The 70,940-nt window shown below is 37.3% G+C and overlaps 7 protein-coding genes and 1 long non-coding RNA gene across 13 annotated transcripts in view; 3 read left to right on the plus strand and 5 right to left on the minus strand.

Moving 5' to 3' along the window:
• Nucleotides 1-3,021: 3,021 nt before the first annotated feature.
• Nucleotides 3,022-9,037, minus strand: LOC130721212 (MATH domain and coiled-coil domain-containing protein At3g58270-like). Of its 5 annotated transcripts, XM_057571973.1 has the most exons (8): nucleotides 8,465-9,037; nucleotides 8,321-8,393; nucleotides 7,690-7,790; nucleotides 6,963-7,017; nucleotides 6,588-6,755; nucleotides 4,301-4,451; nucleotides 4,001-4,161; nucleotides 3,022-3,874 (listed from the first exon to the last, which is right to left on the minus strand). In XM_057571973.1, exons 6-8 carry the CDS (start codon nucleotides 4,420-4,422, stop codon nucleotides 3,126-3,128), a joined length of 1,032 nt encoding a protein of 343 aa, XP_057427956.1. In that variant the 5' UTR covers nucleotides 4,423-4,451; nucleotides 6,588-6,755; nucleotides 6,963-7,017; nucleotides 7,690-7,790; nucleotides 8,321-8,393; nucleotides 8,465-9,037; the 3' UTR covers nucleotides 3,022-3,125. The 5 variants fall into 5 exon arrangements, with proteins under 5 accessions (XP_057427956.1, XP_057427954.1, XP_057427955.1 ...); XM_057571971.1 differs by lacking the exon at nucleotides 6,963-7,017; XM_057571972.1 differs by lacking the exon at nucleotides 6,963-7,017 and having other exon boundaries at nucleotides 8,321-9,037.
• A 1,998-nt stretch (nucleotides 9,038-11,035) lies between these two features.
• On the minus strand, nucleotides 11,036-11,479 carry LOC130719304 (uncharacterized). Its single transcript, XM_057569928.1, has one exon. It carries the CDS (start codon nucleotides 11,477-11,479, stop codon nucleotides 11,036-11,038), a length of 444 nt encoding a protein of 147 aa, XP_057425911.1.
• Nucleotides 11,480-20,625: 9,146 nt separating this feature from the next.
• LOC130719305 (uncharacterized) lies at nucleotides 20,626-23,346 on the plus strand. The gene is made up of 2 exons (XM_057569929.1): nucleotides 20,626-22,545; nucleotides 22,729-23,346. Exons 1-2 carry the CDS (start codon nucleotides 20,626-20,628, stop codon nucleotides 23,344-23,346), a joined length of 2,538 nt encoding a protein of 845 aa, XP_057425912.1.
• Nucleotides 23,347-24,531: 1,185 nt separating this feature from the next.
• Nucleotides 24,532-26,856, plus strand: LOC130718519 (uncharacterized). The gene is made up of 3 exons (XR_009012705.1): nucleotides 24,532-25,630; nucleotides 25,882-26,014; nucleotides 26,681-26,856. It is a non-coding gene; the product is annotated as an uncharacterized LOC130718519 (long non-coding RNA).
• Nucleotides 26,857-35,034: 8,178 nt separating this feature from the next.
• Nucleotides 35,035-37,574, minus strand: LOC130716624 (uncharacterized). Its single transcript, XM_057566605.1, has 2 exons — nucleotides 37,440-37,574; nucleotides 35,035-37,277 (listed from the first exon to the last, which is right to left on the minus strand). Exon 2 carries the CDS (start codon nucleotides 37,266-37,268, stop codon nucleotides 35,763-35,765), a length of 1,506 nt encoding a protein of 501 aa, XP_057422588.1. The 5' UTR covers nucleotides 37,269-37,277; nucleotides 37,440-37,574; the 3' UTR covers nucleotides 35,035-35,762.
• A 67-nt stretch (nucleotides 37,575-37,641) lies between these two features.
• On the minus strand, nucleotides 37,642-42,515 carry LOC130716625 (ubiquitin C-terminal hydrolase 12-like). 2 transcript variants are annotated; one of them, XM_057566607.1, is made up of 5 exons: nucleotides 42,450-42,515; nucleotides 42,189-42,339; nucleotides 41,885-42,045; nucleotides 37,930-38,001; nucleotides 37,642-37,793 (listed from the first exon to the last, which is right to left on the minus strand). In XM_057566607.1, exons 2-5 carry the CDS (start codon nucleotides 42,308-42,310, stop codon nucleotides 37,681-37,683), a joined length of 468 nt encoding a protein of 155 aa, XP_057422590.1. In that variant the 5' UTR covers nucleotides 42,311-42,339; nucleotides 42,450-42,515; the 3' UTR covers nucleotides 37,642-37,680. The 2 variants fall into 2 exon arrangements, with proteins under 2 accessions (XP_057422590.1, XP_057422589.1); XM_057566606.1 differs by lacking the exons at nucleotides 37,642-37,793; nucleotides 37,930-38,001 and adding an exon at nucleotides 39,995-41,756.
• Nucleotides 42,516-46,240: 3,725 nt separating this feature from the next.
• On the minus strand, nucleotides 46,241-47,362 carry LOC130719306 (MATH domain and coiled-coil domain-containing protein At3g58360-like). The gene is made up of 3 exons (XM_057569930.1): nucleotides 47,238-47,362; nucleotides 46,979-47,136; nucleotides 46,241-46,860 (listed from the first exon to the last, which is right to left on the minus strand). Exons 1-3 carry the CDS (start codon nucleotides 47,360-47,362, stop codon nucleotides 46,241-46,243), a joined length of 903 nt encoding a protein of 300 aa, XP_057425913.1.
• A 21,253-nt stretch (nucleotides 47,363-68,615) lies between these two features.
• LOC130719307 (uncharacterized) overlaps nucleotides 68,616-70,940 on the plus strand; it is a 2,534-nt gene continuing 209 nt past the window's right edge. The window contains exons 1-3 of the mRNA XM_057569931.1: nucleotides 68,616-68,689; nucleotides 69,907-70,039; nucleotides 70,190-70,940. The exon at nucleotides 70,190-70,940 is cut by the window's right edge and continues 209 nt beyond it. Coding sequence (XP_057425914.1) covers nucleotides 68,616-68,689; nucleotides 69,907-70,039; nucleotides 70,190-70,940 — 958 coding nt within the window. The remainder of the gene's footprint in view (nucleotides 68,690-69,906; nucleotides 70,040-70,189) is intronic.

Below are 70,940 nucleotides of genomic sequence, written 5' to 3' on the forward strand. Positions count from 1 at the left end.
GATTGTCTTGTAGCTTTGACCTTTCTTATCTTGTGTGGATTGTCTAGTAGCAATGTCTTGCACTTGATCATCAGACAATGAGGGATGTGAGTCATAAGTGTTATTTCCTGAAATATAATTCACATGAAATTTTTAGCCTTTACACTTATACTCTTGAAAATTGTTATCATTCAAAATATGAAAAACGATGTATCTAACGGTCAAACTTAACCTAATATTCTTTGCACCAGCCTCTTCTGGTTGTTGGGTATAATCAAGGATTCCTCCTACCAAGTATTCTTTTTGTAAAATGATTGAAATGATGTTTTTCTCATTGAAATGGAATGAATATAAATACAACAAGTATTGCCAAAGTCAAACTATCTAACATAATTACAGAGAATAAATTGACATAATTAGAGGAGACTATTGACATAATTATTTATTCTATCACACCCCCGTAGTCGAAGCGGGAGGTTCACAGACGCATTATTTCTAATAAGGGCATCATATTCAGACTGCATTGCGGATTTCCAATTAAGGTCAGACAAAGCAAGTTTGGGGTTTTTGGGATTGGGATAAATGGTCGGATTATCAATGGTAACAAAGAGGTTGAAAATATTTCTGAGTTTGTAAATACCTTTCATGCTACGGGTAACCATGGTCCAAGTAGGAGGTGCGGGCTGAGCTGGTGGTGTGAGTGGTAGCGAGGTATCTGGGTGATCAGAAGGAGGAGATGAGGAGGTGGTAGAGGGTGTTGAGCTAGTCGAGGGGGATTGTGATCTGGCTTGAGAATGTGGTTGAGGGTCAGGTGTGTGTATCAGTCCGGGAAGGTCAGCCAAAGGTAGATTTTTTCATTAATTGACAAGTAAAGGATGTAATTCATCGGAGAAACAATAGTAGGCCGTTAGAGGAGTGGAGGGCATGGTGGAAAAGGGAAACTTTGTTCATCTAAGGTAAACATGCCACAAATTATTATTTTTGTGTGAGCCAAATCAAAACATTTATAAACTCTGTGATTAAGTGGATAACCCAGGAAAACACACGGAGTTGAGAGTGGTTGTAATTTGTTAATGGAAGAGGAGGGGAAAAAGAGGATAACAAAGACAACTAAAGACGCAAAGATGTGTGTTGGTGGTATTACAATGATACTCAAGTTGAGTTGAGGATTGATTTGACTGAACTCTCTAGGAAGGATATTCAGGAGATAAGTTTCCATCTAGAGCGCGTGATGCCAAAAAGAGGATGGGACAAACAAATGAGCTAGGAGAGTGTGAATCATTTGAGAGTTTGTGTAAATTGTGTGAATATGAGTAGTAAGAGACGTGAACATTTCAAACACTTGAGATTTGTCACTAATTGGAAATGTCAGCAGAAAATCCAAATAATCATCTATGAATAAAACATAATAACGATGACCACAAAACTTAAAATAGGTGATGTCCATAAATCACTGTGTAAAATGTCAAAGGACATCAAAGTAGTATTCTTAGATGAATAAAATGGCAATTTAACATGTTTGCCAAAGGTTTACAACAAATGAACTTCAAAACATTGAGGTGCTTCCATGGCCTTTTTGCTTTGGAATTTACCCAACCAACTTTTATTGTTGAATCAATTTCAATAGTTATGTTGCTATAAAAAAATTGTTGGCTGAATAAGAGCGCAAATAAGATAGTTTTCACCTCCATTTCGAAAGCCCAACCTTCAATATGAAAGAACTTTTATGGGTTAGTTATTTTAGAGTGATAGACTTTGAAAGGAGGAGAAGTAGGTGAAAGTGGTGTATTAACGGTTGTGGTGGGTGGCCGAAATCTATGGTGTGGTGGTTATGGAGGAAGAGGAAGAGAAAGGTGGTGGGTAGTGGGAGGGGATTGAGGAAGTTGATGATGGTGGGTGCTGCCGATATACTCGTTAAGAAGCCATCGGTAATAACCAACGACATAGGTCGTCGGTAAACCTATATATAGGTTCGCTAGCCTATTGACTTCCACCAATCTCCTTTTCAAAGCCCGTACACGTAAGTCTTTCCTACCTTTTTTTTTGTATTTATTTTAGTTTATAATTTATATTGTTTGTCTTGTGTTGTAGGTTAGATTATGCATTGAGGATTAATTAATTGTATTATTTTTTTTTTTAGAGATTTGTCAGCGAAACTTTATCATTTAATTTTTATTGAGTAGTATATTATATTTATATTTAATTCGCGTATTATATTGTTCGATATACTTAATGATTAAAATTAATCATTTCTTATAAAATCCTCCTAGATGTGCCAATATGAACCAGAGAAATCACCAATCCTGGGTAGATGGGTGGTCTGTTAACACTCACGTAAGTATGAATATTATTTGACTTAATATTATTATATATTATTTTAATTTTAACGTATATTATACTTGTGCAGAATATTTTGAGCCGTTGTTTGTTGTTCCGTGAAATGTGCGGGCAACAACCAATCAAAAATTGTCAGTCTAAGAGTCAAGTTTTCATCTTTGAAGGCACAAAAGGACAATGAAAAGAAATATAGGAACGACAAAGAGGAGAAAGACTAGTGTTTGAAAATGAAAATGAAAAAGAACATGAATTAAAAATAAAATTAGAGGTTATTGATGGCTTAAACCGTCAGTAGTTAGCCATGGAAATGACCGTTGGTAACTGTCATTAATTACTGATGGCTTAAAATCGTTGGTAATTACCGAAAGTTTTTGCACAACACTTGGTAATCAATTACCGACGAGCCATATACCGATGGTTCAGTGGTTAATGGTTGGCCGTCTTTAAATCTCTATTACCGACGATTTTTCGTGCATACCAACAGTAATATGTTAGTTTCTTGTAGTGAAAAGTCACTTATGTCGTCATAGCTTTAGCTAAATGAACGGTATCTATAAGCTTCAGCTAAACAGTAGTCGCAAGGTGTTAGTTTGAACCCTTTTAGAATTCGACACCAACGCTAAAACGTTTATAACATCAGTTTTTAGCTCATTAGCGTCGGTTTTTTGCCATACTAATTAGCGTTTTTTGAGGTGAATATAATAATTTCATTCAACATCTACTCCCACAATCATTTATTTATTCACAGAAGCACAATTTATATACACATATTACCAACAGTGAAATTTTGAATGACACGAGTGATGAGTCTAACGTACTCCATATCCTAGTTCAACATCCAAATCCTTCTCTTCAAAGCCTTCTTTTGCCAAATCTCTTTTTGTTATTTCAACATCTACCTTTGCGGAAATTAGCTTCTCCACCAGCAATTTGATTTCCATGTCTAGAGTATCCACATTCTCCTTCATCGTTTTCAGTTTCAAAGCTTTCTCTATAGAACTTTTCTTACTCAATGTAGATTGAATATGAGGTTGTAGCCAAGTCAAATCAAATTTGCATGTCTCAAGTTCCTCCCATAGAAACTGGAGATGACTACAAGCATCCTCATTCATATCTTTCATCTTTCTAGTCTTAAGAAAATGTAAAACTCGACCCAAAGCTGTAAAGGCCCATTCTGTGAACTTGCGACTTCTCTTCCGTTGGCAGTCAATTAGTGAGGGATGCAATGAACACACCTCCTCCAAGAGTGGAACAAAAGTTGTTTCTATTTTCCCAAAACTCTTGAAATCCACAAGCTCACCATGTGATGCAACAGAGAATTCCTCAGGTAAAGGATTAGAAACATTCCCAATAGGCTGATCCGAACTAACCTTAGGGGTATTAACTACTTGATCTGCGAGCTGATTCACATGTTTCGGCTTTGTGACAGCTATCTCAGCTTCAAAAATGCAAGTATCATTCACGATAAAGCCATTACTAGGGTCATAAAGTTCAAGTAAAGTTATGAACATCGTGCTACCCCAATCAGACTCTCTTGCATTGAACTGGTGTTCATATTCTAGCAGATCATTCATAGAACGAGACAATAGTTTTCGATTAATAATTGATTTCAGACAAATAGAGCTATTAGCTATATGATTAGAAAGTGGGAGTAGTATACTTAGTATATACAATAATGCAATACCTTTAGTTATTGTCATTTTGCCATTAACTTGATTAATAAGGCTCAGCTTGAACTTTTCAACTCTGCTCCAGTCATTTGGCAAATTAGATAGATCCCCTCCAGCATCCAAATAAATTGACAAGTAGCTAGTATTGTTGCCCTTTGGAAAGATAAGAATCCGCCTATAAGCAAAATCCAAAAATATATGAAAAATTAGCAGAAATGAAAAATCATGTCTAAGAATATAATACACATGATATATATATATATATATATATATATATATATGCATTAACCAAGAATGCATTCAAATTAACACACCATGGATGGCCACCGATGACGAAATTCTCAGAGTACAGCTTCTTTGTTTTCAATTTAGAGAAATTCTTGATCGTCCATGTGAATTTCTCATACGTTTTATCACTTGTGAGTTGATTATCCATTTCAACAATTTGCTAATTCAGCACTAACACTGAAAAAGGGAAAAACCACTTTCATTTAAAATAATAATAATCAAACGATGATTAGCCAAAAAAGAGATATAAATTAGGATGAAAAAAAAAATCATCAAGCAAAGAATACCAAATTAAACGAATATTGATATCACACCTAGTGCCTCAAACACACATAATGATAACTTCAAGTTCGATAGCTATATATGATGTTTGTAACAACCCAACACAACGTTAATGAGGAAAAGAGAAAGATTTGTTGTGTGATAAGGGGGAAGAGCTACCTCTAAGAAAGGTTAAGAGGCTACTTGGACTAAAGGTTACTTTTGATTCCCCATAAGTTTTAACTTCTGTTCACGGGACTACTTTATATTTGCCCCAAAGAATCTTTTCTTTTATTTATTTAATTTATTTTGTAAACAGTAGTCTCATTTTCGGTAGATTACTTGTGCAATATATGAAGAATATAAAAAGAGGAAATTTTTTTATTCAAAAAGAAAGATTTAATTTTTTGGCTTTTTCTTTTAATAATGCAAAAATAAAAATTAATTTGAAAAAAGGGTCACAAAAAAAATTATAATTGTCTGGGGTAGTTTTCGACAGGTGGACGATGACGTGGTTGAACTTTAAGGGATTCACAGCATGTTCGCGAATGGGAAAAGGACAAAAGGGGAATCTGAGCACTTTTTCAATGCACAAGAGGAAGGAATCGCAGTCAAAGCTACGAATGCCCTATCTGGTCGTTCCCAATGCATATGTCTGATTGACCGGGTACACACACGTCATTAGCAACAACTTTTGCGAATCCTTTACATGAAAGAGCGTGCTTTTCAGATGATGGCAGACATGGAATAGAGGAAGAAGCATGCACAGGCATTCCCGAGCATGCATGCGAATGGCTTGTAAAGAAATTCGCGAATATTTTTGCGAATGCTTAACACTTTCTAGCCCTATAAATGGACCGCCCGAAATGTAAAGCTTCAACACTCCCAATTCTCATCTTTTGCTTGTTCGACCTCCCTCTTCAACTCTCTCAATTCCCATCTTTCAACTCTCATATCTCAACTCTAAAGTGATTGAATACTTCCCTCTCAAGCTCTATCAACCCTCAAACTCTCTAAAGTCTCAAAGTCTCTCAATTGTTGGTAAATATTACATTAATACACTTCAATTTGAAATCTTTTTCTACTACATTTCTTTTCACCATAGGGTTTGAAGATTGATTGTGTGTAAATGGATGCTTGCATAGTTTTGGGTTTGTATAATTCATGAGTGATTGTTTATGCGTGAAAACTATACCTGCAAACAGATGGATCCGACAAGCAATCTGAGACTTGGTGCAGACACTACGCCAGAAATTGCATTTTACAGCGCCTATTTTTTCAATTTTACAACGCTTAAGAAGCGCTGTAGAACCTACCGTTGTAGTACAGTCAAGCACTTTTTTTAGAAAGAGTTGTAGAACATGCCATGTTCTACAACGCTTTTGCAAAAGAAGCGGTTTAGTAAGTGCATATGCTAAAGCGAATTTTAGAAAGAAGCGCTTTAATAAGTCCTTTTACTAACCACTTCAGTTATGAAACGCTTTAATATAGGTGTTTACTACTACATTTCCATCAAAAAGCGTTTTAATATAAGTGCATACTAAAACATTCCTATATAGAAGCGCTGTAGCACTTGTTAAACATATATATATATATATTTATGGGCAGTCTGAAGACATATTCTTGGGACTCAAGAGCCCAGGAAGTTCTATTTCCTTCAACTAGAATCACTACCACCACAAATTTACTTGCTTCACCAATACAATACAAAGAAAAACACCCCAACAAGACTTCCCAATGTGCCCCCCTGTTACCATTAAAATAAAGCAATGAAAATTGCAACATTCTAGCTAACATAGGAATTATCTATTGAAAAAGAACATAAGTAATTGCTCAAAGTTGACACAATCTTAGATTTTATGTGCTTGCTAAAACCTACATACTATATATTCCACTATGAAATTTTCGTTTCTCAAAACACCAACTCTGAATTGTTGCCTTAGCCTTGGGATAAAGTCTAAAATAAAATACAGTAATTGCAAGATAGAATTCAAGATAACATTAAGCATTGAAAAAGGAAGGGAAAAAAAGGGCTCTACAAATTTTTCTAACCTTTATGCAACTAAAATCTCAATCCAGAATTTTTGACTCTGAAGCATAAGGTGCTGAGGAAGAAAATGAAACTTCTATATCATTATACTCCATTCTGTCTACATTTCGCCGAAAGTTGCTTGTTGCTAACTCGTAAGGGCATCCACATTAGATTGCTGATCATGGGATCTACAAGAACACCGCAAGGGAAGATTTACAATCAATACATAACAATTCATAAAGCATACAAGATGAATATCAAAAGAACGTCCATTTTTATAGCCGCAACAACAGGCAAACGAGGGCATCTGCCTGTTCAACAAAGAAGTACGTTGATGTTTACAACTCCAAAATGAAATCAGCTAATCCTAACTAATTCAAAATTCAGAAGATCACCTCAATTAAGGTAAGACATAAAAAGCTCAATGAAAGATGGGTAAATAGAAACACCCTGCATAGATATTAGATCTGAATGAAATTAAAATGAGAACATAGCTTGAATGAAAAAGAGAAATAAAAAAGATATGAAGTGTATAGATTGACTCCCACAAGTTGAGTATTGACATTAGATTAGCATATAACTGGAAATAGATAAATATATAGAAAAAATGCATTCACACAAGACACTATGACTTTCCATTGTCTAATTTTTTTTTGATAAGCCAGAATAATTATTATATACAAGCACAAGAGGTGCTTGAACCCGTTTAAAAGAGGAGAAAAATATCAAAATAAAAGGAGAGATAGTGAGTATACTACTCAGTATAGCACCCTGAAATTATAGCAGCATCAGGTACCCACCACTCTAATGGACTACTAAAACCAATATATCCCCACCATATACATAGTACACAACTGAAATTGACTAACTCACAGCCCAACAAAATAACAGAAGCAAGATGAAATTAGTGAGACTAAATTTGGAAAGAAATCAAAGGCAGAAAAAGATCACGTGAGCACAGATCTGAAGCTTTAATACAATCCCATCATAACATAGAATCACCATGGTATCAACACACCAAGATAGAACATCCAACCCCACTTGAATTAACATTCATATCAGTATCAAAGCCTTTACTGGTTTACCAATGGTATACTGGTTTCTTTAATGATTTTCAGCTACCTTTATTATTGGGGGCGCTGTCTTGGATCCAAAAAATCTGTTGGAGCTGCTTGCTGCAGAACTGGAAAGTGTCTTTCTCAGGGGGGGATATATTGCAGTGCCTGGAAAGTAAACACATGCTAATAAATCAGCAATATCTTGAGTTGGGAATGACTAATGTCTTGCCTATAGTCGTAGCTGATTAACAATTGAAGTTGTCCAGTAGCCTTTTCTTTTGTTTCTCCTTTATATTCTCATCTTTTGATTTTCTATTTTGTTTTGGGTTGATGCACCTGTAGTGCATCTCTTTCAATACAATTTCTTTGCTCTTAAAAAAAAATCATTGCTGCAAATTTTTTGCTTTTTTACTTCTACCAAAAACCAGCAAAACTGATCACCAATTGGAGCTAGAACACAGCCAACACTCCACTATTCAATGACTGGGCACACACAACACTTTCCGAAGATGCTAAACATCAAATTACATAATTAAACCGGCAAACAGCTACAGAACTATGCTATAAAAAAGGATGCAGAGCAGACTAAGCTTGCAGCAGCACACATAACATGTATATCAGGTCATTGGTATTAATTCTGCTAAGAACAAGTGTCTAAATCAAAGAGGTGATCAAAGAGGGAGTTTTGGACTTACAAATAGGTAGTAGAATTGGATTGGGAGAAGCCTGCGTGAGGTAGTAGACATTGTGGCTTCGGTGAGGAGCTTCCTGGAGAGAGAAATTGTGAATCAGAGGTAACATATATGAGGGAAATCAAGAATAAGAGGCCAAAAATCAACCGGTTCCTTTTCCAGCAAGCTGGTCTTAACTCCTCTGCTACTGCGTTAGGGTTGGGGCCGTTGGAGGAGGAGGAACCAGTGGCCACTCCCTTTCTCTCCCATGGCTGCACCACCATCACCACCTCCTTCTCCTTCGTGATCACCACCACCTCCCTTCCTCCTTCCTTCCTTCTAAATCGCCTCCACCATGCTCCTCTGATAGCCACCGCCACGCACGTCGTTGGATCTGTTGCGCCGCGTCCTCTCGCCCCGCTACGACCCACCGTTCTCCCTCGCGAGGTTCCGATCCACCACTGCTTTTCCTCTCACGCGCCGCCACGTTCATCGCTGCTGCTCCTCTCACGCGCCGCCACGTTCATCGCTGCTGTTCGCCTCCCCTTTCCCCTCTGAATCTATGTGTTTTGCTGCTGGTTTTAGATGTGATTCATGTTCGATACAAGACTTGTTTGGAAAAAGAAATGGAGATTTAGGGGTTTCTCACGTTAAGGAACCAACCTGCAGATGAGGGAGACTGGGAGAGTGGAGGTGCGGGATTTGCGAGAACGTGTATTCCAATTTTATTTTTTAAAAAAAACTTAAAGTTCTTCTAAAGCGTTTTATTGAGTGAGGCGCAGTAAACACACAATTTTCTTAAAGCGGTTTTGAACAGAAACACTATAAATATATTGTGATTTTTTTATCTATCATTATTAGCACGCTCTCTCATATGGAGCGTTGTAAATAATCTGATATTTTAAAGCGTCTTTGAAAGAGAAGCGCTTTAGAATATTCATGCGTAATTATTAAAGCGTTTTGTCTAATAAACGCTTTAAAACAGGCGCTTTAGTATGTAATTTCTGGCGTAGTGAGATCCTGTAATGTGAGTACTTAGGTTCAGTTGTTTACAAGTAATGAAAAATGTGTTGAGTGTGCTAAGTTTAGTTTCAAAGACATTTGTAAAAGTACAATGTGCGAGAAAACACCAAGTTATCACCTATCTTGTGAACCAAGATTTGATAGTTCGTAAAAATCAACACCAAAGTGATGTTGAGTTTAAGAAAAAAACTAGGAATTAACACGAAAACGGATAAAAAAGCTCAAGAAGAAAATATATTGAATTGCAAATTGTATCTAAAGGGGTTGTCTAAATGACCCATAACAAAGTTTGAGTTAAATAACTCATCATCCAATCACATTTGAGATAAATGAGTTGGAAATAAATTAATAAATAAAATATAGAAATTCCAACTTATTTATCTCCAATGTAATTGGATGATAAGTTATTTAACCCAAACTTTATCATAGGTCATTTAGACAACCCCGTATTTAAAATGAAAGTTGAAAAACGGGCGGAAGGAAATTCTTTACATGAATTTAATACAACAAGAACATTAAGTATTATTTCATAATACATGTGACACAACTTTAAAATTAAAATGACAGTTATTAAGGAAATGATGAAGAACACCATAAATCATACTCTAATAATGTATGTTGGTATTAAGGCTGATACCAATTTCAAGCCTGTAAGTTATTATCAGCTTCTACATAAAATATTACCCCAAATGAAATAAGAAAAATTAGTGGAGGAGAGAGAAAAATTAGTAGAGAATAGAGAAAAAAAAATGTGATGCATACTTTGTTGTGGCAGAAAGAGAGAACTGAGAAAAATGAAGTTGAGAAGAGATGAAAAATATTATTAAAGGTGTTTAAAAATTAAAATTAAAAAAGTGTGATATATTGTAATATATAAAATTTGAGATTGGTCTTGCTTCAAAAGAAATGGTCTTGCTTCAATTTGGTTAGCCGTTGTTTGGCAATTGTGGATTGGAAGAAATGCGGTTATTTTTAGGGGGGAGGAAATGGATACTGTTCAAATATTTGAGGCTGCTAGAGTAAAAGCTTGGACTTGGCTGCGCGCTCGTAACAGAAGGTTCATTCATAGCATGTATGAATGGCATAATCACCCCCTCTTGTGTCTTGCAGATATGTGATGGGGCTATGTGATTGTTTAGATATGGAATTTTTTTGGCCTTGTTCGACACTTTTTTGCTTTCTTTTGTATGTATATGCAGGTCTCGTGTGGGCTCTTGGTGCTTTTGCCTTGGGACATTGTTTTAAGCTTCTGGAAACTTGTCTGCTCAAGCTTGATTGCGCCACCTGGGGATTGCTGCTGGGATTTTGCCATGGTCCTCATATCTGCCTCTTTGGAGTTGGCTCTTATGTTCCTCATGTATTGTATTTGGGGTGGGATCCTTTGGAGGGTTTGATTTGACATTGAAATTTTGTACTCTTTTTCCTTGTTAGGTTTTCTCAAGGAGGTTTTTTCTAGTAAGGTTTTAATGAGGCATTTTTTCCTTGTCTTCCTCCTTAGGTGTTTTTGGGGTAGGTTCTCTATTGATCTTTATAGTTTTGTAAGATTTACTTTACTTCTTTGTTACTTGTATTTGGTTGAAGTACCCCTTGTACTTTTCTTCAATATAATATTTCCTCATTGCCTATAAAAAAAAAATTTCAGTAGATACAAGTACATTTAGTTATCCACAAACTAAAAAACCAACAATGAAGTATCCAATGAGTGATACAAGTTTATCACCCTCCATATCCTAGTTTTGCATCCAAATGTTTCTCTTTAACTACTTCTTTTAGGCTCATCAACTCTCTTCTTGCTACTTCAAGTTCCAGTTCTAAAGCATCTACTTTCTCCTCCATCCTTTTCACATGCTCAACTTTCTTTCTATAACCTTTCATGTCTAAAGCATATTGATAATGAGCTACCAGCCAGGACAAATCAAACCCAAATGTTTCAAGCTCCTCCCATAAATTCTGAAGATGCTTACATTCATCATCATCCATATCTTTCACTTTCTTAGTCTTCAAAAATTGTAGAACCTCACCCAGAGTTGTGAATGCCAATTCAGAATACTTGCGACGCCTCTTCCGTTGGCAATCAACTAGTGACGGATGCCATGAACACACTTCCTCTAGCAATGGAACAAAAGCTTTTTCTATTTCACCTAAACCCTTGAAATCCATAAACTCCCAAGTTTGTTCAGCTTCTGACTTGCTAAGGAAAATCCTAGCTTCAATTACACAAGTATCATTAACAATAAACCCACTGCTAGGGTCACAAAGTTTATCTAAGGGTATGAACTCTGGGTAACCCCTGATATTCTCAGTTGCATTGAATGTACACTCACTCTGTTTGATTCCTAGCAAATGCACATTTTGAAAAGCCTTATTTTATTAGAATTTAAACAATGTGATCAGTAATTGGAATGAAAAAAGAAAAGAAATGGAGGAATATGAAAGATATATATATATATATATATATATATACCTTTTACTTTTGTCAATTTGCCATTGACCTGATTAATTAGAGCCAACTCAAAATTTGCAAATCTGCTCCAGCATTCTGGAAAATTATCAAGACCCCAAGCTTCTAAATAAATTGACAAGTAGTCCACACCATCTCCCTTTGGGTAGATAAGAATCCGCCTGAAAGCAAATTAAAGTTCAAAACAGACGAGAAAAAATTAAACCAATCAAACAAAAATCTGTCTAAGAATGCAATAAAAAATGAATTCATTCAAGCACCATGCGTGACCATTGAGGACGAAATTTTCAGAGTACAGTTCCTCGGAGTCCAATTCAGAGAACTTCTTAATCGTCCACCTAAATTTCTCAAACGTTTTACCACCTACGTGTTTATTCTTCTTCATTTTCACTGTTAAAAAAATGCTGCTTCTCTAGGCTAAGCAGCTGACTCATTTTATAAGAGTTTATATATGTTGATTCCTTAATTACATGTCTTTTCACTATCCCATTTTCTTTGGCCATTACAAAGCCCAATCATCTTGCGTGGGTAAAACTGTTGAGCATCCCCATTAATAACGGTCTTGTCTTTTATTATTCCCCTTTACGAATTATAATAAACTAAACATGTGATTCATAGAGATCGAGTTAGTTAATTAGTTCATTGAGTTTAAAACCAGCACTCCACAATATTATTCCTTCGGGTTCTCGTCATCATTAACCTTTTAAGTTTTAACCATCGTAAGTGTTCAATCAAACCAAGAGGCTCAATTTACTTTTTTTTTATTTATTTATAAAAAATGGTAGAATGAAGAGAAAACACCTCCAAACTATCAGACAGGGCGCCAGTGGCATGCTGGGGAAGTCAGGAGAGACTCACTTCTAGAAGGAGCGTCGGGGAATCTCCCCGAGGAGGATTACTCATCAACTAAGATTTTATAATGACCACAGAGTATTTGAACCCTCGACTAGGGGTGGGAATAGGCCAGGCCGTTCGTAGGGGCCTATGGCCTAGCCTACCACAGGCCCAGGTCAGGCCAGACCAAAATGGTAAATAGGCAAGGCTTAGGCTTTTTGAAAAGCCTATTTAGTTAAAAAGGTCAGGCTCAGGCCATTCAACAAGCCTTGTAAGCCTTACAGGCTAGTCTATTTAAGTAAATATGATTAGTATTTTTTTGGTAAATTGTAAATATGATAAGTATAAATATATTTTACCCTTGATGATGTCTATATATTAGAAATTTATTATAATATCTTGATATTATATACTTATTGAGATTTTTATATATTTAAGCAAATTGACTTATATAACGAGTCAAAGTTATAAGTCTTTTTAAAAATGAAGTGTGATTTTAAATTGGCTCTCCAACTCTAAGAAACCAACATAATCTCGTTTAGTTTCTTCACTACTTATTAGCTAATAATATTATAAGTCTGATCGTTGAAAGATTATTTTAGTATAATTTAACCCGTTAGCTTATAAGTTTGATAGCTTCTTTACAGATAAATTTGTTAACAAACGTAAAACTGTTGTTGTGAAACGGGCCTTTAAACAGGCTACCAGGCCAAGCCAGCCTTTCGGAAGGCTCAGGCCAGGCTCGAAAAAAAGCCTTTGATAGGCCATAGGCCAGGCTCAGGCCTTAAGATTTTTAAATAGGCTAGGCCTATTTAAGCAAAGCCTACCTAGGCCCAGCCTATTCCCACCCCTACCCTCGACCTTTGGGAGGTGAGATCTAAATCTGAAACCTAGTAGAATTTACTTTCGTTCACTGATACACACAACATCAATAATGATGACGATTTCTTTATTATTATTATTTTTTTAAATTCTGTTCAAAGGCCTTTATTATTTCTTTCTCTCACGTGAATCGGTGCATGTGATCATTTTAGGAATATTATTTCTGGCAAGGGAAATATTCAAATATCAAAAATTGATATCTTTTTCAGGATTGTGGTTTCAGTTTTAGACATATCAGGTTCGTTTGAGGTCAGAATATGTAATAGCAAGATATGATAAAGAGTTGGATAATGATTGAATATGATATAAACAATGAAAAATATATCAAATTTTTTTAAATAAAAAATACATCATATATTTTTTTAAAATTATTTTTCTAAATTATTTTTTTAAAAAATTGATTATTCTATTAATTTTTTATTTAAATTTTCATAAATGAGCCTATATTTTAAAATTAACTATAATTTTATTAATTTTTATGAATTAGCATATTTTAGTTTTTTTTTCAAAAGGAGCCTATTTTAATTAAAAATAAAAACTATAGTTGTGACAAGTGATAAAATAAAATTTGTTAAATTAATTTTTTTTCAAGAGTACTTTATGTTTAAATTATAAATTATTATATAAGGAGAGAAATAATTTTAAATAATAGTAAATGATAAAATTAAATAGGCTTTATTTACGACTGATAAATTACTTACAAAACAAATACTACTAATAAATTTATATTTGTAAGTGAGGAGTCTATTTCATTGTTAGTGATAATTTTATTTGTTTTTACTATCACATAAATAAAAATTAATGTTAAGTAAGTGGTAGCAAGTGAAAAGGGTAATTTAATTATTTTATATGAGTAAATTCAATATTTTCACCATTAATAAATTATTCTAATTTTAATTAAATTAATTAGTAACTAAATATTAACTTAGCAATAACAACTAGTAATTGATAAATAATAAAATTAATATATAACTAAAATTAATATTTTTATGTTTATTAATTTATATTATTATAAATTATATAAAATATAAATATTGAAATATTTGAATTTAAGGTTAGGGTACAAAAAAGAATCGTAATCTGCTATCATATCTTGTTAGGATAATTATATCTGAGCTACCCCTAAGGATAACTTTAACACATGATAGTGAACAAGATAGGATAAGAGACATGATTGTGTTATCATATTTTGTTGGTGCAACAAACAACAGATAGCAGGATATGATTACACTATCTTATCTTGTTTGCTTGTCCTATCTACCAAACGGGTCCATAATATCATAACTTCTCTTCACATATTAAACATACAACCCTAAAACTACTATTTCATTTAGTTCTTATGAATTCTTAAGGAAGAAATAATTGATCACACTCCCTGTTACTCCTATGCTATTGTATGAAACATTAGAGATCATAAGATTGCAACAATTCCAGGACAAGTTGATCGAGGATAGCACTTCATTGACTCTCAACAGTAGTTGTGTTTGGGATATATAGTGCTTTTCTGATTAGATGGCCAACAACCTCAACACATAAATGAGAAAGCTAAGAGGCTGTTTGGTTTATTCATTTTCTGTTTTTCAAATAAAAGTTAGAAATAAACCAAAACAGAAAACAAATAAAAGTCATTTTCATTTTCACTGAAGATGAAGTCGAGTTATCACCACTTCATCGTCGCCGCGAACACCACCACATTCATTGCCGCCACCATTACTATCACTACAGCATCCACCGCCACCATCACCATCATTGTTGCCGCCACGGACATCATCACCAGCACTGTCACCACCGCCGTCGTCGCCAACATCACTTTATTCGCGACCACCACCACCACCACCATCGGCGTCGCCACCATCGCCGCCACCACTATTGCCACTACCGTCACCGCCAAGACCACCAACTAGTGAGAAGAGCCGCCACCATCATCATCACCATCACTACCGCATCCACCGCCACCATCACCATCACTGTTGCCTCCACGACCATCATCACCAGCATTGTCACCACTGCCACGGCCGCCGCCAACATCACTTCATTCGCGACCACCACCACCACAATCGCCAACGCCACCACCGACGTCGCCACTACTTCCACGTCTGTCACCGCCACCACTACTGCCACTACCATCACCGCCAGGACCACTAAGTAGTGGGATGAAAAATGGTGATGGTGGAGGTTGGTTTTAGTGGTGATGTTGGTGGTAGCGGTGGAGCCGAAGGAGGTGGTGGGTGAGGAGGAGGTGAATGTGATTTTGGTGGTGGAGGTGAAGAAGTTGGTGGTAGTAGCCATGGTGGTGGTTGTGGCGATGACGGTGAATATAATGGCGGCAATGATGGTAATTGTAAGACAGTAGTATGATTTCAATGGGTGATTTCTCATTCATCTGAAATAGGTATAAACTAGTATTTTTGACCCGTGCGATGCACGGGGGATTTTCACTTTTATTTATTTGTGTGTTTTTATTATTTTTGCGTTATTTTCTAAAAGATATTTTTGTATTAATATATTATTTTGTATAAGAACTTTTTAAGGTCTTTTTTTTATAAATGTGTTTTTTTGTTTGGTCGTGGCGTTGTGATGGATTTAGTGTGTCTGAGGTGTCTTGTCTCCCCTGAGACGACACACCCCATTCTTTTAACTTGTCTTGTTTTACAACCCTTATTGTTTGAGAGTTGCCTTGGCTATATAGTGGGTTGTATTATCCATATGCAGGATTTTAATTTATTTTTACCTTGGCTGATGTTACTCCATTCAAGGGGATTGAAATACATGTTCTGTCACCAGCCTCTCGCTTCGTTGGGTTCTTCGTTGTGACGTGCTGATGCATCACATCCATCTTTGATGACAACAAATACCTCATATGCGCCCAACCTCTAGGGAGTTTCCTTCGGCCTGGGATCGACCTTTTCCAGATGTGGTGAATGTCAATTTTGATGCTTTTATTTCAGCTAGTTTTGACTTTTTGTTTTGAATTATTATTTTTTGAAAATTGTGATACAATATTTTCATGAAGTTGAAACTTTCTGTTGTTATTGTCATTCCACAATAACAACTTCTCCTCCAAAAAGTTGGTTGAAACTGAGCTTATTAGTAAATATTATAATATTTTTGAGTGTTCAGTCTACAACTTCAAAATAATGATTGCGAATATTGAGTTCTTCGTCCTTTCATCTTATAGGTGTTGTTTATGCTCTTCAAATGAAAGTTTTTTCTCTGTTCCTCCATAACCATAGAAAAAAAAAACAGCCATTTATCTTAATTAATTGTTGACATGATCGTCTCATAAACACTTTTTTATTCCGGTGTCATGTTAGATAGAAGATGCACATACTATGTTGTTAGATCTTGTCTATCATATAATTCATCCATAATAAGCTTATTTTGAGAAGTTGGTATTGAGGACCTATCAATTTGAGTCATTTGGGGGAAGCCGACTAATGACCTGCTGCTGCTTTGCAATAATGTGATTATTTTTGCAAATGCGAAATTTTTTATTTGCTCATTATTAAGTTTTAAATCTACAACAATATAAGTAGTAGTGTAAGAAAACTATTGCATTATAATTTTTATTTTGAATAGTGGTGTTTTTATTTTTTGATAGACAAATGTAAATTGTTAGTAATGTTAGTTAATTAGTCTCTCTTCAGGATTCGAACCCTGAAAACTTCACCCTTCCTCTTACCCAACTCTTATGTCCCCTAACTCTTACAACATGAGCTAATCCTCGGGGACAATGATGTTTTATTTAATCTTTGTTCTAAATGCACTCACCTCTATGTTACTTAAGAAGTCTTTGTCTTGCAAAATAAAGCATCATTCTAAGAATTTTTTTTTAAATTTTAAAATGACATTGTTTATTTTTTATGAGATCATTTTTATTTTTTTTAGTTTACACTCATAAAATTATGATTTTTTTATTTGGTCTATGATTACTAAATGTTATGAAACCCCTATTTTAGATATTAAATATATGTAAATATTACACATATTATATGGAGTTATGAATGTGAAAGTTTTTTTGCCTCATGAATTTAATTCTTTATTTTTCGTGATGATTATACATTTTAAAGGGATAATTTTTTTTGGTAAACGAAAGGGTATTTAAACTCAAGTATTGTTATATCAACCTTAAATATTCATTCAATTACACAATCAAAATAAAAATAGATTAAATGGTATTTAAATGATTTCTTTTAGTTTCAAATTAATTAAATTTCTAATTGTTAATGACAATAAATTACATTAGCTGTATGAGTAAATGATATTTAAATCATTTATTTCAATGTAATTGAATTTTAAATCAATAAAATATGAATTAAAATTAAAATAATTTTTTTATTGGTTTTACTTTTAAACTATAATATTGGATACTTAAAATTAAAATTAAATGCAATTTTTCTTTTAAAATATAACGTTTGTATTTATTTCAATTTGAACATATACATTGGTTTGATACATATCTCCTATCTATATCTCTGACATTTTTTCCTTAAATATTTTAAAATTATTTATAATCACGTTTCATATATTATTCTTATAATTTTAAAAAAATTCCAACATTTTCACATATCTCATTTATATTATTTATTCCATCCTACCACTACAATAAAAAAGTAAGTTTCATATATTAAGATTTAACTATGTTATCAGTTATTATAGTTATTAATATAGAATGGAACTTGAAAAGTTTAGCATTCCACTTGCAAGCTTCACTATAAAATTATTGAATGAATTTCAATTTTATAACTAATGCCCCTTTACAATCCCCTTGCAAGCTTCACCCAAATTCTATGTAAATGACATTGTTTCAAGTTCTATGACTCATATAAATTTATCAATTTATGATTGGATTTAAAAATATTATTTATATTTATATGTCTTGGTCTGTTATTAGTTTTTGCAATAGTACCATAGAACAATTTATTTATTTATTTTATCTATTTGAAACAAAATATGTGTTTTAAAATATTTTCCTTAAAATTGGAGCGACATAGAGTTCACTCTATTTAGCCTATGAGCAGTCAATCAATTTAATGTAGTGGTGCAATGCACATGGTCGTTGGACTCTCGACAAAATAGATCGGAAAAGCAAATGAACATTGTCCACTAACAATCACCAAATGTAGATAAAAAAGCATTAACCGCTAAATTATTGCCTTAAATAAAATAAAAACATTAAACAATTTAAGTTTCTTTGTTCGAAGAGAAAAATGTATATAGCAATAGATAGCAGCCCCCAAAACATATATAGTCTAGTCTCTTAATGTATCAAGCCCATATCATAATAAATTTTAAACTTCTTTAAGACAAAATATCCAATTCTTTTATGCAAAGAGGTTTAAAGACAAAACTAAACTTCAATTTACAAAGAACACCCTAAACAAATTCACATATGCTTCATTACTTAAGGACATGGATAACTCATCAGTTTCAATGAACTTCTCTATAATATTCTTCAACTCATTGTGTTTCAATTTTAGAGTTAAATTTCTATTATGTTAATATATACGTATTAATATGTACAACTTTTACTATTATAATTACTAATAATATAAATAAAAAGAAACAATATACCAATGAACTTGAACATTCTTCTATCAGATTTAAGTAAAATTTCTAGATTTAACATTTGTTTGGAGTAATTCAAATCGATTCACTTGTTGCTTTAACATTTCTTTGCATTATTACCCCACCAATTTTGTTTCATTGTCTACCATACTTTTATGGTTTTCATAACAGGCTTTGCACTATGGTGACTTTATGAGCCACCAGAGTTTTCAATCTTCTTCCACAAACTTATAAAACCTTTATGAACAATGTTGGGGTCTTTAGCCGTCGTCTATTTCATTCTTCTTTAATCCACACTTCTAAAGATTTATGTGTCTCTGTTGCAGTTGGATATTTCTCATTCTTTTTCGCTACCAATAGAACAAATCACTTGAAATACTTAACAAAAAGTCTTGCCCATATTAGAACGATATATGGATGAAAGACAATGATATTAATTTTTTAAGTATAAAAAAAGTATAAGAAGAGTAAAGGAATAGATATCACATTATGTAAAGATAAAATTCATGAATTAGAAGCTTGGTCATCCTCATCACTCGTATTGTAGCTGTTGCAGCAACTACCCTTCGTAGCGTGCATTTTCCTAGGCAATTCAGTTTATCTTCCAAGTTGTTCAACTATGGAAGCAAGAGTTCCTTCATCTTGATTATTTAAACCAAATTCCAAACACAAATTCTTACTTTTGTGTTTCAAAGCCACGTCAAAAAATGATGCAAGTTGAGTCTTCACCCAATAAAATATCAATTTATAAATTCAAGCATGAAAGTTGGACTGGGCGAGACCCCAGGGTCCCACGCCCAGGGGACTCAGCTTTAGGCGCGGAACATGCCTGGACCTTGGGCCGCTCTCCCCAAGGCCCAACCGGCCCATTTAGACAGATTAAAGACACGAAGGCCCAACCCCAAATCTATAAATAGGGGACGGTTAGCAATTGTAAGGGACTCTTAGCTCATTTGGCAATAACAGCATTGAAATTCAGTTATATTTTCTCTCTCTAAAATAGTTAGGAGTTCATCTCTCTAAGATTTCCGATCACACTCCACACACTCTAGGAACCATGCCTTGATTCTATGTTCTTGACCGGAACATTGGCGTCGTCTGTGGGGATCGGTAGATTTCGATTCCCGGACAACGTGGATCACGATTTCAAGGAAGGTGCAAAATCTCTTGTGGAATTTTCTTGAGTTGATAGGAGCCACCATCGGAATCGGTTCGATGGGAGGGTATCATCGATTGCGTGGAAGAGAGTCAAAGCGTGTGCGCGATCAGCCAAAACAAGACGTAAGCCCGCAGGAACGAGACGAGCAGGACAAGTAAATGCCAGCAAGCGTGAGCACGTAGTTTCCAGAATTGGAGGCTGACAGAATTTGGCAAAAATTGATCGGTGAAGTCGTTGGCCATTTGGAACAACAAGATGAGGCAGTTACCATAGTTGACGCGGCGTTAAAACCTAGCGGATTATACAGGAAAAGCTACCGAGGTTCCGTGAGGAAGTTAGAGTCTTCTTCGGCGAGGGATAGGATGACGGAGGAGTGGTGTGCTTATCACCAAGTTTCTGGTCATGATACCGGAAAATGCAGAGCTTTACAACATGCAGTTGCGAACGCAGCGCAACAAACCGTCTACGATCGGCGAGGTAGGCACAATCGCCGATGACTTTAGCGAAGGAGGAATCACTAGTGCAGCGCGCAAGAGATACCTCAGAACGGTAAATGTGGTCGCAGAAGCGCCTTTCGGTTTCCAGCATCCAAACATCACGTTTTCACCTGCTGATTTTTTCAGTTTAAAACCACATCTGGATGACCCGATCGTGATCTCCCTTCGGGTTAACAACTTCGACGTACAACGAACGCTCCTGGACCAGGGGAGCTCAGCAGATATCATCTATGGCGGAGCGTTTACGCAGCTCGAAATAGGAGAAGGATACCTTATTCCGTATGAAGGGACCTTGGTAGGATTCGCAGGTGAACGAGTGTGGGTAAAAGGAGTCATAGATCTTGATACCACATTCGGTGAGGGCGAGGATGCCAAAAAACTAACAGTAAAATACTTGGTCTTAAAGGCAGAAGGTTCATACAACGCGATCGTTGAAAGGAACACTTTGAACCGACTGTGCGCCGTGACTTCAACAGCTCATCTAGCAGTGAAGTACCCGTTGGCAAGCGGGCGAATAGGACGGATTGTGGTGGACCAAAGGGTTGCAAGGGAGTGTTACTGTAACACTGTGGATCGGTATGGTAAGAAAAACGCCTCAACAAGACATCATTGTAACGAAGTAGAGGCTCAGGAGGACAGCTTGGATCCAAGGGGCGAGGGGCGAGTCAATAGACCCACCCCGATAGAAGAAACCAAAGAGTTGAAGTTTGGCGAGAAGATACTCAAAATAGGGACCAGGCTAAGTGAAAGCCAGGAACAGAGGTTGTCAAAGTTGTTGGGAGAGAACCTGGACCTTTTCGCCTGGAGTAACAAGGATATGCCTGGCATAGACCCGAACTTCATCTGTCATAGATTAGCACTGAATCCAGGGGCGAAGACGGTAACCCAGTCTCGGCGACGCATGGGCGATGAAAAGGAGAAGGCGACCCAGCAAATGGTGAACAAGCTACTCGCAGCGGATTTTATTCTTGAAATTAAGTACCCTACCTGGTTGGCGAACGTGGTAATGGTCAAAAAAGCAAACGGTAAATGGAAAATGTGTGTGGATTACACAGACCTAAATAAGGCATGTCCGAAGGATTCCTACCCTCTACCTAGCATAGATAAACTGGTGGATGGAGCCTCCGGGAATGAACTTCTGAGTTTAATGGATGCATATTCGGGGTACCATCAAATCAAAATGCATCCATCTGACGAAGAAAAAACGGCTTTCATGACCGCAAGGGTAAATTACTGTTATCAGACCATGCCTTTTGGGTTGAAAAACGCTGGGGCTACGTATCAGCGACTGATGGACAGGGTGTTTGAAGGGCAAGTAGGAAGGAATATGGAAGTGTACGTCGATGACATGATCGTTAAGTCAGTTCTGGGGTCGTCTCACCACGAGGACCTATCGGAAGCCTTTGGCAAAATCCGGAAGTACGACATGAGGCTCAATCCGGAGAAATGTTCTTTCGGAATACAATGGGGTAAATTTTTAGGCTTCGTGATTACGTCAAGAGGGATTGAGATTAATCCTGACAAGTGCAAGGCAATACGGGAGATGAAGAGCCCAAGCAATGTGAAAGAGGTGCAGCGGCTAACCGGGCGAATCGCAGCTTTGTCTCGATTTCTGCCTCATTCGGGTGATAAGCCAGCTCCGTTTTTCAAATGCCTTAAGAAGAACGCAGCATTCGAGTGGAGTCCAGAATGTGAAGAAGCTTTTACTCGCCTCAAGGAAATGTTGTCAGCACCACCTGTCCTTTCAAAACTCGTCCAAGGTCTTCCCCTGCATTTGTACTTCTCCGTGGGAGATCACGCGATCAGCTCTGTAATCCTTCAGGAGGTAGACGGGGAACATAAAATAGTTTACTTTGTCAGCCACACGTTTCAAGGGGCCGAAATGAGGTATCAAAAGATAGAAAAGGCGGCGCTCCCCGTCCTATTCACCGCCAGACGTTTGCGACCCTACTTTCAAAGTTTTCAGGTAAAGGTGAGAAATGACCTTCCTTTGAGACAGGTATTGTAGAAACCAGATTTGTCAGGAAGGCTCGTCGCATGGTTAGTGGAGCTGTCAGGGTATGGATTGCAGTATGATAAAAGGGGGAGAGTTGGGGCGCAGACCTTGGCAGATTTTGTGGTAGAATTGACACCCGAGGAAGGAGAAAGAGTAAACACACAATGGGCGTTGTTCGTCGATGGTTCGTCGAACGACAACGGAAGTGGAGCCGGAGTCACACTGCAGGGGCCGGGAGAACTGGTGTTGGAGCAATCTCTCAGATTCCAGTTCAAGGCCAGTAACAACCAAGCGGAATATGAAGCTCTAATTGTAGGACTAAAGCTGGCGATCGAGGTGCAAATTGACAGTTTGTTGGTAAGGACGGACTCGTTGTTAGTGGCAAATCAGGTTAATGGGGAGTTCCAGGTCAAAGAACCGGCTTTGATAAAGTATCTAGAGTGCGTACGATCGCTTATGAGTCAAATAAAGGAGATTGTGGTCGAGTACGTGCCGAGGACACAAAATCAAAGGGCTGATGCCCTAGCTAAGTTGGCTAGCAACAAAAAACCCGGGAATAACCGAAGCGTGATTCAGGAAACACTCACCAACCCCAGCAAATTAGGTGTGAATGCAGTAGTGGCATTCTAAATAAATGCCAAAGTAATTTGCTGTCAAATAGCTACAAATTAGGTGTGAATGCAGTAGTGGCATTCTAAATAAATGTCAGAGTAATTTGCTGCAAAATAGCTACTAATTAGCTAGAAATCTGTTCTTAAATCAGTGGCATTCTAATTAAATGCCAGAATAATATAAACTAGTGGCATTTTTTGGTAAATGCCACAAATTTAGGGCCACTAAAAACAAGTTTTTTTTGTAGTGGCAGAACCAAACATACCTAATTAACTACAAAAATTACATGCAATAGGATGGAGACCCCTACGGACCTCAGTGATAGACCAAATAGAAAGATTTTCTAAAAAAAACCTTCTTCATTATTAAATATATTAATAAAATATTTTCAAATTAAATATTTATAAAAAATAAAAATAATTTAAAGAGGAGGTGGCAAAATTGGCGTTCTCCGTTCTCTCTTTGCCGCACCGGCACCACCATTAACTCATCAATAACACATTTGAGAAAAGAAAATCACATGGTATGTAAATGGGCATGACTAATTTTGATTAATACCCATTTTTAATATCTGCGGTTAAAACTAATAGACGCAGCAGAAATATCTAACATTTATCATTTTCTTAAGGGATTTCGCTTAGTTTTTTAGTCTGGGTTCGATCCCCTCTAATTTAAAAATTAATACATTTGTGGTCAGGGACATCACTACCGTATCCCGAGCCAGATCAGTTACGTGGGGCCTTTTCCCGTGGAGACCGGTGGTTAAAGGAAAAAAAATATCATGATGAAAAGAAATATTTTATTTTAGGTGCCCACTAGGATGGGCAACTTTTATTTTGGTCCACCGGTGCACCAGGGGGTATTTTAGTATTTTAGACTTATTCTCTTTTTCTTCTTCTACCTCTCACTCTCCCTCCTTCTTGTTGATGCCAAGCTAGTTCACCCTCACAAACACCATATTCATCACTCAACCATCTCCAACCGCACCCACAGCACCATCTCCAATAGCACCCATAAATGCCATCAATCCCCACCCTCAAAGTACCAAATGCAAATAAAGCTAAAAAAAGAAAAAGCACAGGTACTAGTTCGTCACAAAAAAATCAACCACCCTTCAAAATCAACAAATACTGGTTTGTAAAAAAAATATAAATACTAGCTCTTGCTTCCACCTATTCTCTTCTCTAATATTTGATCCAAAAACCTGCATATGCATAATGATTTCTTTATCAAAGCAATCATGTACAGTCATTGCACTATGTCTCTAAAGACACAACACCCCTAAATTGAACAACAAAAACAAGGATCAAAATCGTCGATCAGCAATTTCACGCAGCGAGCAACAAAAGCAAAGGCAAATAATCGCGTGATGGTGAAGGGAAAAACAAAACTCTTCACTTCCCACCCTAAACCCTCAATTCTTCAACATTTTCCCCAAATTCACAACCCAGATCTTCAAAGCAAAGCCTAGAAGGTTCAAATCGCAACCCAGAAGCTTCGAACCCAAATCGGCCATAACCGCGACATCATCTCCATATTCCCCTTTCCAGATTCGTGTCCTCTTACTCCCGTTTCCGGCGCCGTCAACTCCTCCCTCTTCCTCTCTGTCCAAATCGCACCACCACAGCTTCCTCTCTTCCAAATCAACCACCACCGAGCCCTCTCTTCCCTTCACCCTCGCAACCGTGTCAACCCACCACAACCGAACCCTTCTCCTCAAAACGCGAACCAGCCTCCATCTCCCACATCTCCGATCTGAAACCGACACCACCACTGCCTCCTCTCTGAAGTCGCGCTGCCACCACCACCTCTGGGTTTGCCACCGACAGTTGATGAAGGAGACTGGATATGACTCTGTTGTTACTTGTTAGCCACTGAGAGTTTCCACAAGCAAGGAGTAGAAAGGGGTCTTAGGATTGTTCATTTACGTTTTTACCCTTTTGGCATTCATTCAATTTTAACCGTTCAATTAAAATATATTAAATCTAACGGTGATTATGCCTGATCTATCGGCACCTTTATTTTAATTTGGTGATCCATTTAGATATAAGATTGTTGAGTTTTCTTATTATGAATCATATCTTTAAATAGGCTAAGATTAGATGCCATATCTAGAAGATTCCTATTACGAGTAACAAATCTGCCTTAGATTTTGAATTTTTTTAAAGTAACCAGCAGTAAGCCCAATTTCAACCCTATAGGTTGCCTCGTGTAAGTTCCTGCCCTAATCACTTGGCAGCACACATTCGCGCCTTCTCCTTTCCCTCTCCAACGAGTTGTGAGCACAGTGAACGCCACAAAGGTAGGTTGCCTCTCTTCTCTTACCTTACTTCCTTGGTTTGGAGATGTTTGTTGTTCTGTGAGTGTACTTTTGAATTTTGATGCTGCTGTTGTTGGGGCTGTGATTTTCAATGTCCTTCATTCACCGTTCTGTGTTCCCAGCGTGTTGATATGGTGCATGGCTTAGTACTTGTTCTTTCTCTTTACCTTTATAAAAATAGTTTTATATATTTTGAATGCAACAACTAATCTTTGAATTCATGCTTTTCGCAGTTTCTTCCTCTCACCCACGATGAAAGAGCTTGTATTAGCGGCTATCACCATAGGTGTAGTGATCGTGGCGGCTTTTTGTTCTTGTTGTGGTGGTCCACCTTATAACAACAAGTCAGAAGATGAAGATCCAGAGGTAACATTATTTACATTAAAATAATTGTTTTTTTAATCTTTTTTAATTTCTTAGCTGTGGAAAGAAAATTTATTTTGTTTTGATCTTTCTCACAAAATAGTCTATGAATGTGTTAATTTCTCATGGATTCGTTAATGCCTTTACATAAAGTTGAAGGGTAATATAAAAAATAATAGAGAAATAAGTTTTAACTATACACAGACGTAAGTTATAGTAAATAGTGGCACCAATTAGTTTAAAATGAAACAATGAAGATTTAATTCATGGTAGTAAGTGAGCATAAGATACAACGATTTGTATCGCAATTCAACTCATTTTTCATGTTTGTGCGATTCAAATCTATTAATATATCAAATTGTGCCCTGAATCTGGGTAAATCAATTAGTATTGTATCGTATTGGATGAATTATGATTTTGTGTTGGATCGATCAATTCATACACAAGTCCATAAACACGTAGAGGGAGTTAAATCAATTAGTATTGTATCGTATTGGACGCGGTTTCATTTTTGTGCATTTTGGAGTTTTTTTGCACTTTTTTCTTAAAAAAGGTAGAGGGAGTTAAATTTTAACCCTAAGAAATACTCATATGATTTTCAAATTATTCACAGTCTCCACTTTGAGTCTTTAACGGTTTCACTCACCATTTCAAGTTTCACTTTTACAGAAGGCTATTCAATGTTGATCAAGTGAGATGCCCCAAGAAGATCACAAGTAGAAAAGTGCTTTGAAGGGATGGAAAGTTTGCAAATGTCATCTTTAATTATTTTGAAGGTTATTATATGACCTATACTAGTAACATTTTTATTTATGACTTGAGTTTTTGAATATTTATATCGTAGAATACATGAAACAATACAATTTACAAGTTAGAAAATAAATATTTCAATTAACGATTCCATTCATGGTTCAACTACCATTAGTTTACTTTATTTATGATGTGAATGTTTTCGGTTCGAACAAAATTGTCTTCAAAGGAGAATGCCGGTCTTAGATAAAAAAAAAATATCATAATTTAGGCAACGTACTCATGCAAATGCAATAACCACCGGAACAGCATGTTGTTTTGTAAGCACTTTATGCACTGTCATAGTTATAATATTTTTGTTGTTGAACACAAAAAAAATATATTTTAATGTCATTGATTATATAAAGATGTTTCGATATGTTTATAGAGCCATCTCCCCAACTCCACTGCTAATTAGGGTATGCTATTGCAAAAATTCATTTTTCGCCTTTATATTTTTATAGAGGGGGTGTTTTATTCAGAGTTTCATCTTTATTTCATGAGAGAGTTGTTCTCATGAGTTTCCTTCCTAATATCAATAATATCTTTTGTTTTAGAAAAAAAAATTATTTATATTCTCCAATGCGATAATTCTAATGCTTCTTTAATATCTTGGGAAGTGCAATGGAGATGATTTCTTGTGATTTGTTGTTTCAAGAATTTGTTGTCTCGTTGAGGCTGGCTATTGGTAATTTGGTATCGGACGCGGTTCAGATAAAGGATATTTAAATGTCGGAATCAATGAAACAAATTCGGTTTAGGTTCTTTGGATTATCTGATTTTTGCTTCTGGACACGAAACAAACCAATCTGATCTATATGAGATTAGTTCGGTTCGAGTGGTCGAGTTCAAAATAAAATAATACTATTTCAGAATTTGCACAATTTTTTTTAAAATTAAAAATTAGAAAAATATAGAAACTCCATATAATCCAACATCATCCAATAGGTTCCCGTCGCAATGGTTACAGTGGTTGTTTTAACCCCTGAAGCTAACTTTACCACACCCCAATCAAATAGGATTGCCCCAATAGAGGATACATCTCTAAAAGACCAAAACATTCCATATAATCCAACACAAAACTAAAACTAATATCTCCAAAACAAGCACAAACAGGTTAAATTCATAAGTAACTTTGGTCTTCCCTAAAATAAACATTAACTTAAGTCATAGAGTATTAGTGCTCTCCAAGTTTAATCCCCAAATGATAGCTCAATTTGTAAGAGTTATGATGCATGTGGGTTGGGCTTGGGAGGTCCAAGGGTCAATTCATATAAGGTGCAATTTATCTTTCCGATGTAAAAAAAAAAATAAAAAAAAAACTCCTATAGTTTTCGTTAAAACAAAATAGCAACATAATGTTAAATAACATCTAGCTAGTTGTATCAAATGATAGCTCAAGTAGTAAGAGCCGAGGGACATGGAGATGCAAATGCAAGGCTCAATCCCTGCAGAGGATAAATAAAAACCCCTCCCCCCAAAAAAAGAAAAAATATTGGCTAGTAAAAAAAAACCAACTAGCTAGCAGCGAACATGTCTCCTAATTGTGTAAATGTAATGAGCTCGACTTCTTCGGCTTAATGGTAAATTTTTTTCGAATAGTATTGGGCATGGATTTTTAATCCCCTAACTCGATATTTGAACTGCTGGTGATCAGATGCAGTAAAAAAATTCTCGATCGATCCAATGACCCAATTTAACCCACCAAAATGTGTTTGGATCGGTACAGATTGGTCGGGTTCATGATCAAACTGTACTCGCTTACTCCCTTAATTGATATTATTTTTTGTCATTTGGCCACCAGTCTCCACGGGGAAAATGGGCCCACCTAATTGATATTATTAAGAGACAATAATATGTTTAGAAATTTATCACAAAATTTAGAAACTTAAATATAGGTGAACACTTAAATCCCAAAATCAGCTCAATAAAAACGACATATGTCATTAGATTTTTCAAGACTAATATTTTACTAAACGAAATTTTAAACATTAAGTTTGAAATTCTCTCTCCCCAAGACAAAGTTTGAACTCAGTCGCTACTGTTTGAAAAAACTATTTGGTTTTAGGCCCTGTTTGGGAAAACATCTTAATTAAGCGCTTATGACATAAGTTCTTATTCATAAGCTATTTTAAAAAATTTATTGAAATAAATTGAAAATAAGTTATACATAAGCATAAGCTGTTTTTCATAAGCTATTCTGAATAACTTATGAAAATAGGCTCAAAACAGCCACTACTACAAAAAGGACTTTTCACATCGGTTGAAAAGTACTTTTCACATCGGTTGGAAAACCGATGTGGGTAAAGGTGATGTGGTATGTCCCCACCTTTTCACATCGGGTATTAATTTTTCACATCGGTCACGACACATAACCGATGTGAAAAGTCATGTTTTCACAACGCTTGGGAGTAAATAACCGTTGTGAAATGTATAGATTTCACATCAGTCGCGACATATAACCGATGTTAAAAGTCCTGTTTTCACAACGGTTAAAACCAAATAACCGATGTGAAAAGTATTGTTTTCACAACGGTTTAGAAAAAATATCCGATGTGAAAAGTCTCATTTTTTTTTTCATATTTACATCAGCTTTCTAACCGTTGTGAGATCTTTTTTTTCTATTTTTTTGCGGTTTTTTTACAGAAATTTTAGCTGAATATCAACAACATTGCCAAATATAAATAGATCAGCAAAGTGCTAAAAAAATGATGAAGAAATGAAGTGAAGGGTAGCAAACTAATATTAGAGTTTGGTATCACTAAAGGTTTAATTAGTATTTCAGCTAAACAACGAGTAGCATAGCCAAAACAAAGACTAAGTGAATCAAAAACTAGACTAAAAAGGTGCAGAGACAAATGCACAAAAGCACAAGAAATAAAAAGATGTGAAAACATCTACATCAGTAACAAGTGCAGCAAATTAAAGACATGAGTATCCCATTGACTATAACAAGCTACCCACAAGAAGAATTGAAATTCCCTTCAGCTTGAAAACTAGTGGTGATATGGCAGTGGTATAGCAGAAACCAAATTTCACATTAGCAGCACCAATCATAGGATGTCCAAGCGCAGAAACAAGCATTAGCAGCATCAATCTGGAATATTTCACTTGCAAAACAGTGGAAAAGCTTTAATCAACTAACGCAGCACATTAGCATATATCAACAATAAATTGTTAAAAATGTTACATGATTCACAGATTCTAACTTTAATCAACTAAGCAGCACATCAGTGATAAACCCTTGGTAAACAAAGTCACAGAAAAGTGCATAAATAGGAACTAGTAGTAGTGTGAGGTAAAATTAGAGGGTACTTATGAATACATATATGACAAAATAAATACCACAATCCCAAATCTATTGATCTCAGAATTTAGAACTTTAACCACTCTACAAGGGATAAAGCATGAGCCAATAAAGGGAATTCAGACAGTTTAGGCACAAACTTTAAATACATACCTGATAAATTCTAAGGCTTAAGCAAGTCAAGAAAACAAGTTGCCCAACTGTTTCGCAAATCATATAACTCTTGTTTTGTTAATTCTGTTGGATCATTGAATACCTGCAATTTGTACAATGGGTTAAAATACATGTTTTGTAACATTTTGATGAAGAACTCAACAGGAGACAAACATTTAACTTCTCATAAAATTAGAATACCTCAATCCAAGACTTAGTAATATTAGCAGATACAATGTCAAGCATATTCTTCATCACATAATATCCACAATCATTCCCATTAGGCTGCAACCTTGCCTACAAATGAATTCAATTTTTATACACTGAATATATATCGTGACTTTACATATTAAAGACGCATAAACAACAACAACACTTACTTTGGGATGAAGCCATTGAGGCTTTATTCTTTTACCCTGGGCCATTTGATAAACCTCCATAGCTCTATATCAAAAAAATTGAAAACAATCATCAAAGAAAATTAAACATTTCAGTGTAATAGGACATAATATTATATAACAAAAGCGACATAAAATATACACTTACTTTGTAACAATATCCTTCATTGGTGAATGAAGATCATTGTGTAATGAACAAAGGAGTACTAGGGTATTGTCTTTAGGACAAATGATTATTAATTGCCAATGCCCTCTATAAGTATGGAAGAACAATAAGTGTGTTAAGTAAGATATATTTGGATTAAAAATAAATAAAAGAAGACACAAATTTACATTTGCAAAACATAGATTGTCTTGCATTTTCATTCTCTTCAACCAGTGAGTCCTACATTTGCAAAACATAGATTGTCAGAACACATAAATTTAATATTTCATTAGTGGAAAAGAAGGATGCTGCATACAAGGAACACATACAACCATAATTAGAAAGTAATCATGGGAAAAGTATTTTACTTACAATTTTCTCAGCAACAAGTCGTGTAGCCTCTGATATGTATTCTCCCCCTCGCTTTTGTCGTGCTCTCTTCCATTTGTCATGACGTGACGGTGGAGATGGAATACAATCTAGTTCTCCTAATGCATCTAGTTCTTGACTCTTTTCTTTAATCATTTTCCGCTCAAGCAAATCATATCCTCCACGAGATAATGTATGTGGGTGAAGATTCTTAGCCACATTAGTCCTACCCTTTTGACTTTTTTCCTAAATTTGTTTGTTAACAATAGAAAGCCAACACATAAGCAAGGTTACTGAAAAATCACAGCAGTTTCAGAAAATTGGTGCCTCACAAAATTGGAAACAAGTGGAAACATATGTCACAAACAACTCAACAAGTGGAAACATTTGATAATTAAAACTACAAAAAACAAAATTAACTTGGTAGCTCTTACTAGGAAAAAAAATATTATTACTACTAACCTTAAATGCAGAGGTATTTCGAGACTCACAAAACTTCACCCATACATCTTCTTTAATAAAAGGGTACATTTCATACGGAGGAAGGCGATCGGGGTTGGGGTTATTGATATAGTCGGATGTGAGTTGTGCCTTAAAACCTCTCCATCGTTCCCCCATCAACGTTAGCCATTTTTTCTTCAAATCACACTTGTTTGGATCATCACTTTCTCTAATATCAAAATGAAGCTATATACATTAAAAAAAGTTGGTGTTAGTACCTAAGATCAATTGATACAAAATGAATGGGTAAATAGTGAATTAAAAATACAACAATAATACCTTGAGATCATCCCACATTGAATTTTTTATGTCATCAGGGACCAACCGCCACTCATCTATTAAAATACTACAAGAACTTCGAGCAAGGAATGATGCATAACTCTTAAACACTGCATAATTTTCACCATAGCAATTCCCAGTTTGTGGATCAAACTCAATCTTCAATTTCACACCTGTTTTCCGAACTTTGGCAATTTTCATCATCTTAGTGCAACCTCTAACCATTCTCTTTTTAGGTTCACTAGACGAATGACTGGGTTCACTAGACAAATGAGGGATGTTGGTTGAATCAGCCATGTATCTGTTTAAGCAACATAAAAACATTTCAGAATCAAAGCACAAATCAAAGCACATATAAACTAATTAATCAAGTACATATAACGCTTCAAAGACATGGGTACTGAATTTACTAACTTATTTCAACAAAAAATGAAAACTTACTAGCTCTCCCATATCCCTTCTTCATGATCCAAACGAGTAACTTGCACATCATCTACGTCATTTTCATCATTTTCTTCATTGGAGGTAAGCACATTTGTTGCAAAAGAAGGAATCTCAGAAATGTGAAGGGTTTCATCACTACCATGTGTGGCTTTTGGTTGTAGAGCCACCGACCACCTTTTGTTAGAAGGATCTGTGACATAAAACACTTGTTTTGCTTGGGATGCCATAATGAAAGGTTCATCCCTATAAGCTACCTTGGAAAGATCAACCAGTGTGTATCCAAATTCATCAATTCTTACACCGCTGGAAATATCAACCCACTTGCATTTAAATACAGGCACTGTAAATGTAACATAATCAACCTCCCAAATCTCTTCAATCACCCCAAAGTACGGTGTAGATGCCATTATAGGTCTTTTATCTTTTGAACTACAGAAGTGCATGGACTCAGCCACAACCATAACCCCACTATTTTGCATAGTACTTCTATCATCCTTTGATTTTGTATAAAAGGAAGTTTTATTAATATCATATGCACTCCAAGTCATAACGTTACATTTAGGCTCAAATGAGAGTCGTTTTATTGTATCGGAAGCACTTCCATCATTAGCAATTTTTTCTTTAAACCATTCAGAGAAACTCTTATTGTGCTCTTTTAACAACCATTTTTCATTCATCTTGGGGTACTTTTCCTTTATAAAGCTTTTGTGGGCAGATAAGTAAGGTTGAACTTCATCAGTGTTATTCAATATATACAAATGCGCTGGATGAAGTACCTTCCAAGTCATGCACTTGACATTTAAACCCTGTGTACCCATACCTTCACATCTTCCGTCATGACGAGACTTTGGAACCCCAATAGCATCCGCTTCTGACAAATAGTTCGAACAAAACTCAATAGCTTCTTCTGCAATGTACCTTTCTACAATCGAGGCTTCCGGACGGTGTGGATTCATAGTATACCCTTTTAGGATCTTCATGTACCGCTCTACTGGATACATCCACCTTAAACAAACTGGACCACACAATCTAATCTCCCTTACCAAATGAACAATCAAGTGTTCCATAATGTCAAAAAATGAAGGAGGAAAATGCATCTCCAATTGACACAAGATGACTGCAGCCTCATTTTCCAACTCGTCTAACTTCAATGGATCAATGACTTTACTACATATTGCATTGAAGAATAAGCACAGCCTAGTTATAGTTTTCCTAACTTTAGTAGGCAATATTCCACGAATAGCCACTGGTAGTAGTTGTTGCATCAAAACATGAAAGTCATGAGATTTTAAGCCAAATAACTTGAGATCTTTCATTGATACAAGTCTCTTGATATTTGATGAGTAACCTTGCGGTACTTTGATACCTTGTAAACACTCACAAAAACTTATTTTCTCTTTTTTAGATAAAGTGTGACATGCTGGAGGCAAATATGTCTTGTCACCTATCTGTTGTGGAGTTAACTGTTGTCGTATACCCATATCAGCCAAATCTAAACGAGCACTTAACCCATCTTTTGTCTTGCCTTTAATGTGAAGAAGTGTTCCAATTAGACTTTCGCAAACATTTTTCTCTACATGCATCAAATCAATGCAATGTCTTATATCAAGACTTGACCAATATGGAAGATCAAAGAACACCGACCTCTTTTTCCATATATTTTTTTCAGCAGGCTTCTTTTGTTTCTTTCCAAAGATAACCTTCACATGTTGTTGTCGTTGATAAACTTCCTCTCCAGTCAAGGGTTTTGGAGCAACTGATAAAGGTTTTTTCCTTGTTAGTACTGCTTTGGAACTAAACCCTTATGATTCAAGCATAGCAAAGCAGATACGGGTTTATCGTCCTCAGGGATTGTGTGAACATTGGTTCCACGAGCTAAATATTGATTTGAGCAGATGAGAATATGTTTGATAAAATTGTTTTTGTTGTTTTTGAATATAAATGAAAGCAGTAAAAGAAGGTTTACTGAGGTAACAAAGAAGAAAATGTATTTAGATATGTCGTCACCTAGTCCTTTGATTGTTTTCAACTCAAACACTTATGTAATGGTTCATTTCACTTATGATGCCGAGAGCTATCCACCTAACTATCCCTAGCCTAGGTTAATCTATTAGTTGGAATTCCTTGACGTAATCCCTTACCATCTAGAAAACCCAAAAGGAATAATATAACTCAAGTTCTCGCTCAAAGACATTCCCAATGACCAATCTATCCTAATACAAGGTATTCTAGGCTTGCGAATCTCCGTTCTCACCCGGAAACTTCTGTTAGAACTCAGAACCCCACCTGTCACGTGGAAATTCACTATTGCTCTTACCTAAGATATTCTCACCTTAAGACAATTGGTTCAGTGAGTGGTTTCTCTCTTGAACCGGACCTGCATTTATCTCCCGATCTCATGCTAGTCCTCGGAAATCTAACGCAAATCAGTGATACTTGAAGCACATAAATCAAAACTTTAACACACAAATTGTGACCTAAGACATAGGTGTTTTACCTTCATTGAACTAAGCATACACTAATTCATATCAACCTTCCGATCTATTTATAAATTAGTGAACTCTTTTGATTATCAATTGATTGGTTAGAAGCATGAAGCATAGAAAGAAACACCATACATGAAAGATTATCATTTACATTCATGAAAAGAGTTTACAACAATCAAAGCATCAAGTTATAACATCCTAAATACAAAAATAGAAACAACAAGTACAAGGGATAAGGAAGAAAAGATGAAACCCAGAAGAACGGCGAAGGATCCACGGCGATAGAAGCTTTCCCAAGCTTTCCATCGCCTCCGAGAGGTTGTCACGGTCCTTCGGCGGTCGCCGCCACGCTCCGGAGCTTCAATCTTTCAATCCTAGACCCAGGGACCCTTCCCCCATGAAGCCCAGCCTCCTATGAATGTTTAGGGAGGAAAAAATGGAAGAGAGATGGAAGAGATATGGAAGAGATCCTGAAAATTTCGGGGTCTGGCCTTTTATAGAATTTCTGGCCGACCTTAGTTGGCTCAAGCCAAGCTAAGTTGGCTCGAGCGAACCTTTCTTCATGCTGAAGTAGTTAAGACCGCCTTCAGTCCGCTCAAGCTAACTCAAGTTAGCTCAAGCGAACTATGCTGAAAATCTACTGTAAAGTGGTGGCTTGAGCCAACTTTTGAGCGAACTCTTTCCTTTGCTTATTTTTCATCTCTGTTTCCAGTCCGCTCAAGCTAAATTTGAGCCAACTTTCCTCACTTTATTTTCTTGCTCAAGATTCAAGCCTTCTTCAAGTGATCATCTTACTCCTACATCAAAATTAAGACATTAAATATTAAAAGCATAATATTTACATTATTTTTATGCTAAAACTAAATATTTTCTAAGCAAGCTACTTTGAGGATAAAATGATCAACAATGCAAGCATACTAGTCAAATAAGTGTCTATAATGATAATGAAAAACACGTAAAAATTGCACTTATCAGCAACACCATGTTCTGATTTTCCATTGAAAGCTTTCTTCTTTTTACGATATGGATGATGACGGTCTAAAAATTTCCGATGCCCAAGATAAACAGTCTTCCTTCCATGATTAAGCTGATGGTAACTTGTATCTTTCTCACATATAGGACACGCTTTATGCCCTTTAACACTGTAACTAGACAAATTACCGTATGCCGGAAAGTCGTTGATGGTGCAAAACAACATGGCACGCATATTGAAATGTTCACCAGAATACGCATCAAGAACATCAACTCCTTGCTCCCACAACAATCTTAAATCATCAATCAACGGACTTAGATAAACATCAATGTCGTTTCCTGGTTGTTTTGGGCCCGGAATCATCATAGATAACATCATATATTTACGCTTCATGCACAACAAAGGAGATAGGTTGTAAATTATCAAGAGAACAGGCCATGAACTATGGTTACAACTTAGACTACCATACGGATTCATTCCATCGGTAGCAAGTCCAAGTCTAAGGTTTCTTGACTCTTCGCCAAAATTTTGAAACTTCAAATCAAATTTCTTCCATTGCAAAGAATCAACTACATGGCGAATTTGTCCATCATGATTTCTCTCTTCGGCATGCCATCTAAGGTTCTTTGCGTCATTTGCATTAGATAACAATCTCTTGAACCTTGAAATTATTGGTAGGTACCATAACACTTTTGCAGGAGGACCCTTTGTGCTCACATCATCACTAGAATCACCATCTTTCTTTTTGTAGCGCGACGCCTTGCACTTAGGACAATGATCATAGGTTTCAAACTCTTTCCTGTATAAGATGCAATCATTAGGGCATGCATGTATTTTTTCATACTCCATGCCCATCGGACACAATACTTTCTTGGCTTCATAATGACGATTCGGCATTGTGTTACCTTCTGGAAGCATTTCTTTCAACAATCCAAGCAAATCAGTGAAACTTTTATCACTCCATCCATTTTTCGCCTTCAAATTAAACAATCTTAACACAGCTGACAACCGTGTAAAGTTTGTGCATCCCGGGTACAAAGGTTCTTCCTTGTCTTTACATAAAGTATCATACACATGTGCTCTCTTGAAGGATTCTTCTCCAATATCATGTATCATGTCTTCCAACCAATCATCCATATCTACACATACTTTCTCTCTTTGTGATACACTAGGCGTTACTACTTCACCATGCCATATCCATTGTGTATAATTTTGACAAATCCCTTTCCAAGCTAGATGGTCCCTTATTTCATCCTTAGTAAGTTTTGGGTCCCGGTTCCCACAAGAAACACAAGGACATGGAAAAAGTCCATTATTGTTCGGAAGATTCTTTTCAGCAAATTCTAGAAATTCAACCACTCCATTGTCAAACTCATCACTTAATCGATTAGCTCTCATCCAACTACGATCCATAACTAGGTTCTGAAAATTAACACATACTAAATTAAAGAATTGTGAAAAGCAAGATCCAAACTTAACATTATTGACCCTAGAACTAAACTACTCAACATTTTTCAAATGATAAGCTAAAAACAACCTAAAAATTAATTGAAGAAAATAGTTTTAAAGTAAAAAAAAACTTACAGCAAGATGGAAGAGTTTTGCAATGGCTGGAAGAGTTTGCCGGAGCTAGAATGGCTGCAAGAGTTCGCCGAAATTTGCAGATAGTGGGTGAAGATCTGTTTTCAAGTTGGGTTGCTGATCCAGAGCAACCTTCAGTAGAACTGCTTTTACAAACTAATGGATTCCCCACAATACTACATGATTAACAGTAAACAAAGGCACAGTTAAAACTTACAGTATACTTCAAAAGAGCAGAACACTTTCATGTCCACACACATATAGAGAGATAGAGAGAGTTGAAAAGAGCCAGCATACTTGAATGACCTGGCTGGAAACTTGGGCAATGGTCCACGGAGATTGTTAAAAGACAAGTCCCTGAATGCATAGACTCAACATATCAGAATTTGGGCTAAAATGTTGACAAACGTAAGAAATCAACAAGTGGCAGGTTGTTGCCATTTTCAAGACTCATGAAACGTGTGAAAAGGGAAACTGATATAACCATACTCACAAGAAAGCAAGTTGTGGTATTTTGGCCAGTGAGACAGGAAATGGTCCAGACAAGCTATTGTTATTGAGCCTCCTGCATTCAATGTGTGCAAAGAAAACAGTGCATTCCATTACATATTTTACACAACAACAATTGAAGCAAAAAAGAAGTAGCACCATCTCAAAATATAAAATAAAATTTACGCCTTAGCAAACTAAGTCAACAAACCCATAAACAACAGATAGTGGCTTAACTGTGGCCCTAAATAATTTCCACCACTTTCTTATCAAAGGGATTCAAAGAGACAATAAAATACAGTAACTACTCACAGGTACTGAAGACTATTCAATTGGCTCAGGGAGGGTGGAATCAAGCCAGAGATTTTGATTATTGAGGTCAATTGGGGATAGTGGGTGAAAGCGACAAGTGTGGAAGAATTGTTTTGTGGAAGAAATTGATTGAGAGAACCAGAGAAGAAGGAAACTGACCGGAGGAGAATGAAGGAGGAGAGGTTTGTCGATCGTACACGGTGGTGGCAGCGGCGGAAGCGAAGCCTGTGTGTTTGTTCTTCCAAGTTGCGGCGGTGAGTCACAGACCTTGATAGTGTCGAAGCAGGAGCGGCGGTGAGTCACAGAGCAGAAGCGGCGTCAACAGCTTCCATAAACACCAGCGAGCGTCGAGAGGTGGTGGCGAACGGACCAGAGCTGATGGCGAACGCACCAGCGCTGATCGCGAGAGGTGATGGCGGCGTCGAGAGGCGATGGAGAGAGCTGATAGTGAGTTTGTGTGCGTTTGGGTTCAGGCCAGGGTTTGTGGAAATGTTAAAGAATGGAGGGGCATTTCCCAACGGTTCAATTAACACCGATGTCAAAAACAGAGAAATGAGACCCTTTGTAAAAACCGTTGTAAAAAGTATTTCCTAACTACTTTTCACATCAGACATATTCCCAACCGATGTGAAAACTATCATAAAAGTTCACTATAATTTCAATATTGCCACCGCGTCATCTTTTACATCAGGTAATTGATTAACCGATGTGAAAACCTTGATGTGAAAAGTCTTTTTTCTAGTAGTGAGCTTATGGTAGGGCATAAGCTGTTTGCATAAGCTCTCTCAAACACTGGAATAAGCGCTTATGCTATCAGATAAACTCAAATAAGATCTTCCAAACGGGGCCTTACTCCATGCTGGAGATTTGGCTCGATGACCTTACCACATGCTTCAATGGTCAAACATGTAATTGCCACATGTTTAATAAAGCGGACGTGAAATTTTATTTTATTTTTTAAAATAATTTTTTCACCTCAATTAACTCATTCACTTCCAATCTAACTCACTTAGATTAGGAGTTAATGAGTTAATTTGATGTTAAATAATCATTTTTATAGAAAAATGAGATAAAAAAAATTCACGCCAGTTTCATTAAACACGTGGCAATTACACGCAAGACGGTAAAGCAATGTGGCAAGGTCGCCGGACCACCACCTCCGATAAAGATTAAAATCAGGTAGTTTCTCAAATAGTAAAGACTGAGTTCAAACTTTGCACCGGTGATGGACCATTTTCAAACTTATCGTATTATACAGGGAACAAAACCTCATTTAACCCTTATATTTTGGTATAAAAGTATAGTAGATTTTAATCTAATAAACAAACATTTAATTAAATTGCACATCTATTCATATTTTATATTTTGTTCTACACATCACAAATCATAAGTTAAGTTCTAGAATTTGTTTTCCTAAACTAAATTAACTTAACACTAAATTTCCTGTCAAAAAAACTTAACACTAAATTTTATCGCTAAGCACACCTTGTCCATCTAATTCAAAAGCAATCCGTAGACATCACACAATTCCGCTAAGGGAAATCTGAATGTAGGGATTTGGGTTTAACACCCCACCATGAGGCTCCCCACCCCACTTTATTGAAAACGGGATTTAAATTTCCGTTTTTAATACAAATAAAACGGAATTTAAAAAACCGTTTTGTATTTTAGCATATGTGGCACATTTTCAACCATTTATTGTATACTAAAAAAACGAAATATTAAATTCCGTTTTAAAAACGAAAATTTAAATCCCGTTTTTAATAAAAGTGGGGTGGAAAGCCTCATGGGTGGGGTGTTAAACCCAAATCCCCTGAACGTAGAACCTCTAAAAACCATCTTAGCAAGAAACAGAGAAATCCCAGAGCATAAAATGAATGTCTTCTTCCCTAAACCTCAGAAAGGGTGAAAATTTCACCAGTCTACATGCACTACCCATCGATCTCTCTGTAACACGAAACAAAAGAAAAACAGGGTTATATACCTTTCTATAACTTGATTGATCGTCTCATGATGGAAGTGGATTGTATTGGTGTCTTTTATATTTTCCATGAAGCCAATACAGTTGCTGACACCTTAGCAAAACAGGGCTGTGATCTTACCACTCCGTTTCTGGAACTCAGATCTCGTATTCTGGAATCGAACTAGGAGTTTTGTCATAGCTGGCTGCTGTTCATGTGTTACTCCTTCTTCTGGCATTTTCTTCTGGCTGGTGGCAGACGTGTTTGTGCAGCTTAGTGGCCCCTGCTTCTTGCCTTTGCTTCCTCTTGGAGCTGTTCTGTTTCTTTCTTTTTGTACTGGTGTTGTTCCTTTAGTTTCTAGTTTCTAATTTCTGTTGTTTAGTTGTTATTGGGGGATCTGTCATAAGTCCCTTTCTTGTTCCTGTACTTGCTTCCTTTAGCATTTCTCTTTTATCTATATATTATATTTAGTTTTCTAAAAAAAAAAACTATTTATGATCGATAATAGGGTCATGACTAACAATTTTCTTGCTTCAGTTTCAATTACTAACATTACCACCACAAGATCAGGGGTTGAACTGTTTTGGTGTTAATCCTTAATGGTTGACAACTTAAAATTCTTCTTGCAAATCTTCATGAGTGATTGTAGCGGATGGTTATGATGATTAAATTGCAAGAAGGTAAAAAGGATATGAGCACATTAAAATTTGTCTTGTTTCACCCAGTGCGGGCTATCTCTCATCCTTGGCCACAACCAAGTTTTTCATTAGAATAAGTGTTCAAAGGACTTCTCTTTTTCAAGTATTAGAATGAATTCCCATAAGTGTTCTTTGATCCAATCGTTCCAAGCTATTCAGTATTCTTTTTCCCAGCTTCTAGTATTATTCACATCAACCTCTCCAGGCTGTTGAGTAATCTTTTGCCCCATCCTGTTCAGGCTCTAACATGAGATAATCAGAAGTAGCAAAAGAAAGGGGGGTTTGAATTGTGCCATCCAAAATCTTGGTTTTCCAAACGATTGAAAATTTTGTTGTCTTCGTTGGGATCGTTTGGTGCAACGGATAAAAGAGTATAGAGAAAGAATCAAGAGACACCACCAGTTTATCCTGGTTCACCCCCAGAATGATAGGCCTACATGCAGTCATTGGCTATACCAAGATTTCACTATGTAAGTGTCAAGGACTTCTCCATACAAGTATTATTATTCATGCCTCTTCAGATATTGTTGAGTATTCTTTTTGCCACAACCTCTCCAGGCAAAACAAGTATTATTTTACCACGGCCTCTTTAGGCATTAACAAGTATTTATTTTGCTACTGCCTCTCCAAGCATAACAAGCATAACAAGTATATTTAGGAATTTAATCCAACCTTAGGGGTATTAACTACTTGATCTGCGAGCTGATTCACATGTTTCGGCTTTGTGACAGCTATCTCAGCTTCAAAAATGCAAGTATCATTCACGATAAAGCCATTACTAGGGTCATAAAGTTCAACTAAAGTTATGAACATCGTGCTACCCCAATCAGACTCTCTTGCATTGAACTGGTGTTCATATTCTAGCAGACAAAATTCATAGAACGAGACAATAGTTTTCGATTAATAATTGATTTCAGACAAATAGAGCTATTAGCTATATGATTAGAAAGTGGGAGTAGTATACTTAGTATATACAATAATGCAATACCTTTAGTTATTGTCATTTTGCCATTAACTTGATTAATAAGGCTCAGCTTGAACTTTTCAACTCTGCTCCAGTCATTTGGCAAATTAGATAGATCCCCTCCAGCATCCAAATAAATTGACAAGTAGCTAGTATTGTTGCCCTTTGGAAAGATAAGAATCCGCCTATAAGCAAAATCCAAAAATATATGAAAAATTAGCAGAAATGAAAAATCATGTCTAAGAATATAATACACATGATATATATATATATATATATATATATATATATATATGCATTAACCAAGAATGCATTCAAATTAACACACCATGGATGGCCACCGATGACGAAATTCTCAGAGTACAGCTTCTTTGTTTTCAATTTAGAGAAATTCTTGATCGTCCATGTGAATTTCTCATACGTTTTATCACTTGTGAGTTGATTATCCATTTCAACAATTTGCTAATTCAGCACTAACACTGAAAAAGGGAAAAACCACTTTCATTTAAAATAATAATAATCAAACGATGATTAGCCAAAAAAGAGATATAAATTAGGATGAAAAAAAAAATCATCAAGCAAAGAATACCAAATTAAACGAATATTGATATCACACCTAGTGCCTCAAACACACATAATGATAACTTCAAGTTCGATAGCAATATATGATGTTTGTAACAACCCAACACAACGTTAATGAGGAAAAGAGAAAGATTTGTTGTGTGAGTAAGGGGGAAGAGCTACCTCTAAGAAAGGTTAAGAGGCTACTTGGACTAAAGGTTACTTTTGATTCCCCATAAGTTTTAACTTCTGTTCACGGGACTACTTTATATTTGCCCCAAAGAATCTTTTCTTTTATTTATTTCATTTATTTTGTAAACAGCAGTCTCATTTTCGGTAGATTACTTGTGCAATATATGAAGAATATAAAAAAGTGGAAATTTTTTTATTCAAAAAGAAAGATTTAATTTTTTGGCTTTTTTTTTAATAATGCAAAATTAAAATTAATTTGAAAAAAGGGTTACAAAAAAAATTATAACTGTCTGGGGTAGTTTTCGACAGGTGGACGATGACGTGGTTGGACTTTAAGGGATTCACAACATGTTCGCGAATGGGAAAAGGGCAAAAGGGGAATCTGAGCACTTTTTCAATGCACAAGAGGAAGGATTCGCGGTCAAAGCTACGAATGCCCTATATGGTCGTTCCCAATGCATATGTCTGATTGACCGGGTACATGCATGTCATTAGCAACAACTTTTTGCGAATCCTTTACATGAAAGAGTGTGCTTTTCAGATGATGGCAGACTTGGAACAGAGGAAGAAGCATGCACAGGCATTCCCGAGCATGCATGCGAATGGCTTGTAAAGAAATTCGCGAATATTTTTGCGAATGCTTAACACTTTCTAGCCCTATAAATGGACCGCCAGAAATGTAAAGCTTCAACACTCCCAATTCTCATCTTTTGCTTGCTCGACCTCCCTCTTCAACTCTCTCAATTCCCATCTTTCAACTCTCATATCTCAACTCTAAAGTGATTGAATACTTCCCTCTCAAGCTCTATCAATCCTCAAACTCTCTGAAGTCTCAAAGTCTCTCAATTGTTGGTAAATATTACATTAATACACTTCAATTGCCAATTTTCATATTAGAGAGAAAGTTTTTCATTCCTAGAAATCTTTTTCTGCTAAATTTCTTTTCACCATAGGGTTTGAAGATTTTTTTTTTGGATAAGCAAAATTGTATTAAGATGAAATACTAGGGGTATTTCAACCCATGTACAAAGAAATAAAAGTGGAATATACAGTGATCATTGAAAACATAGCACAGTAGCAAAAAACCAGCACACTAAAATGATCCTATTTCCTCACGCTGGCAGTAGCAACAAGGACAGCAGCAAAGGTAACAGAACCCGATGGCAAAACAAGAAAGAGACAAGGAGACAAGGAGAGGCTATGCATCCAAAACAAATAGGAAGCTCCAAAGCTAATTCAGATTAAGCCCAGCTACCAACAATTCAAAGCAAATTAATAAAGTGCATAGGTTGACACTGCCACTCATAGAGGGAACATGCAAATCCCTTAAGACCCTTCATCCAGCTCCAAGACTTAAACTGAATCACATCTAGTAAATTTTCCAGATTAATTGAAGTCCCTCTGAATATATTGGCATTCCTAAGACCCCAAATACTCCAAATAGTGGCCAACCAAACCAACCAAGCTCCATGTTTCTGGGATTTTGTCCAGCAGTAGAAAGTGTGCTGGTGAAAGTGTGCATTGCCTTCTATTGGGGTCACCGTAGAGAAGCCTAACCAGCTGTAGCAGGCCATCCAAATTCTCCAAGTCACCGAACACGAAAATAAAAGATGAGAAGAAGATTCCTCATGCTGGTTACAAAGAGGGCAAAGACTCTCTTGAGAGGAATGAATCACATGTCTTCTCTTTAGATTATCCCTGGTTTGTATTCTATTAAGTAGGGTTCTCCAAGCAAAGGCAAGAATGTTTGAAGGTGCTGGAATGCCCCATAATTCCTTGAAAGCAGCATCAGTGCAGTTCAGTTCTGGTCCCTGCAGGCAAATATAAGCAGATTTGACTGAGAAAAGGCCATCCGGAGATTCGATCCAAACCCATCTATCACTAACATCTGGCCTCAGTATAAAGGACTGCAAAATGGACAGCAATTGATCACATAATTCCAGCTCAAAGTCTCTTAAATTCCTCCGCCATTTTAAGTCCCAAACCCAGGTTCCATGCTCCCAAAAGCCCACCTGACTGATGCAATGTTGCTGCTGGACAGATAAGGAGAACAATCTTGGAAATTTTTCATTGAGCTTCCAGTCATGTAACCAAGGGTCCATCCAAAACAGAGTTTCGTTACCTGCCCATAGGGTTTGAAGATTGATTGTGTGTAAGTGGATGCTTGCATAGTTTTGGGCTTGTATAATTCATGAGTGATTGTTTATGCGTGAAAACTATATATACCTGCAAACAGATGGATCCGACAAGCAATCTGAGACCTGGTGCAGATCCTGTAATGTGAGTACTTAGGTTCGGTTGTTTACAACTTACAAGTAATGAAAAATGTGTTGAGTGTGCTAAGTTTAGTTTCAAAGACATTTGTAAAAGTAGAATGTGCGAGAAAACACCAAGTTATCACCTATCTTGTGAACCAAGATTTGATAGTTCGTAAAAATCAACACCAAAGTGATGTTGAGTTTAAGAAAAAAACTAGGAATTAACACGAAAACGGATAGAAAAGCTCAAGAAAATATATTGAATTGCAAATTGTATCTAAAGGGGTTGTTAAATGATCATGATAAAGTTTGGATTAAATAACCCATCATCCAATCACATTTGAGATAAATGAGTTGGAAATAAATTAATAAATAAAATATAAAAATTTCAACTCATTTATCTCCAATGTGATTGGATGATGGGTTATTTAACCCAAACTTTATCATAGGTCATTTAGACAACCCCGTATTTAAAATGAAAGTTGAAAAACGGGCGGAAGGAAATTCTTTAGATGAATTTAATACAACAAGAACATTAAGTATTATTCCTTAATACATGTGACACAACTTTAAAATTAAAATGACAGTTTTTTTTTTGAAAGCAGAATATATATATATATAATATAAAGTTGATAGTACAGATAACACACAACGTGTGAATAGTCCACAATGCAACAACGAAAGTCCTAAGACTTCTACCCGGTGAATAAACACCTAAAACCTATGAGAAGAGCATCTATCGGGGACCTAGGTGTGGCAAATGTCACACAACCCAACAAAAATAGGGCTCAACTTGACATTGAGACCCAATTAAATACAGTACATCAAACAAATAGAAAACAGCAAAGAGATCACTGTCAACTATACCCAAGAGACCCGGTTACAGCATCAGCAGCCCAAGAACACCAACGACGAACACCCAAAAATTAAAATGACAGTTATTAAGGAAATGATGAAGAACACCATAAACCATACTCTAATAATGTATGTTGGTATTAAGGCTGATACCAATTTCAAGCCTGTAAGTTATTATCAGCTTCTACATAAAATATTACCCCAAATGAAATAAGAAAAATTAGTGGAGAAGAGAGAAAAATTAGTGGAGAAGAGAGAAAAATTAGTGGAGAAGAGAGAAAAATTAAAAAAATGTGATGCATACTTTGTTGTGGCAGAAAGAGAGAAGTGAGAAAAATGAAGTTTTGAAGAGATGAAAAATATTATTAAAGGTGTTTAAAAATTAAAATTAAAAAAGTGTGATATATTGTAATATATAAAATTTGAGATAAATCATTCAGTAGATACAAGCACATTTAGTTATCCACAAACTAAAAAACCAACAATGAAGTATCCAATGAGTGATACAAGTTTATCACCCTCCATATCCTAGTTTTGCATCCAAATGTTTCTCTTCAACTACTTCTTTTAGGCTCACCAACTCTCTTCTTGCTACTTCAAGTTCCAGTTCTAAAGCATCTACTTTCTCCTCCATCCTTTTCACATGCTCAACTTTCTTTCTATAACCTTTCATGTCTAAAGCATATTGATAATGAGCTACCAGCCAGGACAAATCAAACCCAAATGTTTCAAGCTCCTCCCATAAATTCTGAAGATGCTTACATTCATCATCATCCATATCTTTCACTTTCTTAGTCTTCAAAAAATGTAGAACCTCACCCAGAGTTGTGAATGCCAATTCAGAATACTTGCGACGCCTCTTCCGTTGGCAATCAACTAGTGACGGATGCCATGAACACACTTCCTCTAGCAATGGAACAAAAGCTTTTTCTATTTCACCTAAACCCTTGAAATCCATAAACTCCCAAGTTTGTTCAACTTCTGACTTGCTAAGGAAAATCCTAGCTTCAATTACACAAGTATCATTAACAATAAACCCACTGCTAGGGCCACAAAGTTTATCTAAGGGTATGAACTCTGGGTAACCCCTGATATTCTCAGTTGCATTGAATGTACACTCACTCTGTTTGATTCCTAGCAAATGCACATTTTGAAAAGCCTTATTTTATTAGAATTTAAACAATGTGATTAGTAATTGAAATGAAAAAAGAAAAGAAATGGAGGAATATGAAAGATATATATATATATATACCTTTTACTTTTGTCAATTTGCCATTGACCTGATTAATTAGAGCCAACTCAAAATTTGCAAATCTGCTCCAGCATTCTGGAAAATTATCAAGACCCCAAGCTTCTAAATAAATTGACAAGTAGTCCACACCATCTCCCTTTGGGTAGATAAGAATCCGCCTGAAAGCAAATTAAAGTTCAAAACACACGAGAAAAAATTAAACCAATCAAACAAAAATCTATGTCTAAGAATGCAATAAAAAGTGAATTCATTCAAGCACCATGCGTGACCATTGAGGACGAAATTTTCAGAGTACAGTTCCTCGGAGTCCAATTCAGAGAACTTCTTAATCGTCCACCTAAATTTCTCAAACGTTTTACCACCTACGTGTTTATTCTTCTTCATTTTCACTGTTAAAAAAATGCTGCTTCTCTAGACTAAGCAGCTGACTCATTTTATAAGAGTTTATGTTGGTTCCTTAATTACATGTCTTTTCACTATCCCATTTTCTTTGGCCATTACAAAGCCCAATCATCTTGCGTGGGTAAAACTGTTGAGCATCTGTTAAGCTAAAAACTACGAGGACTACGACTCTCGACATCATGGTGCAAAGGTGGGTTCTCGACAGCAAGGGCTATGGCGAAACCGACAACTCAGCATACGGTGCCCCTCAAAGTCAAGTTAGTAAGAGTTATATCTCGACAAACTCAGCAGATGAAGAAATCTCGATCATCTTAATGGAAAAGGCAGTTACCGAGTAACAAGTAACTACAAGCACGTGCATATACCCACGATGCCACGAATAGCAACGGTTGCCCACGACTCAGAACCACCCACGTGGCAATAGAGTCACGTGCTCGAAGACCAGCGGCTAAACGTGGGGCATGGCGCCAAAATTCAAAACCCACGAAGCCATCATGCACCCAAGAAAAACCGCCAAGAACGTGGGCAAGGACAGCACTATAAATAGAAGAAGCAGCAGCAGAAAGAGAAATTCCCAACTCAAAACTCCGAAAGTTCACCAAAAAGCTCTAAACGTCCGCATCAATGAGACTCAGAGAGCAAAACGTGATGATGGAGGAGTATGTTGCAGAACCAACGCTTTAGTTTTCTTGCATCTAAGTTTGTTAATTCCCCAGTTCTTCTACGCATTTCCCTGTCGAGATCTTCATCTTTTTATAGTTTTTATGTTATTTTGATGTATGTGATTTCTTTGTAATTGACCCGTGTGTAATGAAATTCAGTTCTGTTTAAACCAACTTGGTGTTGTCGAAAAAGCATTCACACACACAACACTTTGGCAAAGCGTTTTCTCAAAAGGACCCCGAATCTAAACTTCCTTTAGTCGAACTAAGAGGATATTTGTTTACCAAAAAACCACGTAAACAGCATCCCCATTAATATCGGTCTTGTCTTTTATTATTCCATTTTACGAATAATAATAAACTAAACATGTGATTCATAGAGATCGAGTTAGTTAATTAGTTCATTGAGTTTAAAACCAGCACTCCACAATATTATTCCTTTGGGTTCTCGTCATCATTAACCTTTTAGGTTTTAACCATCGTAAGTGTTCAATCAAACCAAGAGGCCCAATTTACTTTTTTTTTTATTAATAAAAAATGGTAGAATGGAGAGAAAACACCTCCAAACTATCAGACAGGGAGCCAGTGGCATGCTGGGGAAGTCAGGAGAGACTCACTCCTAGAAGGAGCGTCGGGGAATCTCCCCAAGAAGGGTTACTCATCAACTAAGATTTTATAATGACCACAGAGTATTTGAACCCTCGACCTTTGGGAGGTGAGAGGTAAATCTGAAACCTAAAGCGAGTACAATTTACTTTCGTTCACTGATATACACAACGTCTATAATGATGACGATTTCTTTATTATTATTTTCTTTGAAATTCTGTTCAAAGGCCTTTATTATTTCTTTCTCTCACGTGAATCGGTGCATGTGATCATTTTAGGAATATTATTTCTGGCAAGGGAAATATTCAAATATCAAAAATTGATATCTTTTTCAGGATTGTGGTTTCAGTTTTAGACATATCATATTCGTTTGGTTGTCAGAATATGTAATAGCAAGATATGATAAAGAGTTCGATAATGATTGAATATGATATAAACAATGAAAAATATATCAAATTTTTTTAAATAAAAAATACATCCTATATTTTTTAAAAACTAATTTTCTAAATTAATTTTTTTTTTAAAAGTGATTATTCTAATAATTTTTTATTTAAATTTTCATAAATGAGCCTATATTTTAAAATTAACTATAATTTTATTAATTTTTAAAGGAGCCTATTTTAATTAAAAATAAAAACTATAGTAGTGACAAGTGATAAAATAAAATTTGTTAAATTAATTTTTTTCAAAAGTACTTTATGTTTAAATTATAAATTATTATATAAGGAGAGAAATAATTTTAAATAATAGTAAATGATAAAATTAAATAGGCTTTATTTACGACTGATAAATTACTTTCAAAAAAAATACTACTAATAAATTTATATTTGTGAGGAGTCTATTTCATTGTTAGTGATAATTTTATTTGTTTTTACTATCACATAAATAAAAAATAATGTTAAGTAAGTGGTAGCAAGTGAAAAGGGTAATTTAATTATTTTATATGAGTAAATTCAATATTTTCACCATTAATAAATTATTATAATTTTAATTAAATTAATTAGTAACTAAATATTAACTTAGCAATAACAACTAGTAATTGATAAATAATAAAATTAATATATAACTAAAATTAATATTTTTATGTTTATTAATTTATATTATTATAAATTATATAAAATATAAATATTGAAATATTTGAATTTAAGGTTAGGGTACTAAAAAAGAATCATAATCTGCTATCATATCTTGTTAGGATAATTATATCTGAGCTACCCCTAAGGATAACTTTTACACATGATAGTGAACAAGATAGGATAAGAGACATGATTGTGTTATCCTATCCTGTTGGTGCAACAAACAACAGATAGCAGGATATGATTACACTATCTTATCTTGTTTGCTTATCCTATCTACCAAACGGGTCCATAATATCATAACTTCTCTTCACATATTAAACATACAACCCTAAAACTACTATTTCATTTAGTTCCTATGAATTCTTAAGGAAGAAATAATTGATCACACTCCCTGTTACTCCTATGCTATTGTAGGAAACATTAGAGATCATAAGAATGCAACAATTCCAGGACAAGTTGATCGAGGATAGCACTTCATTGACTCTCAACAGTAGTTGAGTTAGGGATATATAGTGCTTTTCTGATTAGATGGCCAACAACCTCAACACATAAATGAGAAAGCTAAGAGGCTGTTTGGTTTATTCATTTTCTTATTTTCAAATAAAAAGTTAGAAATAAACTAAAACAGAAAACAAATAAAAGTCATTTTCATTTTCACTGAAGATGAAGTCGAGTTATCACCACTTCATTGTCGCCCCGAACACCACCACATTCATTGCCGCCACCATTATCATCACTACAGCATCCACCGCCACCACCACCATCATTGTTGCCGCCACGTTTATCATCACCAGCACTGTCACCACCGCCGTCGTCGCCAACATCACTTTATTCGCGACCACCACCACCACCATCGGCGCCGCCACCATCGCCGCCACCACTACTGCCACTACCATCACCGCCAAGACCACCAACTAGTGAGAAGAGCCGCCACCATCATCATCACCATCACTACCGCATCCACCGCCACCATCACCATCACTGTTGCCTCCACGACCATCATCACCAGCATTGTCACCACTGCCACGGCCGCCGCCAACATCACTTCATTCGCGACCACCACCACCACCATCGCCAACGCCACCACCGACGTCACCACTACTTCCACGACTGTCACCGCCACCACTACTGCCACTACCATCACCGCCAAGACCACTAAGTAGTGGGATGAAAAATGGTGATGGTGGAGGTTGGTTTTAGTGGTGATGTTGGTGGTAGCGGTGGAGCCGAAGGAGGTGGTGGGTGGGGAGGAGGTGAATGTGATTTTAGTGGTGGCGGTGAAGAAGGTTGTGGTAGTAGCCATGGTGGTGGTTGTGGCGATGACGGTGAATGTGATGGCGGCAATGATGGTAATTGTAAGACAGTAGTATGATTTCAATGGGTGATTTCTCGTTCATCTGAAATAGGTATAAACTAGTATTTTTGACCCGTGCGATGCACGGGGGATTTTCACTTTTATTTATTTGTGTGTTTTTATTATTTTTGTGTTATTTTCTAAAAGATATTTTTGTATTAATATATTATTTTGTATAAGAATTTTTTAAGGTCTTTTTTTTTATAAATGTGTTTTTTTGTTTGGTCGTGGCGTTGTGATGGATTTAGTGTGTCTGAGGTGTCTTGTCTCCACTGAGACGACACACCCCATTCTTTTAACTTGTCTTGTTTTACAACCCTTATTGTTTGAGAGTTACCTTGGCTATATAGTGGGTTGTATTATCCATATGCAAGATTTTAATTTGTTTTTACCTTAGCTGATGTTACTCCATTCAAGGGGATTGAAATACATGTTCTGTCACCAGCCTCTCGCTTCGTTGGGTTCTTCGTTGTGACGTGTTGATGCATCGCATCCATCTTTGATGACAACAAATACCTCATATGCGCCCAACCTCTAGGGAGCTTCCTCCTGCCTGGGATCGACCTTTTCCAGATGTGGTGAATGACAATTTTGATGCTTTTATTTCAGCTAGTTTTGACTTTTTGTTTTGAATTATTATTTTATGAAAATTGTGATACAATATTTTCATGAAGTTGAAACTTCCTGTTGTTATTGTCATTCCACAATAACAACTTCTTCTCCAAAAAGTTGGTTGAAACTGAGCTTATTAGTAAATATTATAATATTTTTGAGTGTTCAGTCTACAACTTCAAAATAATGATTGCGAATATTGAGTTCTTCGTCCTTTCATCTTATAGTTGTTGTTTATGCTCTTCAAATGAAAGTTTTCTCTGTTCCTCCATAACCATAGAAAAAAAACAGCCATTTATCTTAATTAATTGTTGACATTATCGTCTCATAAACACTTTTTTATTCCGGTGTCATGTTAGATAGAAGATGTACATACTATGTTGTTAGATCTTGTCTATCATATAATTCATCCATAATAAGCTTATTTTGAGAAGTTGGTATTGAGGACCTATCAATTTGAGTCATTTGGGGGAAGCCGACTAATGACCTGCTGCTGCTTTGCAATAATGTGATTATTTTTGCAAATGCGAAATTTTTTATTTGCTCATTAGTAAGTTTTAAATCTACAACAATATAAGTAGTAGTGTAAGAAAACTATTGCATTATAATTTTTATTTTGAATAGTGGTGTTTTTATTTTTTGATAGACAAATGTAAATTGTTAGTAATGTTAGTAAATTAGTCTCTCCTCAGGATTCGAACCCTGAAAACTTCACCCTTCATCTTACCCAACTCTTATGTCCCCTAACTCTTACAACATGAGCTAATCCTCGGGGACAATGATGTTTTATTTAATCTTTGTTTTAAATGCACTCACCTCTACGTTACTTAAGAAGTCTTTGTCTTGCAAAATAAAGCATCATTCTAAGAATTTTTTTTTAAATTTTAAAATGACATTGTTTATTTTTTATGAGATCATTTTTATTTTTTTTAGTTTTCACTCATAAAATTATGATTTTTTTATTTGGTCTATGATTACTAAATGTTATGAAACCCCTGTTTTAGATATTAAATATATGTAAATATTACACATATTATATGGAGTTATGAATGTGAAAGTTTTTTTGCCTCATGAATTTAATTCTTTATTTTTCGTGATGATTATACATTTTAAAGGGATAATTTTTTTTTGTAAACGAATGGGTATTTAAACTCAAGTATTGTTATATCAACCTTAAATATTCATTCAATTACACAATCAAAATAAAAATAGATTAAATGGTATTTAAATGATTTCTTTTAGTTTCAAATTAATTAAATTTCTAATTGTTAATGACAATAAATTACATTAGTTGTATGAGTAAATGATATTTAAATCATTTATTTCAATGTAATTGAATTTTAAATCAATAAAATATGAATTAAAATTAAAATAATTTTTTTATTGGTTTTAATTTTAAACTATAATATTGGATACTTAAAATTAAAATTAAAATTAAAGGCAATTTTTCTTTTAAAATATAACGTTTGTATTTATGTCAATTTGAACATATACATTGGTTTGATACATATCTCATATCTATATCTCTGACATTTTTTCCTTAAATATTTTTAAATTATTTATAATCAAGTTTCATATATTATTCTTATAATTTAAAAAAAATTCCAACATTTTCACATATCTCATTTATATTATTTATTCCATCCTACCACTACAATAAAAAAAGTAAGTTTCATATATTAAGATTTAACTATGTTATCAGTTATTATAATTATTAATATAGAATGGAACTTGAAAAGTTTAGCATTCCACTTGCAAGCTTCACTATAAATTTATTGAATGCACTTCAATTTTATAACTTATGCCCCTTTACAATCCCCTTGCAAGCTTCACCCAAATTCTACGTAAATGACATTGTTTCAAGTTCTATGACTCATATAAATTTATCAATTTATGATTGGATCATTGGGTTCGGTTGCTGGTCCTCAGTGGGTGTGGAATATTGCTTTTGTTCGAGATTTTCTGGGTTGGGAGAGAGAACAATATCATGATTTGCAGGCACTTCTTCAGACTTTGGTTCCGAAACAGGGGGAGAGGGCGTATGCTGATTCGCTCATTTGGAAACATGATAATATGAGCCTTTATAGTGTTAAATCTATGTGTGCAGTAGTAGAAGCTCGATGGTTCACTGAGGATTGTTGGTCAGTACCTCAAATCTTAAGGCCTATTTTACCTTCCAAAATTGCTTTATTTTTGTGGCAGGTACAGAAGAACAGAATAGCTTCTAAGGAGAATCTAGCTCAAAGAGGGGTGGTCTTAGAGAATGGTGCGTCCTGCATCTTTTTCTTGTCTACAACAGAGTCGGTGCCTCATCTTTTTTTGCATTGTCCGAGAATTTGGATGTTATGGATAGCTGTGTTACACAGGGAGGGCATTTCCTGGTCTGCTCCAGCATCAATTTCGACATTGCTGGATGAATGGGGTGCATTGCGTAAAAGTACCTCAAGAATTTTATGGGATTTGATTCCTTATGCATTATGCTGGGAGATATGGATGGCACGGAATAATGTGATTTTCCATGATAAAATTTTTGATCCAGAAGCTATTTGGGAGTCTCATGTATTTTTAATTTTTACCTGGATGAGAGCTTGGTGGCAAGATTGTCCTTATGATGCAAATCAGTTTGCAAGGGGTTTCACAAAAATTGATGTACATGCTAAGGTCAGCACGCGGCCTGTCATACCTTGGAAACCACCTCAAGGATTGATTCTGAAATTAAATGTGGATGGTTCTTTCCAATCGGGCAGGGCGGGCATTGGGGGGATTCTGAGGAATAATGTCAAGAAGGTGGCTGGAAAATTCTCTAGAAAGGTGGAGGTAAAACGCGCGGATGAGGCAGAGGTTTTAGCAATCTTATATGCCTTATTATTTTGCCAACAGTTCATGGTATATTCGGTAGAAATTGAGAGTGACTCAAGTCTTGCAGTGGATTGGGTGTGCGGGACAAAAAACAGACCTTGGAATTTAACAAATGAGTTGAATATGATTGACTATTTACTTCCATTGGTGGCTTGTCGTGGGGTATCACATATTTTGAGGGAGGGGAACATGGAGGCGGACGAGTTAGCAAAGGAGGGATGTTCTCGTGAGGAGCCAATTTGGCATTATGATGGGCACCAAGGTTGACATAACAATTTTGGTAATTTCTTTTGGTACTGATTTTTTGCAGGGCCCTAAACAATCTGAGTGTGGAAATTCCGGCCATTTTTGCTGCTGTTTGCGCTGTTTTTTGTCGCTGTTTGGAGCTGCTGGCTGCTGTCTTGCTGTTTCGCTGTTTGCTGTTTTGCTGCTGTTGCTGTTGCTGTTGCAGATTTCTGTTTTGTTGTTGCTGAAGCTGCTGTTGCTGTTTCCTTGGGTCTGTTTTGCTGTTTGTTGTTTGCTGTTTGGAGTTGCTGGATGCTGTCTTCCTGGTTGCTGTTTGCTGTTTTCTGCGTTTGCTGTTGTTGCTGTTACTGTTTTGCTGTTTATTGTTGCTGCTGCTTCGTCTGGTTGCTGTTTCTATTCGCTGTTTTGATGCTACAGAGATTGGAATACTGCTGTTTTTACTGTATACGAATTTCCTGTTGCCGTTTGGGCTATTTCGCATGTTTTATAGATGCATGGTGGCTTTCCCAAGTTGGTGGTACTCTTTTTCCTTGCTGGGTTTTTTCCCAATGGGTTTTTCTCAGTAAGGTTTTAACGAGGCTCCTTCTTGGGAACATGTTAGAAGCCATCATGCGGGTTGGTGGTGGGTTTGGTGCATTTTTAAGCACTTGGTTTGTCAGGAACCATTCTGTTTCAGATTGTACGTTACTCTTGCCTTGAGTTATTTTGCCTCAAGCATTTTCTTAATAATATTCATTTCGTTTTCAAAAAAAAAATTATGATTGGATTTAAAAATATTATTTATATTTATATGTCTTGGTCTGTTATTAGTTTTTGCAATAGTAACATAGAACAATTTATTTATTTATTTTATCTATTTGAAACAAAATATGTGTTTTAAAATATTTTCCTTAAAATTGGAACGACATAGAGTTCACTCTATTTAGCCCATGAGCAGTCAATCAATCTAATGTAGTGGTGCAATGCACATGGTCGTTGGACTCTCGACAAAATAGATCGAAAAAGCAAATGAACATTGTCCACTAACAATCACCAAATGTAGATAAAAAAGCATTAACCGCTAAATTATTGCCTTAAATAAAATAAAAACATTAAACAATTTAAGTTTCTTTGTTCGAAGAGAAAAATGTATATAGCAACAGATAGCAGCCCCCAAAACATATATAATCTAGTCTCTTAATGTATCAACCCCATATCATAATAAATTTTAAACTTCTTTAAGACAAAATATCCAATTCTTTTATGCAAAGAGGTTTAAAGACAAAACTAAACTTCAATTTACAAAGAACACCCTAAACAAATTCACATATGCTTCATTACTTAAGGACATGGATAACTTATCAGTTTCAATCAACTTCTCTATAATATTCTTCAACTCATTGTGTTTCAATTTTAGAGTTAAATTTCTATTATGTTAATAAATACATATTAATATGTACAACTTTTACTATTATAATTACTAATAATATAAATAAAAAGAAACAATATACCAATGAACTTGAACATTCTTCTATCAGATTTAAGTAAAATTTCTAGATTTAACATTTGTTTGGAGTAATTCAAATCGATGCACTTGTTGCTTTAACATTTCTTTGCATTATTACCCCACCAATTTTGTTTCATTGTCTACCATACTTTTATGGTTTTCATAACAGGCTTTGCACTATGGTGACTTTATGAGCCACCAGAGTTTTCAATCTTCTTCCACAAACTTATAAAACCTTTATGAACAATGTTGGGGTCTTTAGCCGTCGTCTATTTCATTCTTCTTTTAATCCACACTTCTAAAGATTTATGTGTCTCTGCGCAGTTGGATATTTCTCATTCTTTTTCGCTACCAATAGAACAAATCACTTGAAATACTTAACAAAAAGTCTTGCCCATATTAGAACGATATATGGATGAAAGACAATGATATTAATTTTTTAAGTATAAAAAAAGTATAAGAAGAGTAAAGGAATAGATACCACATCATGTAAAGATAAAAATCATGAATTAGAAGCTTGGTCATCCTCATCACTCGTATCGTAGCTGTTGCAGCAAATACCCTTCCTAGCGTGCATTTTCCTAGGCAATTCAGTTTATCTTCCAAGTTGTTCAACTATGGAAGCAAGAGTTCCTTCATCTTGATTATTTAAACCAAATTCCAAACACAAATTCTTATTTTTGTCTTTCAAAGCCACGTCAAAAAATGATGCAAGTTGAGTCTTCACCCAATAAAATAACAATTTATAAATTCAAGCATGAAAGTTGGACTGGGCGAGACCCCAGGGTCCCTCGCCCAGGGGACTCAGTCTTAGGCGCGGAACATGCCTGGACCTTGGGCCGCTCTCCCCAAGGCCCAACCGGCCCATTTAGACAGATTAAAGGCACGAAGGCCCAACCCCAAATCTATAAATAGGGGACGGTTACCAATTGTAAGGGACTCTTAGCTCATTTGACAATAACAGCATTGAAATTCAGTTATATTTTCTCTCTCTAAAACAGTTAGGAGTTCATCTCTCTAAGATTTCCGATCACACTCCACACACTCTAAGCACCATGCCTTGATTCTATGTTCTTGACCGGAACATTGGCGCCGTCTGTGGGGATCGGTAGATTTCAATTCCCGGACAACGTGGATCACGATTTCAAGGAAGGTGCAAAATCTCTTGTGGAATTTTCTTGAGTTGATTGGAGCCACCATCGGAATCGGTTCGATGGGAGGGTATCATCGATTGCGTGGAAGACAGTCAAAGCGTGTGCGCGATCAGCCAAAACAAGACGTAAGCCAGCAGGAATGAGACGAACAGGACAAGCAAATGCCAGCAAGCGTAAGCACGCAGTTTCCAGAATTGGAGGCTGACAAAATTTGGCAAAAATTGATCGGTGAAGTCGTTGGCCGTTTGGAACAACAAGATGAGGCAGTTACCAAAGTGGACGCGGCGCTAAAACCTAGCGGATTATACAGGAAAAGCTACCGAGGTTCAGTGAGGAAGTTAGAGTCTTCTTCTGCGAGGGATAGGATGACGGAGGAGTGGTGTGCTTATCACCAAGTTTCTGGTCATGATACCGGAAAATGCAGAGCTTTACAGCATGCAGTTGCGAAATTGATAACAACAGGGAAGACTATTAAAGCGCAGCGCAACAAACCGTCTACGATCGGCGAGGTAGGCACAATCGCTGGCGGCTTTAGCGGAAGAGGAATCACTAGTGCAGCGCGCAAGCAATACCTCAGAACGGTAAATGTGGTCGCGGAAGCGCCTTTCGGTTTCCAGCATCCAGACATCACGTTTTCACTTGCTGATTTTTTCGGTTTGAAACCACATCTGGATGACCCGATCGCGATCTCCCTTTGGGTTAACAACTTCGACGTACAACGAACTCTCCTGGACTAGGGGAGCTCAGCAGATATCATCTATGGCGGAGCGTTTACGCAGCTCGGAATAGGAGAAGGATACCTTATCCCTTATGAAGGGACCTTGGTAGGATTCGCAGGTGAACGAGTGTGGGTAAAAGGAGTCATAGATCTTGATACCACATTCGGTGAGGGCGAGGATGCCAAAAAACTAACAGTAAAATACTTGGTCTTAGAGGCAGAAGGTTCATACAACGCGATCATTAGAAGGAACACTTTGAACCGACTGTGCGCCGTGATATCAACAGCTCATCTAGCAGTGAAGTACCCGTTGGCGAGCGGGCGAATAGGACGGATTGTGGTGGACCAAAGGGTTGCGAGGGAGTGTTACTGTAACACTGTGGATCGGTATGGTAAGAAAAACGCCTCAATAAGACATCGTTGTAATGAAGTAGAGGCTCAGGAGGACAGCTTGGATCCAAGGGGCGAGGGGCGAGTCAATAGACCCACCCCGATAGAAGAAACCAAAGAGTTGAAGTTTGGCGAGAAGATACTCAAAATAGGGACCGGGCTAAGTGAAAGCCAGGAGCAGAGGTTGTCAAAGTTGTTGGGAGAGAACCTGGACCTTTTCGCCAGGAGTCACAAGGATATGCCTGGCATAGACCCAAACTTCATCTGTCATAGATTAGCACTGAATCCAGGGGCGAAGCCGGTAACCCAGTCTCGGCGACGCATGGGCGATGAAAAGGAGAAGGCGACCCAGCAAGAGGTGAACAAGCTACTCGCAACGGATTTTATTCGCGAAATTAAGTACCCTACTTGGTTGGCGAACGTGGTAATGGTCAAAAAAGCAAACGGGAAATGGCGAATGTGTGTGGATTACACAGACCTAAATAAGGCATGTCCGAAGGATTCCTACCCTCTACCAAGCATAGATAAACTGGTGGATGGAGCCTCCAGGAATGAACTTCTAAGTTTGATGGATGCATACTCGGGGTACCATCAAATCAAAATGCATCCATATGACGAAGAAAAAACGGCTTTCATGACTGCAAGGGTAAATTACTGTTATCAGACCATGCCTTTTGGGTTGAAAAACGCGGGGGCGACGTATCAGCGACTGATGGACAGGGTGTTTGAAGGGCAAGTAGGAAGGAATATGGAAGTGTACGTCGATGACATGATCGTTAAGTCAGTTCTGGGGTCGACTCACCACGAGGACCTATCGGAAGCCTTTGGCAAAATCCGGAAGCACGACATGAGGCTCAATCCGGAGAAATGTTCTTTCGGAATACAATGGGGTAAATGTTTAGGCTTCATGATTACGTTAAGAGGGATTGAGATTAATCCGGACAAGTGCAAGGCGTTACGGGACATGAAGAGCCCAAGCAATGTGAAAGAGGTGCAGCGTCTCGATTTCTGCCTCATTCGGGTGATAAGTCAGCTCTGTTTTTCAAATGCCTTAAGAAGAACGCAGCATTCGAGTGGAGTCCAGAATATGAAGAAGCTTTTACTCGCCTCAAGGAAATGTTGTCAGCACCACCTGTCCTTTCGAAACCCGTCCAAGGTCTTCCCCTGCATTTGTACTTCTCCGTGGGAGATCACGTGATCAGCTCGGTAATCCTTTAGGAGGTAGACGGGGAACATAAAATAGTTTACTTTGTCAGCCACACGTTTCAAGGGGCCAAAATGAGGTATCAAAAGATAGAAAAGGCGGCGCTCGCCGTCCTTGTCACCGCCAGACGTTTGCGACCCTACTTTCAAAGTTTTCAGGTAAAGGTGAGAACTGACCTTCCTTTGAGACAGGTATTGCAGAAACCAGATTTGTCAGGAAGGCTCGTCGCATGGTCAGTGGAGCTGTTAGGGTATGGATTGCAGTATGATAAAAGGGGGAGAGTTGGGGCGCAGACCTTGGCAGATTTTGTGGTAGAATTGACACCCGAGGAAGGAGAAAGAGTAAACACACAATGGACGTTGTTCGTCGATGGTTCGTCGAACCACAACGGAAGTGGAGCCGGAGTCACACTCCAGGGGCCAGGAGAACTAGTGTTGGGGCAATCTCTCAGATTCCAGTTCAAGGCCTGTAACAACCAAGCGGAATATGAAGCTCTAATTCCAGGACTAAAGCTGGAGATCAAGGTGCAAATTGACAGTTTGTTGGTAAGGACGGACTCGTTGTTAGTGGCAAATCAGGTTAATGGGGAGTTCCAGGTCAAGAACCGGCTTTGATAAAGTATCTAGAGCGCGTACGATCGCTTATGAGTCAAATAAAGGAGATTGTGGTCGAGTACGTGCCGAGGACACAAAATCAAAGGGCTGATGCCCTAGCTAAGTTGGCTAGCACCAGAAAACCCAGGAATAACCGAAGCGTGATTCAGGAAACACTCACCAACCCCAGCATAGAGGGAGAACTAGTGGCCTCAGTAGATCACCAGGCGACTTGGATGAACCCCATCATTGATATCTTGGCGGGTAAGCCAGGTGATGTGATAAAATACTCAAAGGCTCAAAGGAGAGAAGCAAGGCATTACACGTTGCTCGATGGCATCCTTTTCCGGCGAGGATTCACTTCGCCCCTCTTAAGGTGCCTACCGCCAGAAAAGTATGAGGATGTCATGACGGAGGTTCACGAGGGGGTTTGTGCGAGCCACATCGGGGGAAGATCTTTGGCGGGTAAAGTCCTCAAGGAAGGTTTTTATTGGCCCACGATAAAAAAGGACTGTGCGGAATTTGTAAGGAAGTGCGAGAAATGTCAACAATTCGCGGATTTACCCAGAGCCCTGCCGGAGCAATTGGTCATGATTAGTTCCCCTTGGCCCTTCGCCATGTGGGGAGTTGATCTCGTCGAGCCTTTTCCCACTGCCAGATCGCAAATGAAGTTCATTCTCGTGGCGGTGGATTACTTTACTAAATGGATAGAGGCTGAACCTTTAGCAAGCATAACGGCAGCCAAGATCATAAGTTTTTATTGGAAAAGGATTGTGTGCCGATTTGGAGTGCCAAGGGTGATCGTCTCAGACAATGGGACGCAATTTGCAAGCAATCAGACCAATGGCCAGGCGGAGACAGCGAACAAAGTCATCTTGCGAGGATTGAAACGCCGACTTTCGGATGCCAAGGGGGCATGGTTGGACGAACTTTCGATCGTGATTTGGTCATATAACACGACGCAACATTCGTCTACGGGAGAAACACCGTTCAGGATGACATACGGGGCAGATGCTATGCTCCCCGTGGAAATCGACAACAGCTCATGGCGAACAGCGCCAAAGTTTGAGGGAGAGAATGCATCGAATATGGCGATGGAGCTCGACCTGCTGTCAAAGACACGCGACGAAGCTCGCCTAAGGGAAGCGGCGATGAAACTGCGAGCAGCGGCTAAGTATGACACGAAGGTGCGACAAAGAGAGATGCAAGCAGGGGATTTGGTGCTTAAGAAACGAACAGGGATCACGGGAAACAAGTTGAGCCCAATCTGGGAGGGACCATACAGAATCTTGAAGGTCCTAAGGAAGGGAGCTTATCACCTGGAAAGCTTGGATGGGAAGTGAATGCTAAGATCGTGGAACGCTGCCAGTCTAAAATACTACTACAGCTAACGAGGTCAATAAAAAACGCTGAATCCGATGCAAAGATCGGCAGCAGACTTGGCGAGGGAAAATCCTTTTGTACTTTGTTCAAAGAAATTGTCGGCCGAAAGTGCCTGAATGGTAAAAACAAAGACACGTTCTTGTTCTCCATCTCGGGAGTTTGTTGACTATCACGTTTGATTGAAAATACAAAAATTGTATCCTGCAATTTCAATCACACTGAATTGCGGTGAGGGCTCGGTGGGAAAAATTCCCTGAATGTGGCAATCCCAACACGACCTTGATGTCTGGGGATTGCTCCGGAAAGTCCGACGCAGCTCGCCGTCACTCGTCGGTGATGTGTGCGGATAAGCTTCTTATCCCGATAATCTCCCTGAAATATGGGCGAGCATTGTTCAAACTAGGCTCAAAAGACTCGGGTAAACCCATATGGCCATTGGGCCCTGAGCAATTATAAGTCCTCGCCTAATAAGGCTGGCGAGGTCACACTTGATCTTACGGGAAATATGCGTGTGAAAGAAAGCCTCAGTTCAGAAACTGAGCCAAGAGCCCTAGTCGAACCCAGCACACCATCAATGTCACCAGACGTAATTCAGAAATTAATAAACAAAGCGGGGGGGACAAGAGAATAAAAATCGGAAAACATTAAACCATGCGTAAAACGCAAATACAAGTAGGAACTGAAATAAAGCAATTCAAAGTTAAATTACAATAATCCAAATAACTAAAGAAGTATTGTTTTTATCTATGTTCTCATTCCTGTTTGAACAGCATCCCCTAGGTCAACGCCAGCAACCCCCGGAGGATCTTCAGCACCTTCCAGCCCAGCAGGTGTAATCTTCTTAAAAACTCCCAAAGAGTCAAGGTTAACATCAGGATGAAGATGTTTGACTTGAGCCTTGGCGATCAAGAAGCCCCGGATGCGTTCAACAGCTGCTGTCTGGGTAGCGTCGTTCTTCATTTGCTCCTCCAAAATTTTGGTTTGAGCATCGTTATCGGCCAGAAGTTTGCACTTGGACTCTAGATCAGAACGAGCGTCGGCGAGAGCCTTGCGCCTGTCCGATAAATCCTTGTGCAGTTGGGAAATCTCTTCTTCCTTGCTGATAAGATCTTTCTCTTGAGCAGCGAGGGCGACATCCTTAGTTTCAAGGGTCTGCTTGAGTTCGTCAATCTTGGCTTCCAGATGCTCTTCTTTCTCATCCGCCGCGGCCCGAGCTAGTTTCGCCTCAGCAAGTTTCTTTTGCATCTTTGACGTTTTCTCCGCCTCAGAAGCTAGCTGGCGGGGTAGGTTGGAGCAAGTTTCATCGAATCGAAGGTTGGTGGCGCGCAGAGTCTCCACTTCCTGGCGAAGCTCAGCAGCGCCTGATAGGGGGCGAGCCTGCCAAGCTACCTGGGCAAACAGGCAACCCGCGCGAAGAAGGTTCGACACAGCTTCCTGAGCCATATCTTGCGGGTTCTGGCTGGGAACTTCCCTCAACTTCTCAAGATATGGATGAGAGAGAAGGAAAGAAAATGGATCGGAGTTGGAGTCGCCAGAGGGGCGCTTTGGGCGATCGGGCGAGGTTTCCTTCCCCCCATCAACATTCTTCGGAGACGGAGGAGTTGGTAAAACATTGGTGGGAGAGTTCGGGCGATCACCAGACAGCGAGGGGTGAGCTGTAGCAGAGGCGTTCGCCTCGCCCTGGTGATCGGCTTCAGGAGACTTGCCCGCATCTGAGGAGGAACAAGGGATGGGAATGATGCCTTCTTCGCCAGAAACAGGGCAGATGACAGAGGGATTCGCTTCGCTCGCCTTACTCTTCTTTAGGGCACCTTCGTCAGTCAGCGAGCTCTGTCTTTTCTCCCCGGCATGGGCAGAGGAAGAGGCCTTGGAGCTGCTAAGAACAAAGGCACTCAACAATTCAGCAGTAGAAAACTTCATCGTTCTACCTGAAAAAGGAAAGGAAAAACAGTCATCAGGGGGAAAGGCGAAGAAGAAAGTAAGCTACAAACATACAGAAATCAGGACCTAATCGGGGAAGCAATTTAGATCCTGGGGGGGCATCAAGCAGGTCAACACAATTCAGGAGCGGGAGTGGAAGTAAGGTTTTCAGGGCAATACTGTCTCTGGGGGAAGGAGACATGGTCTGGGGGCCATTTAAAGATCGAGGGGATGAGGTTCAGTAAAGAGGGAAAAGGGTTTTTCCTTCCCTCTCAATGAATAACGAGGGGTAGGCAGGGTGGATAACGATCCAGAAGTATCTTCGAGCGAGATAAGATTCTGAGCCCACCCCGAAAGGAGTGAATCGTTCTCGACCGGGCCTAGGGGCCAAGACGACCCAACCTTGAGATCTTTGAAGATCCACCTCAAAAAGGAGGGAAAAAAGGGCAGGAGAAGGCGCTACATCAACACTGTGGCAAAGAATCTCGAAACATCGTAGGTAGGCCCAGGAACAGGGGTGAAGTTGACAAGGGGAAACATTGATGTTGCACAACATGAGGGTGAGGAAAGGGGAGAAGGGAAGTTTTATGTTCAGATCAAGGAATAGGTATTCATGGATAAAGAAAAAGTGAGAGTATCTGAGATCGTTAAACTCTCGGTGCTGACAAGGGCGGTCTTGTTCTTGGCAACCGGTGGTGCGAAGGAGGTCATTAAGCAAGGAGGAGTAGCAAAGTCCACCGACTTGATGGGAAAGGTTAGAGACAGATTCGCTGGTTGACAGTTCAGATGATTGGTCAAGGATTTCTTGGTTGGGTGCCTCCGTGATAAGGGGGGGGGGGAGAGTGGCGAAGGTTGCCAAGCGGTGAGCCTTGATTTCCTCGAGAGAGGACAGAGCCCCTGCGGAGAACATCAAAAATAAGAAGGAGAAGAGAAAAGAACTAACCAGTGGAGGGATTGTGGAAGGAAGAGCAGGAAGCGGAGCAAGAGATTCACAGGATTAGTAAGGGAGGCCGGCACAGGAATCAGGAGCGAGTGGGGAGATAGTTAACAAGGAAAGAGGGGAAATGTGGGGAAGTGAATTTAAAGGATGAGAAGATAGAAAGTGAAGGCAACGAGTCAGGCGAAAAGTTGTAACCGTTGATGCTCATTGGTTCGAATTCAAAAATGTAAGAATTAGACGTAACGCATTAAAAGGAAGGTACAGTAACGGAAGGTTATCGGTCGAAATTTGGGTTGGCAGGGTTCGTTGAGATTTGAAAAGACATTTCAAAAGTGACAGTTGAGATTCAGTAGATTTGCTGACTTAGGCACCACTTCAGGGCACAACGCGTGGCGAACGCATGACACTTGGCAAGATATCATGATTCAAGACACGTGCGTAGGGCTGGCGAGGCGAGCGGGTCGAATGCGATCGCCGTGAGATTGTTTGTGGACTCAATTTGCTTGAAGAAGGGATGGTGCAGTGAAAAGTTTGAAATACGTAGATTTTCGACTTTATTCTGTCGGCCAGGTTGGCAATTGCTTTTTTATTCTGTTAAGTTTTGGCGTTGTTTAGTCTTTTATAGTCTTCGCCTTGGTTTCTTCTGTTTAAAGACACACTTAGCTCTCATGCTTCGAGCTCGGTGTCTTGTGGACTGGGCGAGACCCTAGGGTCCCTCGCCCAGGGGACTCAGCCTTAGGCGCGGAACATGCCTGGACCTTGGGTCGCTCTCCTCAAGGCCCAACCGGCCCATTTAGACAGATTAAAGGCACGAAGGCCCAACCCCAAATCTATAAATAGGGGACGGTTACCAATTGTAAGGGACTCTTAGCTCATTTGGCAATAACAACATTGAAATTCAGTTATATTTTCTCTCTCTAAAACAGTTAGGAGTTCATCTCTCTAAGATTTCCGATCACACTCCACACACTCTAGGCACCATGCCTTGATTCTATGTTCTTGACTGGAACAAAAGTTTAAAGGAAAGAAATACAAATTTATTAGGTAACTTTCAAATCATGATTTCTTTACACATGTGTCTTACTTTACTTGTTCCTCTCATAACAATCTAATCTATCATCTTCTCCACTCGCACAGTTTGAACCTGAAATGAACAAAAACTAAATTATGATATTCTAAATTAGAAGCTCAAACGTTGATAGACACACTCACTTTTTAAAAGATTGGCAAAAGACAAAGAAATGATATAATAGAAGGAAAAAACAAAAAGTACAATGAAAAGTCATTCACCATTTGGGAGTTTGATCAAGCTTGAAGCGCCTATGACCGAATCTACTATAAACCAAATAAAAAGCAAAGATAAAAGTAAGAAAACTGGCAAAAAAAAGTATGGAGCAAAGGGTTATTTATACATGTAGTTTAAGCTTTGAAGAAGATGATAGGTTTAAAAAAACTTAAGAATATTGAAGGTTTCTTCAAAGGTTTTTAGGACCCCATATGAATGAATGCATTGATTTTTACAATTAAGTTTAGTGAATTCATTTGGGAATGAAGAAAGACAATGAGATTGCTATGAAATGGACGGCTGAGATTCAATCCAAGTGAAACAAAAGGCATCTTTACCAAAATATCCATGGTCAAGCTTCATAGTCTTTGAAATTATTTGTTGATTGATTGATTTACCCCCAAGGCTGCAAAAACTCTCCCTTTATATAGTTTATAGATAGATAGATAGATAAATATCAACGCAATACAATCAAAGTCAACTAGCTAATTATGCACAACATAATTACAGGGATCTAATTGCTTAATTACAGGAAAGGAATATATGCATATCCTATTCTATCACATATATTCCTTTCTATCAGTAATAATGAAAATGAGAGAAGAAAGTCAAAATAAACATATTTTCTTAATTTTAAAATTTATAAATGAATATTATTTTTTAAAAATGAAAATAGAAAATAAAAACAGATAATGTTTTCTCAAACTAAATAAGTATAAAAGAAAAGCAGAAAGAAAATGAACTTTTACTCCCAAGACATCTGAAAGGGGTCAAGTTTCACGACAAGCAACAATATATGTACTATACCAGTATTGCCTCTATAATAAGTCCAATATGTAATATTCATTTGTGTTTTTTTTTTGAACGAAGTAATATTTATTTGTAAAGTAGAGCGATCATTGTTGATGCATATGTAACTTTCATTCATAGATTAAAGATTTAATAGACATTATTATATTGTTTTGTATCTATTGCTCTTCAATGACACATGAATTATTTGAAACTGTTGTGTACTTACAGCAAGATTGAGTACTAAGATAGATTGCACTAAAAAAAATTGTAAATGTTGTACAATCACAGCAACATTACCTGAAATGATAACAATTGAAAAGTAAACAAATTTGATCATGTTGTACAATAACAGCAAGATTAATTAGAGTAAATACTTAATTATCATCAATGCTGAATAGCAATAAAGCTTGTTAAACACCAACATGCATGCGTGGTATATATTGTTGATATTGTGATGCAGCGTGCGTGGGAGTAGAAGGATAAATTCAAACTCTCGTTGATACCCGCAGTATACCGAGAATTCAAAGGCCAAGATTTGTTGATTTTCACGGAAAATACCGAAGGTTGGAGATCAAGATTCGTTGATTTTCACGGAGGATACCGGAAAATACCAAAGGTTGACAGACTAAGAGAAAACTTCTCTATTAATTCCAAAAATTCTAAAACTTGAAACTGTCTCATAAAAGAAAGCAACAACTGTTTAAATAGTAAAATCTAATGAAATAGTAAATCCTAAATTTAAATAGAAAATCCTAATTAAATAGTAAATCATAAATCCTAATTAAATAAATCTTAAAATCCTAAATTGTCCTGAGATTTGAAATTAAAAAAATCAAAATAGCCCTAAGATATGAAATTAAAATAAATAAACGTAAAACTGAAGTCAGTCAGCGGAATTTCTTCGGATGCTCTAACTTTTGGAGATATTGTAGCTCTAATTGCTCCGCATCATTCCCTCCAGGGTCGAAAAGATTCGCCCTCGAATCCGATGCGGTGTCATCGTCGGAAGAAGAGTCACCAACAAAAGGAATAAGATGCGTCACATTGAACACGTTCGCTGGCGCAACAGGAGGCGTACGAGGTCGTCGGGGCGGCATGGTGCGGGGTCGGTGGGAGACGATGGTGTCACACAGGAGAGGAAGGACGTCGGCGACGAGAACAGAAACCAGAGGCGGAGGAGCCGGGGTGCACGGCGCAGGCAAGGAGCAACGTGAGACAGGATTTCCCGAGGTACTGGGTTTGTGTGTTTTTTTGGTTTTTTTTTTTTTTTGAAATAGGGCAGAACTGGATCAAAGGCTGATACCACTCTGATGCAGCGTGCGTGGGGAAAAGAAGGATAAATTCAAACTCTCGTTTATACCCCCAATATACCGAGAATTCAAAGGCAAAGATTCATTGATTTTCACAGAGAATACTGGAAAATACCCTCCCCAATAGCCATTGCCAAGCTTTAATTCGAGCAAACTCCAAGATTGAACTCAAAAAATCTGAGAACTCTTGATAGAGTTTGAAGAAGAAGAAGCTTTGATGTATTGAGATTTCAACAGAATGAATGTTACAGTGCAGTTCTTAGCTATTTATCTATATTAGACACTAACTAATTATCTAACAACCTAAGAAACTCTTAACTAACATGCTAACTCATGCCAGCTCACCATAGTACTTCTATAGTATTACAATATGATCCTATACTTATGCTTATTACAAAATGTGATCCTGTGAACTTTTACACCCTCCCACATGTTGAAGGTGGAAAGATATTGACCATTGCAAGTTTAGCCAGAAAACCCTGAAAGATCTGAGGCTGTAGTGCTTTAGTGAAGATATCATCAATTTGTTAAGCTGTAGGAATAGGCAGTAGCTTGAGAACTCTAGCTTGAAATTTCTTTCGGACAACATGACAGTCAATTTCCAAGTGTTTGGTTCTTTCATGAAACATTGGATTCGCAGCAATGTGTAAGGCACTTTGGTTATCACAAAACAAAGCTGGTGTTTTAAGACAAGAAATCCACAAGTCCTTCAACAGGTAAAGTAGCCACTGTAATTCACAAGTAGCATAAGCAAGAGCTTTATATTCTGCTTCACTAGAAGACCTGGATACTGTGACCTGCTTCTTTGCTTTCCAAGATATAAGTGAACTACCAAGATAAAAACAATAGCCTGATACTGACCTTCTTGTGTCTAAGCAGCTTGCCCAATCTATATCTGAATAACCTTGTAAGGTGAGTGAGGTATTCCTAGGAAAGAACAAACCAAGTCTTGGAGATGCTTTTAATTACTTTTTTTGTTCCTTTGTTATGTTGTCTGCATTTTAGCTAAGTTAAGTTTTTGGCCAACATGTCGGACCCGATGTCACAACATCTTGCCTGTGACATCTGTCCCTGCGAAACCTGCAATGAGTTGGCTTGGTTTTCTGTGAAGCTTCGTTTTGATTACTTGGTGATCAAGCTAGGGTATTTCTGGAAGCTTCTATGCGCCGTGAAAGGATTATATTCTATGTGAATGATTTGATCTGAGATTGTGTGGGAGTTTTATTTCTGAAATAGGAAACTTATTATTGAAGACTTTTCTGCAGATTTGTTTCCTAGTAACTCCCTGAGTGTTGTGTGGACCTTTGCTTGTCCAAGCCCATCGAAGACTAGGCCTAGATGACTGCTATATATGAGGACCGAAACCTAGTGTTTAGGTAGAGAGCTTCTGTTGAGTAAAACTAGGGTTTACTCTTGTCTGTGTTCACACTTGTTGTTCTCTCAGCTTATTCATGTATTGATTCTTTTGCTGAGAGTTGAGTTTTTGTTGTTTGATCATGAGATATGTCTTTGCTCTTGTTGTGAGCTTTTGAATCACTGTGGCAGTGATTGAGAGAAAGTGAGAGGGGCTCTCATACTTAGGGGGAGGACTAAGTAATAAACACTTGTAGAGATAGGTAGAAAAGGCTGTGAATTGGGGTAGTTCAGTTAAGACCTTTTGTGTACAATTTCTCTGAATAGTGGATTATCTTTCTCTTGGGTGAAAACCCTCCAGACGTAGGTGATTTTGCACCGAACTGGGTTAACAATCTCGTGTGTCTTGTCTCTGTTTATGTTCTTTATATTGCATATTCAATTAACTGTTTTGTATCATGTTGTACAAGATGTCTTAGACATCTGGTAGAACATCTGTCCGCGTGTGCCAGAATTTCAATTGGCATCAGAGCAGGCACCCTGTTCTGATTGGGTGTGCTCCAGGGATTTACTTTTCTAGTATCATTGACAACGACAAGGATGTGGGTTCAATTCACAGGCCACCTATGCTTGATGGGACAAACTATGACTACTGGAAGGCTCGCATGGTTGCATTTCTCAGATCTATTGATGATGGACTCATTGCTCAAAGGGTGGACTCATCCAGTACAAACCAAAGAAGGAACTTCTACTAGTGAACTCAAATTTGAAGTGAACTGGAGCAAGACAGAAGATGAAGAAGCTGCTGCAAACTCTAAGGCTCTTAATGTTATTTTCAATGGTGTGGACAAAAACATGTTCAGGTGATTCATACGTGCATTGTTGCTAAGGATGCTTGGGAGATTCTCAAGGTTTCTCATGAAGGTACAACTAGAGTTCGCATGTCAAGACTTCAACTGCCAACCACTCAGTTTGAAAATCTTAAGATGAAGGAGGAAGAAACAATCTCTGGGTTTCACATGCGTATACGTGATATTACTAATGCTTCTTTTGCTCTGGGAGAACCTATGTCAGATGAGAAGCTTGTCAGAAAAATTCTCAGGTCATTGCCCAACAAATTTGACATGATAGTTACTGCCATAGATGAAGCACAGGATATCAGTAGCATCAAAGTGGATGAACTTATTGGATCACTACAAACTTTTGAAATGTCTCTGAATGATAGGCCAGAGAAAAAGAACAAGAGCATTGCTTTTGTGTCAAATATGGATGAAGATCAAAGTGACAAAGATCCAGATGAAAATTTGTCAGAAGACATAGCCTTGCTTGGTAGGAAGTTCAACAAGGTCATGAGAAAGTTTGACAGAAAAGCCAGACCAAATGTCGCAGACAAAAGGCCAGACATCATCAAGAACTCAGGGAATGCACTGAAGAACAAGGAAGAAGACAAATCTAACAAAGCAAAAGGAGTGCAATGTCATGAGTGTGAAGGGTATGGCCACATTAGATTTGAATGTGCTACTTTTCTAAAGAAGCAAGAAAAAGGAATGGTGGCTACCTGGTTTGATGATGACTCAGAAGATGAAGGTGAAAATCCTGTAATGGGATTAACGG

The sequence above is a fragment of the Lotus japonicus genome, chromosome 5 (assembly GCF_012489685.1).
Source record: "Lotus japonicus ecotype B-129 chromosome 5, LjGifu_v1.2".
NCBI classification, from domain to species: domain Eukaryota; kingdom Viridiplantae; phylum Streptophyta; class Magnoliopsida; order Fabales; family Fabaceae; genus Lotus; species Lotus japonicus.

Coding starts and splice junctions, on each gene's coding strand:
- LOC130719304 (XM_057569928.1), bottom strand. CDS start 11,479: ATGGATTTCAAGGGTTTAGGTGAAATAGAAAAAGCTTTTGTTCCATTG.
- LOC130716624 (XM_057566605.1), bottom strand. CDS start 37,268: ATGGATCGTAGTTGGATGAGAGCTAATCGATTAAGTGATGAGTTTGAC.
- LOC130719306 (XM_057569930.1), bottom strand. CDS start 47,362: ATGAAGAAGAATAAACACGTAGGTGGTAAAACGTTTGAGAAATTTAGG. Junction 47,137..47,237: donor GTCCTCAATGGTCACGCATG/GTGCTTGAATGA, acceptor ATTTGCTTTCAG/GCGGATTCTTATCTACCCAA. Junction 46,861..46,978: donor CAAATTGACAAAAGTAAAAG/GTATATATATAT, acceptor TGCATTTGCTAG/GAATCAAACAGAGTGAGTGT.
- LOC130721212 (XM_057571971.1), bottom strand. CDS start 4,422: ATGGATAATCAACTCACAAGTGATAAAACGTATGAGAAATTCACATGG. Junction 4,162..4,300: donor GTCATCGGTGGCCATCCATG/GTGTGTTAATTT, acceptor TTTTGCTTATAG/GCGGATTCTTATCTTTCCAA. Junction 3,875..4,000: donor CAAAATGACAATAACTAAAG/GTATTGCATTAT, acceptor ATGATCTGCTAG/AATATGAACACCAGTTCAAT.
- LOC130716625 (XM_057566606.1), bottom strand. CDS start 42,310: ATGGATAATCAACTCACAAGTGATAAAACGTATGAGAAATTCACATGG. Junction 42,046..42,188: donor GTCATCGGTGGCCATCCATG/GTGTGTTAATTT, acceptor TTTTGCTTATAG/GCGGATTCTTATCTTTCCAA. Junction 41,757..41,884: donor CAAAATGACAATAACTAAAG/GTATTGCATTAT, acceptor TTTGTCTGCTAG/AATATGAACACCAGTTCAAT.
- LOC130719305 (XM_057569929.1), top strand. CDS start 20,626: ATGATACCGGAAAATGCAGAGCTTTACAACATGCAGTTGCGAACGCAG. Junction 22,546..22,728: donor GCTCTGTAATCCTTCAGGAG/GTAGACGGGGAA, acceptor CAGGTATTGTAG/AAACCAGATTTGTCAGGAAG.